The sequence below is a fragment of the Scatophagus argus genome, chromosome 23, assembly GCF_020382885.2.
Source record: "Scatophagus argus isolate fScaArg1 chromosome 23, fScaArg1.pri, whole genome shotgun sequence".
Classification (NCBI taxonomy): domain Eukaryota; kingdom Metazoa; phylum Chordata; class Actinopteri; family Scatophagidae; genus Scatophagus; species Scatophagus argus.
In genome coordinates this window covers 15,901,251-15,955,778 of record NC_058515.1, presented here as the reverse complement: position 1 = coordinate 15,955,778, position 54,528 = coordinate 15,901,251, and the positions used below count along the sequence as shown (strand labels likewise).

General features: G+C 49.5%; 3 protein-coding genes and 1 long non-coding RNA gene across 18 annotated transcripts in view; 3 read left to right on the top strand and 1 right to left on the bottom strand.

Moving 5' to 3' along the window:
- Nucleotides 1-4,949: 4,949 nt before the first annotated feature.
- Nucleotides 4,950-7,274, top strand: psmb6 (proteasome 20S subunit beta 6). The gene is made up of 7 exons (XM_046380778.1): nt 4,950-5,107; nt 5,810-5,877; nt 5,976-6,041; nt 6,393-6,458; nt 6,542-6,671; nt 6,799-6,943; nt 7,052-7,274. Exons 1-7 carry the CDS (start codon nt 5,009-5,011, stop codon nt 7,177-7,179), a joined length of 702 nt encoding a protein of 233 aa, XP_046236734.1. The 5' UTR covers nt 4,950-5,008; the 3' UTR covers nt 7,180-7,274.
- A 3,002-nt stretch (nt 7,275-10,276) lies between these two features.
- LOC124054594 lies at nt 10,277-30,677 on the bottom strand. 12 transcript variants are annotated; one of them, XR_006842405.1, is made up of 7 exons: nt 30,412-30,676; nt 29,360-29,552; nt 25,872-29,264; nt 25,324-25,525; nt 22,691-22,940; nt 11,470-11,879; nt 10,277-11,222 (listed from the first exon to the last, which is right to left on the bottom strand). It is a non-coding gene; the product is annotated as an uncharacterized LOC124054594 (long non-coding RNA). The 12 variants fall into 12 exon arrangements; XR_006842409.1 differs by having other exon boundaries at nt 25,872-29,261; XR_006842406.1 differs by having other exon boundaries at nt 10,277-11,296; nt 25,872-29,552; nt 30,412-30,677.
- LOC124054573 (ephrin type-B receptor 4b-like) lies at nt 12,530-28,604 on the top strand. 2 transcript variants are annotated; one of them, XM_046380750.1, is made up of 21 exons: nt 12,530-13,317; nt 15,874-15,944; nt 16,143-16,285; nt 16,510-16,873; nt 17,195-17,357; nt 18,690-18,845; nt 19,481-19,626; nt 20,052-20,256; nt 20,346-20,473; nt 20,543-20,708; nt 20,956-21,052; nt 21,544-21,599; nt 21,692-21,805; nt 22,699-22,946; nt 25,341-25,487; nt 25,566-25,634; nt 25,985-26,034; nt 26,113-26,212; nt 26,483-26,676; nt 26,892-27,050; nt 27,160-28,604. In XM_046380750.1, the coding sequence occupies exons 1-21, from the start codon at nt 13,203-13,205 to the stop codon at nt 27,263-27,265; spliced, it is 2,997 nt and encodes a 998-aa protein (XP_046236706.1). In that variant the 5' UTR covers nt 12,530-13,202; the 3' UTR covers nt 27,266-28,604. The 2 variants fall into 2 exon arrangements, with proteins under 2 accessions (XP_046236706.1, XP_046236705.1); XM_046380749.1 differs by having other exon boundaries at nt 21,541-21,599.
- Nucleotides 30,678-48,728: 18,051 nt separating the features above from the next.
- The window catches only part of LOC124054579 (voltage-gated potassium channel subunit beta-3-like), a 13,420-nt gene continuing 7,620 nt past the window's right edge, over nt 48,729-54,528 (top strand). For 2 of the 3 annotated variants that reach the window (XR_006842399.1, XM_046380764.1), the window contains exons 1-2: nt 48,729-49,030; nt 54,519-54,528. The exon at nt 54,519-54,528 is cut by the window's right edge and continues 34 nt beyond it. Coding sequence is in view for 2 of the 3 variants with exons in the window: in XM_046380764.1 (XP_046236720.1) it covers nt 48,729-49,030; nt 54,519-54,528 (312 nt within the window). In the remaining variant the exon portion in view is untranslated. Of the gene's footprint in view, nt 49,031-51,627; nt 52,243-54,518 lie in introns of those variants that run through there. The other variant, XM_046380765.1, reaches the window with a different exon arrangement.

Below are 54,528 nucleotides of genomic sequence, written 5' to 3'. Positions count from 1 at the left end.
ACCTAGCATCAATATCAGGAGTTTACACGTCTGTGAGATCAAACGTAATGTTTATAACTATATAATATAAATATATTTACTGTATATTTATGTAAGCTGAGTTTATTAAATAAGAAAAAGAAAACTTCAGGTAACACAAAGGGAAAAGAGCTTGTGAGAAATCAACAGATGAGTAACTTGAATTAATTTATTAAAAGCACAAAGCATCATGGTCTTTATACATTTAATCATTTTGCATTTTCAGGTTTATTTCTCATTTTGTCCCTGCCGGGGCTCCGTACTAATGTCCCAGTGTAGATGTTAACTATTCTAATGAAGGGACCTGAAGGCATCCATGATGTTAGCCTAGCTTAGCACAATGCCTGAATGTCTATGGGATCAGTTAGCACGTTGGTCCACCTCAACAACTTCCTGTCGCCTGATAACAAGGTGAAGTCATTAATGCTGATTGGTTCTCACCTGGTGGGAGGAGCCTCTGAAGACGATGACACAAGATATAGAAGAAAACGCAGCTCAGCTGGTCGGACGGGAAGAAACGACCGGACACCAAAACCTTTCTGTCTTTGTGTGTCTCTCTGTCGCTCACCTTACAGCTCAGAGGCCACGCCCACCTCGCCCACCTCACCTTCACCCGCTTTCTGGAAAAAAGAATATTTTAGGAGTCTCAGTTTTGCCCGTGACACAAGATTTTTAGGTTTGTGGAGAAATGGCAGGCTTCACACACACACACACACAGCTATATGAAGACAACATTGCACACACTTCCTGTTGTACTTATATTTCAACAGAGGTGGATGAAGTACTTTCACTTAAGTCAAAGTACTGCAGAGTACTACTACAAGTAAAAGTCCTGCATTCATTTGTTCCTTCATATTCAATCAAAGTCCTGTCTGACCCTGAAAACTCCTGCTTATAGTTAAGAGTGTGTGTGTGTGTGTGTGTGTGTGTGTGAGAGAGAGAGAGACGAGACTGTCTGTCACATGTGACTGTGACAGTCTGTGTGTCAGAGCGTTATGGCGCCACCATGAGGTCACATGTTCTGTGTTATGATGCTGAATCTGTTGAAGAAACATTTCTGGGCAAACTGTTCCTTTAAATAAGCCAGCTGATCTCTGATTGGTGGACTTCAGGACATCACAGGTTAACGCAAGATTATAAAAGAAAAACAAAAAATAAATAAAGAAATATAAGCTTATATGTACATTATATTTATACAAATACACAAGTGTCTGTAACTGCACTGTGTCCTGCAGAGGATGAGATGGTTCAGGATGCCTGACGGTTTGGTCACCATCCTGATCTGACCCACCACCTCCCCTGAGTCCAGAGGACAGACCGGGACAGAGCTCACCCCCCTGATCAGCTTGTTCAGTCTTTTTTGTCCCTCTCAGTGATGCCTTCAGCAGACCACCGCGTAGAAGGCTGATGATGCAACCACAGTGTCAGAGAAGGTCCTTCGTTGTGTCCTGCACACAGCCAAGGACCTCAGTCTCCTCAGCAGGTGAAGGTGATTTTGTCCCTTCTTGTACAGGACACGAGTGTCCAGTCTGGTTTGTTGTTCATGTGAACACCCAGGTACCTGTCTTGGTGGCATTGATGTGAAGGTGGTTGCGTCCTGAAGCACCTTCTGATGTTCCAGGTCGTTCCGACGGCTGAATCATCAGAGAACTTCTGGATGTGGCAGCTGGTTGTGCTGTGGTGGAAGTCTGATGTGTTGAGGGTAAACTGGGAGAGAACGCTTTACCCCGAGGGGCCCCTTTGCTGCAGAACCCCTCATCAGACACACAGCCGTGAAGCCTCACGTACTGTGGTCTGTTGGTGAGGCAGTCAATGGTCCACGTGGTCAGGTGGCAGGCCACTCCCTCTTCCACCAGATTCCCCTTCAGCAGTGATGGCTGTATGGTGTTGAAGGCACTCGAACAGGACCCAAACATGACCCTCACAGTGTCTCCAGTCTCCTCAAGGTGCAGGAGGGATCTGTGCAGCAGGTAGATGACAGCATCATCCACCCCAGTGCCTGGTCAGAAGGCAGGCTGCAGGGGATCCAGCTTGGAGCTCACCAGGGGTCGGAGGTGGTTCAGTATGAGCCTCTCCATGGTCTTCTCAGGTGAGAGGTTAAAGCTGCAGGTCTGAGGAGGTTGGGCTCCCTGGCATGTGGTCTCTGGTACTGGAACTACACAGGAAGTCTTCTACAGAACCGGGACCTTCACCAGACTGGGGATCAGCTTAAAAATATACTGTACCACCTGACAGCTGGCCTGCACAGTCCCTGAGGACTCGTACTGATGTGATCCCTGAGTGGTCTGCAGCCTCCTCTCACCTGACCAGTTAACTCTGGAAGGTTTTTCATTGGGAGGACGGAAGCTTCAGGAGGTCTGATTGATTGTACGACCAGTTTAAAGTCCCAGTCAGGCGTCTGATGTTCTGATGTGATGCTAACGTGCTAACAGCAACAGCAGGAGGCTACAAGTTGGTCCTGCTGTCACACCTTCAGTCCACAGGAGTTTGTCTGTACACTCAGTATGCAGTATTTACATACATGTACAAACTGTACTGAAGGACATTTGAAATCAGATACTTTAATACTTTTACTAAGAACGTCAGCCTAAGTGTGACATCTGCGTACTGAAATGACCAAACGCCCAGAAAGCAAATTGAGACAAGAAGACATTTTGTCTTCAGTCCGAGGGTTTTGTTTTCCATTTTACAGATTTGGATTTTACTGCCACGTGAGGTTCATGACAGGTTATGACAAGGTAATAAATCTGACAGAAATCAGATCAATCAAATGCAGCTGGCAGGTAATTCAGCTCACTGTCCGTATGGACAGTTTGACCATAAACTACAAACAGGACTGAAACTGTCACTGAGAGTTCATGTCGCAGTGAGCTTCACGTCCTGGTGCTGAGACAACATGGACGCTTTGGAGAAGACGTGTTGTGTTTTAAACAACATGTGAAGTGGATGTGACTCTGGACCTTCTGTCTGAGGATGGCAAACAGGTCAGTCTCAGAGACCTGAAGAAGACCAGCGAGGTTTCACCCAGGTCGAGTCTTAGGAAGGCAGGGCTCCTCCTCAGGAAGGTTTTACTTTGAGATTTAAAGTGTCGGCCAACAGGAAGGCAGACATCACAAAGACCCGGCAGAGCGTGCTGTGGATCCTGAGGAAGGCAGAGTACCGAGCTTTCAGCAGCCATGTCGTTCACCTCAGCGTGACGCGGCGTCCTCAGAGGGTCAGGGTTTTTGTGGACTACGAGGAGGATGTGCCGTTGTGGCTGCAGATCTCGTCTACTCCTTCACTGACTGCCACTTCCCTGAGGGACTGGACCAGTTCTTCAGACCTCCGGTCCCTGATCGTCTCTCCTGTCAATCACATCCATTAGATCTGATCACTCAGTTTCCTCTGCTTTGTTTTTATCCCATAACTACAACGCCAACGATTAATCAATCAGTCAATCAAAAGAAAATCAGCCACCAGCCGTTAAGATAACTGAATGGTTTCAGATGTTTGCTGGTTCCAGCCTCTTCAATGTCAGGATTTTATGCTTGTTTTTCCTGGTCGGACAAAAGACACAAACTGAAGACGTCACTTTGGGAGACTGTGATGAGAGTTTTTCACAATTTTTTTTACATTTTGACAGTTGATTAATCATTAAAATATTCGGCAGATCAATCAATAATGAAAGTAATCATTAGTTGCAGCAGGTTTTTGGCACCTGTTGCTGCAGGTTGAACTCGCCATAAGAACTTCAATCAGCACCATACAAAATGTCCACACGTGTCTCAAAAAGTATTAATAATCATTCATATGCTGCTTATTAATGGTGATCTAACGAGTCTCAGACAAAGCAGACCAAACCTGCTGACTGTCTCGTTCAGCTGCACTGACAGCAAAATGTTTGTGTTGTTAGTGTGAACAGGTGGACGTGTGTGTAAATGTGTAGCCTGTAAATATGAAATGCTTCCCACAGACAGAAAGTATATGTAAATATATAATATAAACATCTTTTTTATTCAGAAAGTGGTGCAGGTTTAAATAAAGGGTTTAAATGTATTTACAGTTTGATTTGTTGGGTGATACAGATGAATAATTCAGTGAGCGTACAGACCTGACACAGCAGGTGAATAATTGAGAAATAAAACATATGTAATTAAATGTCAAGGTATTGAATAACCTGAGGATGTCACAGCAGCACATGTGATGTCTGTGTTCCACCACTAGATGGAGCCGCGACGCTTCAGTGAGTAAAGGTTCATGTCCTGCAGCTGCCATTACAGTCGAATATGAACAAGTTATGGACCTTCATCTGAAACAAACACGAACTGGAAACATCCTTTCATCATCTCACTGGCACAACATTATTAAACACGACTTCCACATTTTGAAGGGATGCAATCAATTAAATGTCACAAATCGATAAATCAGTAATTATCAATCGGCACACGGTGTTTCAGATGAAGAATTGAAGTATAGTTCCTCCTCAATCAGGAAACAGTATTTTCTGTCAGGTTTACATTTCAAACTTTAACTTTTTAAGTGTTCAATTCAGCGTTAAAATGACGTTTTCTCAAACGGAATCTGGTTATCTGGTCGGTTCAAATGAGTGAAAACCAAACAGCGTGACATTCTGTTAAAATGTTTTCTCAAACGAGTATATCAACAATTCAAATTGCGTTGAAACTACACAAATTCAGTCGATAAAGTAAGTTTTAACAAACATTTTACGAAGCAGCAGCGTCGAGCTTGACTTCCTGCTTCCTGTGGAGTTCAGGACCCCGACGCAGAGGTGTCCGCTTACATGCCGCAACTGTTTCATAAATGTTGTGTTTATAATAATGACACAATGATATATACTGGAATCTAACGTGCTATTTAATGATACATGTGTGGTCATTTATGATTTTTGGTAACCAATACACTTTGCTAATCGCTAACTTAATCCCCTCATGATGACGGCGGTATTCAGTCGCAGCGCCTCTGGTGTCCAGTTTCTACTAATAGAGACAAGATGGCGGCAGTAGCGTCAATGATGTCGAACTTCGGACAGAACATTTCTACTAAAAGCGACCTGGTCCCGGACTGGACTAGCCAGGAAGTCAGCACCGGGGTGAGTTCATCAGATGTGACACCGGAGCGAACCGGACCGGGCCCGGTTCTTCTCCTGTGGAGAGTCTTTAAGCTGTAAACAGCCACTGAATGAGACAGCAGTTCTGCAGCAGCTAGCGGCGGCTAACGTTCACACTAATTTACTCTTTGTTAAGATTTGGCCCATAAGAAGAAGAAACCGGGCTGGTCTGAGACCCGCTGGAAAGTCATGCGTAGGAGCTGACTTAGAAAAGCGATATAAGCTCAGTGATGAAGCGGAAAGCGCTGGCTGACATGTTCAAACATCCGTTAATGCTGCTGCACATCCCGTCTAAATGATCCGTCCAGTGTGTCCGATAATGGGTTCACTGAGCCATCCACATTTCAGTCAGCTGAAGACGACATGAAACACCACCCAAATGAAGAGCTCCTGTCCGATAATGAACGCAGGGTTTAAACCCATTTCGGACTGAATTTAATCTGCATGTCATGTCTGCTAATTGTTCTGTTGATTAAGTCTTAATTGGCTGATATCTATTGATCCAACAAGATTAAACTTGTTTGGATTTAAATATGCAATAAATCCAAATACTTCATCAAATTTCTCAGTCTTAAACATGAGCCCCCAGCAGTTAAAGCGATAAAGTGACAGTAATGATGGCACAGTGACATTGTCTCACATGTGTTATTATATTATCTGGTAATCTGTCTGTCTGTCTGTCAGACCACCATCATGGCGGTGGAATATGACAGAGGAGTGGTGATCGGTGCTGACTCTCGTACCACCACCGGGTAAGAAAAACAAGATGGTGTGTGTGTGTGTGATCAAAGTGTGTGTGTAGTAAACACTCACTGAAACCTGTCTCTCTGTCTGCCTGTCTGTCTCCCAGAGCCTACATCGCCAACAGAGTAACAGACAAACTGACTCCCATCCACGACCGAATCTTCTGCTGCAGGTCAGTGAACTTCCTGCTTCCTGTTCACAGACTGAACGTGGTGTCAGACTGTCAGTCTTCACTGTGCACTGAGTCCAGGACTCCAGAGGACAGAAGTCCTTCAGAGATTTAAGTGTGGCTGAAGAGCACAGGAACCTTCTCTCGGGTGGAGAAGGCAGTTTGAGCTCTGAGTGGGAACTCTTAGAAAACCAGAACTCTGCAAAGGAAATCAGTTAACAAAGTTAATTAATTAAAAGTCAGACTTAATGTCAGCATGACGTGCTGCCTTCAGGAAACAGTTTCAGAGACGTGTAGTGATGACAGGAGGCCTCACTCTGATCGTTTTTCTGATTTATGTGAAATGTGTTGTAGGTCTGGCTCAGCTGCTGACACTCAGGCCATTGCTGACGTTGTCACCTACCAGCTGGGCTTTCACAGGTAACACACACACACACACACACAGCCTCAGCTTACAGTCCCATGTTGGTAACCCTCACCTGTGTGTGTGCTCCCGCCCTCAGCATCGAGCTGGACGAGCCCCCGTTGGTGGAGACGGCAGCCAATCTGTTCAGAGCGAGCTGCTACCGCTACAGAGAGGAGCTGACTGCTGGGATCCTGGTGGCAGGATGGGACCGCAGGAAGGGAGGCCAGGTACTGCAGTACCCGGGTACTCCCGGAGTACACACACTGAGTATAGACACATATCAATCAGAATCGGTTTAAGCTGTGACAGACACAGCCTGTCTCACTGCCTGTCTGTGTGTTACCTGTGTGTCAGGTGTACTCTGTTCCCATTGGTGGGATGTTGGTGCGGCAGCCGGTGTCGGTGGGCGGCAGCGGCAGCACTTACATCTACGGCTTCATGGACTCCAACTACAAACCAGGACTGAGCAAAGAGCAGTGTCTGGAGCTCACCGCTGCAGGTGGGAACCCTCTGCTGCAAGGCATGCTGGGAGCTGCAGTCCACACAGCTTCACACTGTATTTCTGCTGCAGCCGTCTCACTCTTCTACCTGTCTGTCTGTCCCTCAGCTCTGTCTCTGGCGATGGAGAGAGACGGCTCCAGCGGTGGTGTGATCAGACTGGCAACCATCTCAGAGGAGGGAGTGGAGAGACGAGTCATACTGGGAAACCAGCTGCGGAAGTTCTCCACACACTGAGCACACACACACGAACACACACACACACACACACACACACACAGTGCCACATTAACATGTTCTTTTTGTTGTGTTAATAAAGATTTCAAACTGTTTGTGTTGTCCTGTTCTTTCAGTAGCTTCTCTTAGTACACAGTTAGCTTAGCTTAGCACAAACACTGGAAGCAGAGGGAAACTGCTAGCCAGACCACCAGTCACTCACTCATGAGTGGGTTCCAGTTGACCCACATGGAAAGAAAATATATGAACATATATGTTCTTTTATCTGTGCCACATTTATTTTCCAACATATATGCACATATTTGAAATTCCCCCCTACATATATGTCTTTCAACTATATGTACATATATCCATATGCACACACATATTTACATATGTATGTAAATATGTGCACATGTGTTGGAAAATACATGTGGCATAGATAAAAAACATATGTTCATGTATTTTCTTTCCACTGTATAGTGAAAAAGGTGTAAACAGCATGATGTTGCATCATGTCCATCTGTCCATCCAGTCTGATGAGCTGGAAGACTAAGTCTTCATTTTCAGGGGACTGAATAAGATCCAGACTTTAGGTTGTTTGATTATTTAATCTTATTCCACTTCCTGTTGCAGATGTGAGATGTAGTTGAAAGATCCAAAAATGTAGTAATTGTACCTTTAAATCAGTTATGTCATGCAAAGTGTTTTCAATGTTACTGAACAATAAACTTCTGTTTTGTCAGCCATACGGGGATATTTTTTAAAATGTTCTTGATCACACACTGGCGGGAATATAAGACAACACTACGACCTGAGGCAGCATGAGAAAGTCCACTTACTGTAACGAACCGGTTCTGTCAGGCCGTGATGTGATGTGAAACTGTTCTGAATGTGACCGCTGGTCAGTCACACGGAGACACCAGGACCAGCCGAGGTCCTCGGCTTTGCCTCCGCGTCGGAAATGAGGAAAATCTCAGCCCGTCGTTTGTTTTACCGAAGCGATCACGTGACCGATTGTGGCGGTTAACGTCACAGCACGTTTGCGCCATGTTTTAACTTGTTTAAACAAAACAACACAAGAGCAGCGTCTCGCACGCAGCCGGCGGAAACACACCTTTCAGCTGCCCACAAAGCCCACAATGCATCGCGGTTTTCCCGCTCCGCTACGTCACCCTCTCGAGCCCTGTAGCCTTCTAAGCCCGGTGTCTCGGTCGGCTTTGTGAGTCGGTAGTTCGTCGGTACTTCGTCTGTCGCCGCAGTGTGGATCGACTTGATGAGAGATGATTTAAAAACTGCTGCATGCAATAAAACAATCAAAAGTTGTTGTCTTATAAACTGAATTTTCTTCTGCAAACCTCAATCTGCATTGAACTAAAATAAGTACAATCATAAATACATATGGTGTTTCATATATGACACATACTGCACATTTTCACTTTTTTAATTTTATTATTTTTTTATAAGTGTTCTATTTTACAATATTTAAATTTTACTTACCTATTTTTTTGTAGCAGGGACATAGAGAAGTTCACTGCACATTGTACCGTGTATGATTGTGTGTGTGTATCTTGTATACATATATTTCCTATATATCCACATACATGCACATAAATGACCATAAACCTGGCATACATGCTACATGCTGCATATACTGGGATATACAGTATGTGGATATAAAAAAAATAAAGGCAACACTTAAACAACACAATGTAACTACAAGTCAAACACACTTCTGTGAAATCAAAGTGTCCACTTAGGAAGCAACACTGACTGACCATCAGTTTCACATGCTGTTGTGCAAATGTAAGAGACAACAGGTGGAAATTATAGGCAATTAGCATACAGCCCAGATAAAGGAGTGAGTTCTGCAGGTGGTGACCACAGACCACCTCTCAGTTCCTTTGCTTTCTGGCTGATGTTTTGGTCACTTTTGAATGCTGGCGGTGCTTTCACTCTGGTGGTCACATGAGACGGAGTCTCCAACCCACACAGGTGGCTCAGGTAGTGCAGCTCATCCAGGGTGGCACATCAATGTGAGCTGTGGCAATACGAGATGTGCCTGTCAGCGTGGCGTCCAGAGCGTGGAGGCGCTACCAGGAGACAGGCCAGTACATCAGGAGACGTGGAGGAGGCCGCAGGAGGGCAACAACCCAGCAGCAGGGCCGCTACCTCCGCCTTTGTGCAGGGAGGAACAGGAGGAGCACTGCCAGAGCCCTGCAAAATGACCTCCAGCAGGCCACAAATGTGCAGGTGTCTGCTCAAACGGTCAGAAACAGACCCCATGAGGGTGGTATGAGGGCCCGACGTCCACAGGTGGGGGTTGTGCTTACAGCCCAACACCGTGAGGGACGTTTGGCACCTACCAGAGAACACCAAGATTGGCAAATTGGCCACTGGCGCCCTGTGACTCATTTTAAGGACATTACATCAAAGTTGGATCAACCTGTAGTGTGTTTTTCCACTTTAATTTTGAGTGTGACTCCAAATCCAGACCTCCATGGGTTAATAAATTTGATTTCTGTTGATAATTTTTGTGTGATTTTGTTGTCAGCACATTCAACTATGTAAAGAACAAAGTATTTAATAAGAATATTTCATTCATTCAGATCTGTGTTATTTTAGTGTTCCCTTTATGTTTTTGAGCAGTGTATTTCCTTTCCGTGTGTGGAGGTTGTGTTGTATGTGTGATGAATGAAGCACACGTGTTCTCATGTTCTGACAATCAGAATCAGAAGTCCTTTATTGATCCCCGAAGGGAAATTCTACCATACAGACTTTGCACTTGCAGTTTTCCCAACCAAGAAAGGAAGTGAAAGATATAAAAATAGGATAACCAACAAGATAAGTATAAATCTAAAAAAATACAGGTATGTACATGTGTACATATACACATTTTATATATAAAGTGAGTGAGTGTGTCGGTCACTCTGCTAACTCTGCACTTTAGCAGTTTGATGGCGACAGGCAGGAATGATTTCCTGTGTCGCTCTGTGGTGCATCATGGGAGTCAGAGTCTGTTGCTGAACGAGCTCCTGTAGCCGATCAGCACATTGTGGAGAGGGTGAGAGGGAAAGTCCAGTATCGTCCTTATTTTGGACAACATCCTCCTCTCAGACACCACTGTCAGAGAGTCCAGTTCCTCTCCCACAACATGGCGGCCTTCTTGATGATTCTGTTGAGTCTGTTAGTGTCCCTCACCCTCAGGCAGCTGCCCCAGCAGGCAGCAGCATATGTGATGTCATATGGATATGTGACAAAGGAGACTCTTATTGTGAAAGTCAGATCTGAGACAGCAGAACAGGCCACAGGTCACTCAGAAGACCTGAACTCAGATCAGCTGTTCATGATGACATCACACATGAAGTCCTGCATGAGCTGAACTTCAGAAACTTCAAACTTTATTGTCAGTTTGTTTTCACAAACACTGAAATTCTTCTCTGCATGTAACTATCACTGACTGAACACACACACACACACACACACACACATGCAGTGAAACACACAGGAGCAGTGGGCTGCTCGGGGAGCGGGTTAAGTGCCTTGCTCAAGGGCACATCAGCTGGCTAATGGAGGGGGGAGCATTGTTAATCAGTCCACCACACCCAGATTTTTCCTGCCAGTCTGGAGGGGAATCGAACCGGCGACCCTCCGGTCACAAGCTGCTCCTCAAACCTCAGGGCCACAGCTGCCCCAGAAGTCAGCTGCAACATGAGACGGTTCAGTGTTTACTCACCTTCTGATTGGCTGGCTAACACTTCCTGTCTCTGTGGATTCAGAGGGGGAGGTGGGGGAGGTTCGCACTCAGGTGCGGACTGCACGGGGGAGGAGGCGTGTCAGGTGGACAGAAGCAGGTTCATTCAGCCTTCAGTGCACCAGAACTCTGACATGACAGTCAGACCAGGTGGACACGGTGGACACCTGACGAGGGGACGGGGGCGTCCAACACTGTGAGGCTTCAGGCTGACAGTCCAGCAGTGCATTATGGGACGTCTGCGGCTTCTTTCAGCGTCTTCATCCAACTCGTCTCCAGTCAAACCGCAGTTCGTCTGTCCTGACGCAGTCTGAGAATAAAACGCAGGAAGTTGACATCAGCGTCGGTTTGCTCCAATGAGAGAACACCTGCTGTCTTCAGTTTCTGAGTAGAAGTACAAAAAGTCACATTCAAATTTAAAATTTGAATCAACATTTAAAATTACTGCACATTTAACAAAACTACAGCAAATAACTGCAATCAGCCGGAGAGTTTCATGGTAACTACTGTGTACAAATACTCTGGTACAAACACCTTAAAGTAGTAAAAGTACTCACTCTGCAGTACGATGGGAGTGTTTTTACTGCTGCCGCTGAGTTCAGTTTGTTGTGTTGTAGAAATCAGAAAATGGAAGTACTCAAGTGAAGTACAAGTACCTCCAGTCTTATTAATGTGTAGTATTCCAGTAAGCGTCTCCTGTGACGTGTTTGGATCCCCCACATGATAACACGCAGTGACATCATCCTGGAGGGGGCGGGGCTAACACCTGTATGTCAAACCCCCACCCCTCTTCTTCTTCTTCTCCTCTTCCTCCTCCTCCTCCTCCTCTTCCTCCTCCACCTCCTCCTCCTCCTCCCTGTCCTCCAGTCGTTTTGTTCTCCCTCTCGGCTCGTTCACACCTCCGCTCACAGAGGAGGGGGGAGTTCTGGTCTGGTCTGTTCTGGTCTCTGTGCTCCAGTTTCACCTGCTGTGAGGTGACAAATGATCAATAATCACAAAATAATAATTCATTTAAACATTCAGGCTGAACAAAGTTAGCACAAGCTGATGCTGACGGAGTCACGTGACCTGCTCACCTGTCGCTCCCCCTCCACCTGTCTCACTCTCACACACGGTGAGTGATCAGAAACAGAAACTCTGTGTGCTTTGAATCAGCTGTTCTTCTTATTATGGGATGTCTCAGAGGACACGGCAGCCTGTTGTGTCCTCACGTCACACACTGAGTTGTACTTCACACGTCACACACTTTAAAATCACCGTTGAAGTAGTATTTATACTAGAGTACTTCCATTTAACGCTGCTACTGTAGTACCTTTTTACTTTTCTCAGTAATATTAAAGTGACGAATACATGACTGCAGCAGTGATGCGATATCTTTCTGTATAATGAGCTCTTGTACAAAGTACTTTTACACAGTGTTATTGTCACTGAAGAACTAATGAAGTACTGATGAAGTACTTCTATTTGTTTGTGTTTTACTGCAACGCGTGTGTTCAGTGAAGAGCGACAGACAGGCACAGAGCGACAGACGCATTCCTTCAGCCTGTGCGGCCCCGCCCCCGGATGATCGACAGAGCGCTCAGCCAATCAGAGCGCTCGGAGGGGGCGTGTCCTGCGGTCTCCGTCCAGAGGTGGAAACTTGACTCCGACTGCTTTTGTCCCAACTTTTCTCCGCTGCGACTTTCTGGATGTTTTAGCAGGAAAAGCAGACTCAAAGCGGGATCGCCGGGGCGGCAGGACGCACACCGGGAGTCCGGACTGGTCGGGACCCCCCTGCTCTGTGTGTGTGTGTGTGTGTGTGAGACCCCCTCCAGCTGGCCCACCGGCCCCTCTGCGCTCAGCAGGCCGCCTCGCAGCGCTCCTCTCCCGGCCTCGGGCCCGTCGCGCCCCGCTCCGCCGTGTCGGAGGACAAAGTGAAAAGAGGACACAAAGAGACGGAAAAGAGACGGGATGAAGGGATGAGAGAGGACTGGAGTCAGACGGAGACAGTCAGAGGACCGGGGGGACTTCTCTCTTCTTTTTGAACTTTTCCAGCTTTGGGGCGTCCATCTTGGGATTTTATCTGCGATGTGAAGGCGTTTTGTCCTCCCGCGCTCGACGGATTAATTCCTGATTTAACATCCTGAACTGAAGTCCGTCTGTGGGGGTTTTGGGCTCCAATGAGGCGCGCACGGCCGGCGGAGAGCGAGCCCAGCTGACGGTCAGTGATCAGGGATCGATACGTCTGATCGGCTCTGGCCCGGCGGATCACGGTTCGGGTCTGATCGGGTCTGGATCTGGTTGTTCCGGTATGGAGGCTCGGGTGGGGCTGCGGGCAGCTGCGGCCCCGGGACGGTCGTCCCCCCGCGGGCTGAAGCTGCTCCTCCTCCCGCTGCTGCTGCTGAGCCGCTGCAGGGCCGACGAAGGTAAGAAGTTTGTCCTTCATCCGCCGCCGTAGTCAGGTAGATCAGGTGTTCTGATGGTGTTTCAGCTGAACCGTGAGTGAGGTTCTGCATAGAATCTGAGCTCTGAACACTTTGACTGGACTGTAAACGTCCTCCCTCGGGTCCAGAACATCTCATGTGGTCCTGAAGGTCCCTCACCTGAGGATCCTGTTGGTCCTTTAAATCGTTTCTCCTCTTGTCTCTCGATTGATGATTGATTGATGGTTTAAACCTCTTTCAGAAGCAGAACCGGTTCCTGTCAGAGTCGATCCTGTTCTTTGTCACACCAGTCTTTGCTCTGTTGCTCAGAACGAGAACATCTGAGGTTCTACTGAAATGAAACACAGAGAACAAAACTCTTCAGATGACCTGAGGAAAGGAAAGGAAAGGAAAGTGACATATTTTGTCATTGGAGGGAACTCACTCCAATGAAATTTGTTCTCTGCATTTAACCCACCCAAGTGACGTGCACACACACACAGCAAACCCGGGGCAGTGGGCGACCGCGTGCAGCGCCCGGGGAGCAGTGGGGGTTAGGTACCTTGCTCAAGGGCCTGATCGAACCCCACAGCGGCCCCCTTTGGGCCCCTGGGCCCCACTTTGAGCCCCACAGACTGGAGTGTGGACTCAAACTGTGGTGGTTCAGTGGCTCCGACTGGTTCAAGTTTTGGTTGTTGATCGGAGGGTTAGTTTGATTTGTTCCTCTGTGCGTCCCCGTCTGTCTGTCTGTCTGTCTGTCTGTCTCTGTCTGTCCTCCGTCTGTTCTTTGTTCTGTTGTTCTGGTTTCAGCCTGCAGCTCCTCTTTGTTCTGTCAGGGCTTCAGTTTCTGACTGGGAGACGATTTACACACACACACACACACACACGTGTGAGAGGTGATCGTTTTCACAATAAGGTGACACGTATGTGAGACTTTTCAAAATAAGAGTGTTGAGCTGCTCCAGTTAAACCTGGTCCCTGAGCCCAGTCAGCCCAGTGAGACAGCAGTACAGGACAGGACCAACACAAACTGGGACCAGTTTGACCCACAGCAGACAAGAACCTGATCCAGGTGCTGTCAGGCCCAACACACTCAGACTGGAGTCTGAACTCGAAGAAAAGAAAAAGAGGCCAAATGATCAGTTTATCAGAGAGCAAGTCACAGCACGAGGCCACACACACACACACACACACATGCACACACTCACACACACACACACTCAGGCGAGTGTCTTGTGTAAACATCCCGCCAGCGTTGTCATGGTAAATTCTGTGTCCTCATCATGCACTCTTATCACCACATACACTGTTTACAGAGCGTGTGTGTGTGTGTGTGTGTGTGTACACAGTCTAAACGCACTACACACACACGCACACACACACAGATTTTTAATTGGCTCGGGCTGTGATGTCGATGTGTGTTTGAAGAGGAGCTGACAGTATTGAACACTTTGAGGTCGAATACGAATTCTGATCACATGACATCACACACCTGAACCGTGATGGTCCTGACAGACACACACACACACACACACACACACAGACAGACAGACAGACACACAGACAGACAGACAGACAGACAGTATTTGTACACCTGAATATCTGATGAAGTTCTCGGTTCAGTTAAAATACTTTGTGAAAATACTGCAGTACTGCAATACTCTTCAGTCTGCGTGTGATTTGTGTCAGTCAGCTAACAGGATCAATAACATGTGGACGACCTGCCTGTCACACACACAGACACACACACACACACACTCACAGACACACACAATCATCTCCTCTAATTGCTTCAGTAACTTCTCTTTCTAATTAACCAACGATCAGAACTGAAGAGTCTGTGTGTGTGTGTGTGTGTGTGTGTGTGTGTGTGTATGTGTGAATGTGTGTGTGTGTGTGTGTGTGTGTGTGTGTGTGTGTGTGAGTGTGTGTGTGTGTGTGTATGTGTGTGCGTGTGTGTAATTACAGTGTAGAAAAGGGGGAAGCAGCCATTTCATCGTTCTGCTCAGCAGCAGCTGAGGAATGAAGCTCTCTGTAGTGTGTGTGTGTGTGTGTGTGACTGTGAACCACACACACACACACACACACACACACACAGGCTGTGAGTGAAGAAGAATCAGCTTCATTGGCAGTTTATGTATTTTTACACTCACTGAATGTTTCCTCTTTTTGACCCGTCCTCAGTTGAACACACACACACAGGAGCAGTGGGCTGCCATGTCAGGGAGCAAACTGAGGGTTAGGTGCCTTGCTCAAGGGCACATCATCTGGCTAATGTGGGGGGGGGTTAACTAATCCCTCCAACACACACATGTCTTTCCTGACAGTCCGGGGGGAATCGAACCCGCGACCCTCTGGACACGAGCTGCTTCTCAGACCTCGAGGTCACAGCTGAACACTGAATGTAAACTCTGATTTAGTTTAGTGTCTTCAGCATTAAAGGAACAGAACGTCCAGGGGCTCCACAGACCCTCCAAGTCCACACGTGGACCAGGACTCTGGGGGTCCGTGTGTGTGTGTGTGTTCCTGTCTCACTGACTCCACCTGTCTGTCTCTCAGAGGTGCTGATGAACACCAAGTTGGAAACATCTGACCTGCGCTGGACCAACCATCCTGCTGATGATCCCCGGGTACACACACACACACACACACACACAACACACACACACACACAGAGACTGACAAACGCACACACACAACACACACACACACCATCATGTTTACCATAACTTCAATAAAGAACACTAATCAACAGCTGCTGATGTCCTGCCTGTCTGTCTGTCTGTCTGTCTTTCTTTCTGCCTGTCTGTCTGTCTGCCTGTCTGCAGTGGGAGGAAGTGAGCGGATTGGACGACGAGGCCAACAGCGTGCGGACCTATCAGATCTGCACTCTGGACAGTCCGTCCTCCTATTGGCTGAGGACACGCTGGATCCCCCGGGGGGCGGCGACCACCCTCTACGCTGAAATCCGGTTGGTCGATTTGATCTGTTAAGCCAGCGAATGTCGGCTCTGAGTTATTGATCTCCATTAAGATCAAATAAATTCTGTTATAGTCTGAATTAGAAAACAAACTGCTGCAAAAGGTCGTGTCAGACTTTCCTGATTGGACATCAGGATGATGAAAGATGTCGATCAATAAGATTTCTGAGTTATTGATTGATGATCGGCGACCTGACCGACGATTGTTCCTCCAGGTTCTCCATGATGGACTGTTCCGGTCTGAACCGGCGTCACTGTAAAGAAACCTTCAACCTTTATTACTACCCGTCTGACAGCGACGACGCCACGCCGACTCACCCGTCCTGGATGGAGAACCCGTACACCAAAGTGGCCACGGTGGCGGCCGACCACCTGCTGCGGCCTGGCGGCGAGAAGCGCTCCAACGTCAAGCTGCTGCGCCTGGAGCGTCTGGGGGGGGCGGGGCTCTACCTGGCCTTCCAGAGCCAGGGCGCCTGCATGGCGCTGCTCTCCGTACGCGTCTTCTACAGGAAATGTCCGCCCCTCCGCCGTGCCTTCGCCTCCTTCCCTGAAACCGTCCCCCACTCGCTGGTGGAGCAGGTAAGCAGTCACATGACCCATCTTGACGCGTGAACAGCGTGATCACGTCAGCTCCTGAACAAAAAGGAAGTCATTAATCTAACAAAATAAAAATCTCAGTGTTTGGTTTCTAGAATAAAAGTCTTTTATTTATTTTATTTAGTTGATGAAATAAAATCTTAGTCAGGTGGATTACAAAATAAATGTACTGCTTCTCCTTTACTTTACAAAGTAAAAGCACCACATTACGTAGTTTCAAAAGTAAAAGTACTTTGATTGTGCAGTAGTCAGTGAGCTTCATTTACAGGCTTTAATTCTGAAACTTTTGTGTGTGTGCTGCAGGCTCAGGGCGTGTGTGTGGAGAACGCTGTGACTCCACCCGGCGAGCAGTCGCGACCACCCAGCATGCTTTGCGGCGAGGACGGGCAGTGGGTGGGGCAGCCAACATCCAGCTGCGCCTGTCGCCCCGGATACGAGGCGGGTGAAACTGACGTGCGCTGTCAAGGTAAGAGAGCTTACAAAATAAAAGCCCCATCGTTTAGTCTGAGCGACTCGACGTGCTGAGACCTGATTCAGACCAAAACCTGCTGAGACCTGAACGCTCACCTGACGACAAACAGCTCGGACCATCAGTCACTCTACAAAGTAAAAGCACCGTCACCGAGCTTACAAAGTAAAAGCATCTTCAGTGTGAGAGGTGAAGTGTGTGTCTTCACTATCAGCACTTAAAATTCTTTCTGTCCAGATCTCTCTCACACACACACACACACACACACACACACACACACACACACACTCAGTGTAAACAGAGCCCAGTAGTTCACACTCAGAGGACCTGGAGACAATGACAGAGACAGATGTGCTGACAGTCTGACAGGAGGAGAAGTCTGAACCTCCTGTGACCTGAAACACTCACAGAGCAAATGATGCAGATGAACCCCGTTGAGATGCGTTTGAGTTCCTCACAGTGAAGCAGCCGCCCACTTCCTGTGGTCGGGGGAGGGGACGTACACCGAAGACAAAACAACACAGAGTTCAGCTCACGTGTCCAACACCTGCTGCAGGCGGGTTCGTAGTGACCAGGTGTGTGCAGTGTGCGTCAGCGTGTTTCCCTGAGTCACCTGGTTATGGACACCTGAACAAGGTGATCAGCATCATGGCTGCATGGCGAGCTGAGATGTCACAGAAGCCGTCACTCCTGTGGCGGCTGCACGTTTCCTGAAGGCGGCGTGAGGTCACCAGAGGAGCTTCCTGTTATTCTCTGTGAGGTCAGAGGTCAGCTGACTGCAACCAGGAAGTGCTGCAGCGGTGGCACCGGGGGGGGGGTGTCGCCCTGCTTCTGGTTAAACATGAAACAGCCACACAGAAGGGGGGTGTTCAAGTGTGTCTGAGTGTATTTGTGTCTGTCTGTCTCTGTGTGTGTGTGTGTGTGTGTGTGTGTGTGTGTGTGTGTGCATGCTTGGCGAGAGATGCGGTGATGACATCATGGCGGCATTTTCCACATCCTGTTGAAGTCAAGGTCACTTCCTGTCTCTCATCCTGTCTCCATTGTTTGGTGCTGAAGCTTCAGCCTGCTGATGTTTTTAACTTCTCGTCGTCGAGTCTCTGCAGACTCAAACCAACATGTCGGTCCGTCAGTCTGTCTGACTTCCTGCCGGCTTCATGTTTGAAAAGCTGCTCGCTGTAGTTTTCATCAAACCGCAGGGAGTCGGGCCTTTGCTGGGGACTATTTTCAGTGGCGGATTAATCAACATGTGATTTACTGAGTGGAGTTCGGCGTCAACGCTGTCTGTGTTTGAGATGCTAATGCTAATGCTAACCCTGCGTTCCTCCCCAGCCTGTCCGGCGGGTCACTTCAAGGCAGGGTCAGGACCAGCTGGGTGTGAACCCTGTCCAGCCTACAGCAGCACACCAGTCCCGGGCTCCGCCACCTGCTTGTGTCGTCCTGGTTACCATCGAGCCGACTCCGACCCACCGCACGCCGCCTGCACCCGTAAGACTTTGTCTGCTTGTTTACATCTCCCACAATGCACCTGCCTGCATGAGGTGCCAGAGATATGACATCACTGTGACATCATCTGGATCATCAGGTGTTTTCACAGCACTGATCAGGACCAGGAACTGGAGGGGGAGCAGATCCCTGTTAAACAGGACTGGCACAGTCAACACTACAATACACCCTGAACACACACACACGCACACACTATTATCCTCTCCTCATACCCCTTTAATTACCGTGACTCCGCCCCTTTAACCACATCGCTCCAGGCGATGACAATTAGTCAAATTAATAGGCTCATTACCTCTATGTGTGTGTGTGTGTGTGTCTGTGTGTGTGTGTCTGTGTGTGCACTTGTGCATGTGTGGTAATGTTCGGGTCACACAGGTAAGAAATGACACACGTGCAGGTTTTAGGTTTCAGTGTGTGTGTGAGTCTTCTGACCTGATCAGGTCCTCCATCAGTCAGGAGCAGGAAACAAACGGACTGAAGGTCCTAACGATTTTCGGTTGTTTCTTTAACAGAAAAGTAAACTCAGACATAAATCCTGCACTTATCTGCCTGTGAGACTGAACTCAGGGTGTGACAGGAACCCCGTGTTTGACCTCAGTGACCTTTGACCCCTCCAGGTCCCCCCTCGGCTCCCCGCTCCATCGTGAGCCAGATCAACGACACCTCGGTGACCCTGGAGTGGAGCGAGCCGCTGGAACGAGGAGGACGGGGAGACCTGACCTACAGAGTCCTGTGCTCCGTCTGCGGGACCACCACCTCCAGGGTACACCTCAGCCAAAAGCACAGAGTCACCAGGATCAGTTAGACCAGAACCACCAGGATCAGTTAGAGCTGAACCACATAGGACCAGTTAGACCTGAACCACACACAACCATTTAGACCTGAACCACCAGGGCCTGTTAGACCAGAACCACCAGGATCTGTTAGACCAGAACCACCAGGATCAGTTAGAGCTGAACCACATAGGACCAGTTAGACCTGAACCACACACAACCATTTAGACCTGAACCACCAGGGCCAGTTAGACCTGAACCACACAGGACCAGTTAGACCAGTTCGAATGAGAACAGCCAGACCAGTTTGTGCATAAGAACAGATAGTCCAGTTCTACCAGTCAGACCAGTTACAGAAGCCAGTCCAGTCCAGTCCAGTCTCCGCTGACTCCACCCCCCTCTGTCTCCTCTTCAGGGATTGGTCCGTTCCTGTTCTCCGTGTGATGACAGCGTCATATACCGGCCAGGGCAGCGCGGGCTGACTCAGCGCCGTGTCATCGTCTGGGGACTCCGCCCACACACCAAGTACACCTTCACCGTCCAATCAGTGAACGGCGTCTCTGCTATCAGCCAATCAGAACCGGCCGCTGACAGAATTAACGTCACCACCAGCAGAGACGGTACACATCAGATACACTACATTACCCAGAATGCCTTTCATTACAGTAGTCCATTGGACGGGTTTGGACCTTTGTGTGTGTGTGTGTAGTTCTTCCTCCAGTATCCGGCCTGAGGAGGTCGGCGGCCTCAGAGACCAGTCTGACTTTAGAGTGGAACCCTCCAGTTGTACAGAACCAGTACCAGATCCTGGACTACCAGCTCCGCTACAACCCCAAGGTACACACACGCACACACACACACAACTGATCTGATGGAATGTGATGTAACTGTTGATGTCATCATCAGGATGGCGAGGAAGCGGGTCAGTGGCAGTACGTGTCCAGCAGGTCTTCTTCTGTGGTGCTGACGGGGCTGCAGCGGGCGGTCCAGTATCAGGTGCAGGTCCGCGCTCGCTCCCAGGCCGGATACGGATCATTCAGCACGGCGAGCGTCTTCAACACACTGCCTGAAGGTACGACTGTGTGTCTGTCTGTCTGTCTGTCTGCCTGTCTGTCTGTTACCCTGCCTGTCTGTTTGCGTGTCTGTCTGTCTTTCTGCCCGTCTGTCTGTCACCCTGCCTGCCTGCCTGTCTGTCTGTCTGTCTCCCTGTCTGTCTGTCTGCCTGCCTGCCTGTCTCCCTGCTTGCCTGTCTGCAGGACTCAGACATGATTGATTGGTGATCAGTGCTGATTGGTTCCTTGATGTGATGTGTTCTGAAGGTGTTGCTAACTCTCAGCTGGTGCTGACAGGAGTTCTCGTCTCCATGACGATCGTGCTGCTCGTCGCCGTCGTGATCATCGCTGTGTGTTGTTACCGGTAAGAGTGTGTGTGTGTGTGTTCAGGATGCTCCCTCCCTGCCTGCCTCAGCAGAACAATGGAACACTGACCTCAGGTCACACACACTCACACACACTCACACACACGCACACACACACACACACTCACACACAGCAGGGTGGGACATGTTGACTATATTAAGACAGAGAAACTCGACACTCTGAGAGAGACAGAGATAACATTCCTGAGAGAGGAGGGAGAGGTGTGTGTGTGTGTGTGAGTGTGTGTGTGTCCGTGTGTGTGTGGGTGTGTGTGTCCGTGTGTGTGTGTGTGTGTGTGTGTGTGTGTGTGAGTGTGTGTGTATGTGTGTGTGCGTGTGTGCGTGAGTGAATCCTGCAGAAAAAAACTAAAGACCTATCTGCCTGTCTGTCTCTCTCCCTCTCACTCCCTCCCTCTCTGTCTGTCTGCCTGTCTCTCTCTCTCTCTCTCTCTCTCTCTCTCTGTCTCCCTGCCTGTCTGTCTGCCAGCAGGAGGACGAGGGACGTGGACATGAATGATAAGAGTGGACATTACCAGATGGGGCAGAGTGAGTTTCAGCCAATCAGATTGTGTGATCGTCAGGTGTTGATCCACTGTTTGCTGCTGTGTGATGATGATGATGAGGTGTTGTTGCCGTAGCGATGAAGGTGTACATCGACCCGTTCACCTACGAGGACCCCAACGAGGCCGTGAGGGAGTTCGCCAAGGAGATTGAGGCGTCCTTCGTGAAGATCGAGGAGGTGATCGGAGCAGGTGAGCCGCAACCTGAAGAGCAGTGAGACTGAAGAGAGCACACACACTCTCACACACACACACACACACACACACACTCTCACTCTCACACACACACACACTCACACACACTCTCACACACTCTCACACACACACACACACACTCTCACTCTCACACACACACACACTCACACACACTCTCATTTACTCTCTCACACTCTCTCACACACACACACACACACACACACGCACACGTGCTGTATGAGCTGTAGAGGTGTTGGTATGTACTCACAAGCTTTAAAGGAACAGTACACCTCTCCTCTGTGGCAGTCGTGGATCAGCGGTTAGGGTGTCGGACCCGTAACCGGTGGATCGCTGGTTCGATTCCCCGTCCCGGTGTCCATGGCTGAGGTACCCTTGAGCAAGGTACCTAACCCCCACTGCTCCCCGGGCGCTGCACGCGGTCGCCCACTGCCCCGGGTTTGCTGTGTGTGTGTGCACGTCACTTGGGTGGGTTAAATGCAGAGAACAAATTTCGTTGGAGTGAGTTCCCTCCAATGACAAAATATGTCACTTTACTTTACTTTACTCTGCTTTGGCTGCGCTCTGATTGGCTCCTTCAGTTTGTTGCTTGTTGGCGACTGACTGGCAGGAGAAAATTATTGAGATGATCCACATTCTGGACAAGGGGGTCAGTGCTGGATCTGGTCGTCTTGTGGGGCCATTTATCTGACATGGATGGGTCCGCTGGTCCCCCAAGAGGGGCCAAGCAGCTGCCCAGAACCTGAAGTTCAGCTCTCCAGACTTTACTGAGGGACTTGATCTTGACTTTATTATTATGTGATGACGTACCTGGTGAGTTTGGATATCTGAAGACACTGTAATGAATAAAACCCTGTGACGTACCTGTCCAGGTGAGTTTGGCGAGGTGTGTCGTGGACGGCTCAGGATCCCAGGCCGGAAGGAGAACTACGTGGCCATTAAAACGCTGAAGGGCGGCTACACAGAGAAGCAGAGGCGGGACTTCCTGTCAGAGGCGTCCATCATGGGTCAGTTCCAGCACCCCAACATCATCCACCTGGAGGGCGTCATCACCACTTCCTGTCCGGTCATGATCCTCACCGAGTTCATGGAGAACGGAGCTCTCGACAGCTTCCTGAGGGTGAGACAGGCAGCTGCTGTGCACTATTAAACCATGTCTCACAGCCCACCTTTCTGTCTCTCTGCTCACCTGTCTGCTGTCCTGCCTCCCGTCCTCTCTCTCTGCTCACCTGTCTCCCACCCTGTCTCTGTGCTCACCTGTCTCCCATCCTGTCTCTCTGCTCACCTGCCTCCCGTCCTGTCTCTCTGCTCACCTGTCTCCCGTCCTGCCTCCTGTCCTGTCTCTCTGCTCACCTGTCTCCCGTCCTGCCTCCCGTCCTGTCTGTCTGCTCACCTGTCTCCTGTCCTGCCTCCCGTCCTGTCTCTCTGCTCACCTGTCTTCTGTCCTGCCTCTCTGCTCACCTGTCTCCCATCCTGTCTCTGTGCTCACTTGTCTCCCGTCCTGCCTCCCGTCCTGCCTCTCTGCTCACCTGCCTCCCATCCTGTCTCTCTGCTCACCTGTCTCCCATCCTGTCTCTCTGCTCACCTGTCTCCTGTCCTGCCTCCCGTCCTGTCTCTCTGCTCACCTGTCTCCCATCCTGTCTCTCTGCTCACCTGTCTCCTGTCCTGCCTCCCGTCCTGTCTCTCTGCTCACCTGTCTCCCATCCTGCCTCCCGTCCTGTCTCTCTGCTCACCTGCCTCCCATCCTGTCTCTGTGCTCACCTGTCTCCTGTCCTGTCTCTCTGCTCACCTGTCTCCCGTCCTGCCTCCCATCCTGTCTCAATGCTGACCTGCCTCCCGTCCTGTCTCTCTGCTCACCTGTCTCCCGTCCTGTCTCTGTGCTCACCTGTCTCCCGTCCTGTCTCTCTGCTCACTTGCCTCCCGTCCTGTCTCTCTGCTCACCTGTCTCCCGTCCTGTCTCTGTGCTCACCTGTCTCCCGTCCTGCCTCCTGTCCTGTCTCTCTGCTCACCTGTCTCCCGTCCTGCCTCCTGTCCTGTCTCTCTGCTCACCTGTCTCCCGTCCTGTCTCTCTGCTCACCTGCCTCCCGTCCTGCCTCCTGTCCTGTCTCTCTGCTCACCTGTCTCCCATCCTGTCTCTCTGCTCACCTGCCTCCTGTCCTGTCTCTCTGCTCACCTGTCTCCCGTCCTGTCTCTGTGCTCACCTGTCTCCTGTCCTGTCTCTCTGCTCACCTGTCTCCCGTCCTGCCTCCCATCCTGTCTCAATGCTGACCTGCCTCCCGTCCTGTCTCTCTGCTCACCTGTCTCCCGTCCTGTCTCTGTGCTCACCTGTCTCCCGTCCTGTCTCTCTGCTCACTTGCCTCCCGTCCTGTCTCTCTGCTCACCTGTCTCCCGTCCTGTCTCTGTGCTCACCTGTCTCCCGTCCTGCCTCCTGTCCTGTCTCTCTGCTCACCTGTCTCCCGTCCTGCCTCCTGTCCTGTCTCTCTGCTCACCTGTCTCCCGTCCTGTCTCTCTGCTCACCTGCCTCCCGTCCTGCCTCCTGTCCTGTCTCTCTGCTCACCTGTCTCCCATCCTGTCTCTGTGCTCACCTGTCTCCCATCCTGTCTCCCATCCTGCCTCCCGTCCTGCCTCTCTGCTCACCTGTCTCCCATCCTGTCTCTCTGCTCACCTGTCTCCCGTCCTGTCTCCCGTCCTGTCTCCCGTCCTGCCTCCCGTCCTGTCTCTCTGCTCACCTGCCTCCCATCCTGTCTCTGTGCTCACCTGTCTCCCGTCCTGCCTCCCGTCCTGTCTCTCTGCTCACCTGCCTCCCATCCTGTCTCTGTGCTCACCTGTCTCCCGTCCTGTCTCTCTGCTCACCTGCCTCCCATCCTGTCTCTGTGCTCACCTGTCTCCCGTCCTGTCTCCCGTCCTGTCTCTCTGCTCACCTGCCTCCCATCCTGTCTCTGTGCTCACCTGTCTCCCGTCCTGTCTCCCGTCCTGCCTCCCATCCTGTCTCTGTGCTCACCTGTCTCCCATCCTGTCTCTGTGCTCACCTGTCTCCCGTCCTGTCTCCCGTCCTGCCTCCCGTCCTGTCTCTCTGCTCACCTGCCTCCCATCCTGTCTCTGTGCTCACCTGTCTCCCGTCCTGTCTCCCGTCCTGCCTCCCGTCCTGCCTCTCTGCTCACCTGTCTCCCATCCTGTCTCTCTGCTCACCTGTCTCCCGTCCTGTCTCCCGTCCTGCCTCCCGTCCTGTCTCTCTGCTCACCTGTCTCCCGTCCTGCCTCTCTACTCACCTGTCTCCCATCCTGTCTCCCGTCCTGCCTCCCGTCCTGTCTCTCTGCTCACTTGCCTCCCGTCCTGTCTCTCTGCTCACCTGTCTCCCGTCCTGCCTCTCTACTCACCTGTCTCCCATCCTGTCTCCCGTCCTGCCTCCCGTCCTGTCTCTCTGCTCACTTGCCTCCCGTCCTGTCTCTCTGCTCACCTGCCTCCCATCCTGCCTCCCGTCCTGTCTCTCTGCTCACCTGTCTCCCGTCTGCAGATGAACGACGGTCAGTTCACCACCATCCAGCTGGTGGGGATGCTGCGTGGGATTGCGGCGGGGATGAAGTATCTGTCCGACATGAGCTTCGTCCACAGGGACCTGGCAGCTCGGAACATCCTGGTCAACTCCAACCTGGTCTGTAAGGTGAGACGGTCGGCCTGCCTGTCCGCCTGTACACCTGTCTGTGTGTGTCAGATGCATCAGGTTTTCTGTGTGTTCCAGGTGTCAGACTTTGGCCTCAGCAGGTTCCTGACTGAAAACTCTTCTGATCCGACGTACACCAGCTCTCTGGTGAGTCACCTGCTAACGATGCTAACTAGCATGTTAGCCTCCAGTGACCGTCTTACCTGTTGGACTGGATGTTTCTGTTGAAGCATCTAGTAGATGTTATGTTTTAATATAAAATCTACCTTCTCTAAAATCTAAACTGTGGAATTAAACCTAAAAGTTAAGTTAAAGGTTATGTTGAGTTATGAGCCATAAAGGAGCATTACGTCACATTTAAAAACACTGATCGGGTTTACTCACACTGGTGCTTGTGGCTCAGCTCTGGTTTTACTGGCTCCTTCTGCTGGCTGCTGGAGTCCCTCAGGGTCTCGTTAAACGCAGTCCATTCACTGTCTCCTGTCCTCTCTGTCCAGGGAGGGAAGATTCCAATCCGGTGGACGGCTCCCGAGGCCATCGCCTACAGGTGAGTATCGGTACTGCAGACGGGAGTCGCGTCAGTGTAGCAGCAGTTAACTGAAGTGATGATTTCTTTGACCCGCAGGAAGTTCACGTCGGCCAGCGACGCGTGGAGTTACGGGATCGTCATGTGGGAAGTGATGTCATATGGAGAAAGACCATACTGGGACATGAGCAACCAGGATGTGAGAAAACACACAACGACACCACGTAGCAACAAAACCACGACACAAAACACCTGCAGCAGTGAACGCATCACGAACTCAGTGACAAGTCAGGACTTTAGTTTCTGTGGTCATCGGCTTCACTTTCACCTCATCAAAAAGTCACCACAAGGAAAAGTCACGACTGTTTGTCAGCATCTGTCTTCCATTTGTCACACTGGTCTGTCTGTCTCTCCTGTCTCACTCGTCTGTTTCTCCTGTCTCACTCGTCTGTCTGTCCCTCTCCATCAGGTGATTAACGCCATCGAGCAGGACTACCGCCTGCCGCCGCCGCCCGACTGTCCCTCCTCTCTGCACGCACTCATGCTGGACTGCTGGCAGAAGGAACGAGCCAATCGGCCGAGGTTCTGCGACGTAGTGGCGTCACTCGATAGGCTGATCCGAAACCCCGCCTCCCTGAAGGTGACACACCCAGAGGGACCGAGGTGAGACTCGTTAACTCGGGGGGTGGGGGGACATGGGCTGCTGAAGGTCAGAGGTCACGTCGTGTGTGTGTGTGTGCATGTGAGTGTGTGTGGACATCCAGCTGAGCGACTGACAGCCATTAACATGGACACACACCAACACAGTCCCCTCTGCATGTCCCCCTGTCAGCGTCATTAATCCTGTCTGTCTGTGTCCCTTCCTGTCTGTCTCCCAGCCCGTCCCAGCCTCTGTTGGACCAGCGCGTCCCCCCTCCTCTCTCAGCCTGTGGCTCGGTCTCCGAGTGGCTCCGAGCCATAAAGATGGAGCGATACGAGCAGAGCTTCCTGCAGAACGGATTCACCAGCCTGGACATCGTCTCACAGCTCAACACCGAGTAAGACACGCAGCATCAAGTACATGTACTGTGTATCCGTACTGCTTACGTGTACCTGCCGGCTCGGACAGGTTGTTTCCTGTCTGAATGGATCTTTCTGTTTCCACAGAGACCTGCTCAGGGTGGGCGTCACCCTCGCCGGCCACCAAAAGAAAATGCTCTCCTCCATCCAGACGCTCAGGGTACACAAAGCTCCGCCCACCCTTCTCTACTGACCAATCACAGCCCTGCTCTGCCGTACTGCTCTCAGGTGCTGCCCACTGCTCACACTGATCCAACCTGTGTGAGAAAGCAACGCCCCCTGGAGGACTGACCAATCAGAGGCGCTGGCTGAAGCGGAGCTGTGACACAAGCACAAGAAACTCAGTGTTAGATTCAGGTGCAACAGACCTCTGACCAATGAGAAACAAGGAGCACCTGGCTGGTCACACCTCACCAAAGTACAGCAAACATCTCCCACTCAGGAAAAGCAGAGCTCCTCCTGCTCTGGTCAGGTAGACTTAAATCCCGTCCTGAACCCCAGATTGAGCAGCCAGTCAGCGAGGACGCCGGAAGACGTCCCTCACAGACGCTCTGACTGGACGTAGACGTGCCCCCTTTGGCCAAGCTGTTCAATAAGCCCCGCCCACTACATGGAGGCACAGCTGGGATTGGATCCCAGCAGACTGGACTGAACTCTGATGTTTAGATCTCACCGGTGTAGAAACTAAACCCGTTACAGGATCAGCTGATGGTCACAACTGAATCTGATGCCACTAAAGTCCGGACTGAAGGGACTTCTGTAAGCCAGCGCTGACGGACTCTCTTCATCCTCCGTCAGGAATCTTCTGGGATTTTACTAAAGCGTTTCTGAGGAATCCTTCAGGACGTTTTACAGAGTGATGGAATAATTCACCAGACCTGCAGCCTGACTGGTTGATCATCTGCATCGTCACGGCAACACGAGGACGTCCTGAAGGGGTTCGTTGTGTGACGCGTGGACTCTTCATCGCCGTGAGGAATATTCTGGGATGTTTGTGCCACACTTTGAAAACAAAGTGCTCCGCCTCCTCAGGTGAAGAACCCGTGGAGACCTTCAGGAGGACTTTCAGGACTGTGAGACCTGATGGCGGCTTTGCAGTAGTTAAAGTAGTCGAGTGGATTTTATTGATCCACTGAGGGATCAGCTGATTTAATACCAAACACTAAAGACTCCAGACTTGAAGTTTTGATATAAAATCTGCAGTTTGTGGCGGTGATCCACGACATGAAGGGGGGCAAAGCACAGCCGGTTTATGGTTTACTGCCAGTTTTTACACTGCAGACAGAAACTTTTGTTCCCACAGACAAAACACATTTCAGCTGATTTTACACCAAACCAAATCACTTTTCAAAGCTGTGTGAGTGTGGGGAGGACGGATGAGACGGACCGACATGTTGGACACGTTGGGTTGTAGATCTGTGGGTGGGTTTGTATTTTAGCACTTTTTGTAGCTGATTGATTGTGATTTGATTTGACGAGCAGGAGATCAAAGTTTTTATACTAAACTGACATTAAAGAAATGTTTTAAAGAACCAGAAGAGTTTGTCTTTCATTTCAAATCTGGACGGATCAGGACCAAAGACCGTCAGTCTCTGGTGACGTCCCACCAACACACCAGGAGACACAATCCGGCCTTGCTGCTCCACGTTCAGGACTTTCAGCCTGGTTTGAATCACTGAACAGACATGAGGATCTGAAGGTCTGGAGCTGAGCTGCTCCTGAACCTGAACCATCTGAGACCTGAGAGCCGGCAGGCCGTGAACCGGCAGCCTGCTGTCGGACCCTCATCAGGTTTTCACTGCCGCAGTAATAACCAACAGGGTGTTGTGCTCATCAGTCTGCTGAGTCACACCAGTCAGTGTGACTCAGCAGACTGTGTTTCAGTCACACCAAAAACACCAACAACCAGACCTGAACCAGACCTAAAGGCCTCAGAGCTTCAGTCTCTGCTGCAGGACAACATGAGCACACAAAGACCCAGAACCACCACACGAGCTGGTGTCACACCAACATCCTGTCAGAGACCAGGACGGCCCGGTGAGGTACGAACCTGCTGCTTCATCCTCTGTGGTCTTCTGTCAGGTGGGGGGGGGGCAGGTGAGGACGGGTGAAGACGGGGGGACAGGTGAGCACGGGAGAGGACAGGTGAGCACAGCACAGCGCTCCTCTCCACGTCAGGGCTGGTGTATCTGCTGGACGAGGGAACAAAAAGGTTTCAGTGGTTACATGTGGGCCTCGCAGGAAGCTCTGAGCTCAGGACTGAATCCACTGCAGCTCCTGGACGCACCAACAGCAGGACTGTAGTCCAGGACGCTCACAGGACTGGAGGACACCCAGCAGCCCCTCCCTCCTTTCAGACACGTTGTGGACTCGTGCTGAGCTTCATGAAGCTTCAGGTTCTCATCACAGACAGACTCAACAGGACATCATGTGTTCATGTCCCTCAGACTCACTCAGGGAAACTGAAGTTCCTGCAGCTTCTAAAGTAAGAAAGCAGCACACAGGGCAGTTTGTAAACAACAACAAACAAACAACAACTATTTTTATAAATAAAAACCAAGAAAACAATAAACTTTTAGCTAAATATGGAAAGCAGAGATATGAACAAAATAAAATAAATACAGACATGTTATGGCTAATAAGTTACTGCACAGTGAGTGGCTCCACTCCTCCCCTTCTGTCCTCTGTACCCTGTGTGTACCCTGTGTGTACTCTGTGTGTACCCTGTGTGTACTCTGTTTGTACTCTGTGTGTACCCTGTGTGTACCCTGTGTGCACTCTGTGTGTACTCTGTGTGTACCCTGTTTGTACCCCGTATCCCCCTCCTCCCCCCAAGAGGAAGCGGAGCTGTAGAGCCTGATGGCTTGAGGAACAAAGGAGTTCTTGAGTCTGATGGTCTTTCAGTCTTTCACAGGTGGCTGGCATTGTCCATAATGTCCAGCAGTTTGTCCAGTGTCCTCCTCTCTGCCACCGTCACCAGAGAGTCCAGCTTCACGCCGACCACAGAGCCTAAAGTACAAAGACGTCACCTGGTCTCATAGCAGAACCTGCAGGTCCCTAACGGACTCAGACGGTGAGTGTCGTCATCAGAAATCCCACGTGAAAAACACATGAACACACGCGAAACGGCGTCACAACACAACACCTGAGTGTAAACCTGAACCTGACAGCAGACCTGAGCGGCTCGTCTGGTCAACACGGATTTCAGTAAGCCAGGAGGCTAAAGCGGAGTAACATGAGTCCACCTGTTGATCGGGATCAGCGGGATTCCGATCAACAGGTGAGTTTAAAAGACGACTCTAAGTCCCGTCCGCTCGCTGCTTCTGATCCCTGACGAACCTGAGAGTCAACGAGCCGCAGAAGACTCAGAGTCTTCCGGTGTGCGGTTCGGGTCTTCCGCTCCTGTTCGGTTTCCAGACGCCAGCAGATGACGGCGAAGCAGCAGCCGTCAGTCCGTCTCGATCCCGACCTGAACGGCTCAACGCCGGGAACACAAGCCTCCCGTCCCGAAGACCGCAGTCTGCACCAGAGTCCACCAGGCCCGCATCACCACCTGCACGAACCGAACCAGACTGCAAAGCTCGGTGAGCTCTCTGACCAATCAGAGAGCTCGTCCCATCCTGTGGCTGACGTGTTTCACCGGAACAGGAAGTGACGGAGGACTAAAGGAAACGACCGAGCCTGTTTAAAATGTGTATTCTTAATTCCGTTTGTGAATCCAGTTGTAAAATAGACTTTTAAATATGAAATTTATTTACAAATTCATTTGAGTTATTTTTAAAATAACCTACTTATTTTTTAATTAGCATTTCCCATTACAATACTAAAATAATGAATTAATGTGTAGTTTAGTCATTTATTTATAGATTAATAAATGATTTTGTAAAATAAATAAATACATGAATGCATCCATTTTGCCATTCAGATAGAACAGCTGAAGGTGGGTGAGAGGAGGACGTTAGCCAAGCTGACATCCATCATGGACAACACCTCTCACCCTCTGCATCAGACAGTGGAGGCTCTGAGCAGCTCCTTCAGCGGCAGACTGCTACACCCTCAGTGTAGGAAGGAGCTACAGCAGCTGTTAGACTGTACAGCTCAACAGTCTGGTCCTCTTTTCCTCCCTTATGAGGACTTGTATAGAGCTGTATAGTGTACTGTGTTGAAAAAATGTTAATTAATTACTCTTTTCATATATTTTTAACTGTTTTTATACTCTCTTCTGTTCTTGTGAGCTGCCATGACAACTGAATTTCCCCCCTGTGGGATCAATAAAGTTCATCTTCTTCTGAAGGTGTGACAGGAAGTGGGAGCACAAAGATAGGATGACACACATCAAACCAGCCACAGGTGGGACTTGAACCTGTGACCACTGCAGAGGACAGACAGGCTCAGCACATGAGTCCTACACTTTACCAACTGAGCTGCTGAGGTGAGCTGAAGATGATCAGGTGTGGAGTCATGCTGTGGTGTGAACACAGCAGCTGACTGGATCAGCTGCATCTCTCTGTGGTGATGTTGATGTTTAAGGGAGGGGCCAGGGGGATCTCTGTCAGCCAATCAGAACACAGATGAGCCGTCCTTGCAGTTAGTTGGCTCTTTGAAAGAAACACATCCACAGTGAGCTTCTCTTCTCACATCATCTGGCTGAAACTCGAAGGAGGCCTGAGCACCGAGTGCCAAACATTTGGGTTTGATTCTCTCTCGTCAGCCATCAGGTTTATCTCGTGACCCCCTTCAGGAGGTGTGGGGGCCCGGGCTGAGGCCCCCCCGGCCCTCAGGGACTCAGTCAGTGTTCGTGTACTTTAATGACACGATGGAACAAAAGAATCTGCTTCAAACACTCACATGTTAATGTGCTTCAGTCAGAGAGGAACAAACTGACTGGAGGTCAGCATGAAGTCAGTCTCACACACACGAACATGAGGAGTGTGTGTGTGTGTGTGTGTGTTACCAGACTGGTGACAGACAGATGAGTGTGTGGACACACACCAGACCTGCCAGCATCCTCCTCATCATCACACATGGAGCCAAAGTCCTGTTGGTCTGACGTCACACAGACTTCAGACCATCACGATGGTGACATGAGGGGGAGGAAGTGACATCACACTCTGTAGGTCATCAAGACCTAGAGAGACCACAGTCCAACAGGTGGTCCACATCAACGCACACACACACACACACACACACGGTGACTGTGTGTCAAAGGTCAGTGTGAGTGAGTGTGTGTGTGTGTGTGTGTGTGTGTGTGTGTGGGTGTGTAACCTGAGTCTGTACAAACACTGAAGAAAAGAGAAACACAGTGAAGCTCTTCATTAAGGAGAACCAACAGAAGCTGATCTGATCTGAGGTCAGTGATGTGAGGTCAGTCCTCAGCTGATCAATCATCTCCAATCGAGGTGTGACGGGAGGCTGAAGTTCCTCCTGTTACTGCAGCAGGAGTGGAGACACACGCAGCAGCACACACACAGTATTTTTACTCTGTTGTAGCAGTACTTGTACTCCAGCAGAGGATCTGAGGAGTCGCTCAGCACCCATCATGGCCGCCTCGGGTCATGTGACGAGCCGAACGCGGCGGCAGCTTCTCGTCTCAGAGCTCATCTGACAGAAACGACTTCCAGACCACCAGAGTCAGTTTGGCTTTAACAGAAAGCAGCTGCTGACCGCAACGAGTCCACACACACAGACACACACACAGACACACTGACACACAGACACACACTGACACATTGACACTGACACACACACACACACACACACGCACACAGTGTGTGATGTATAGGAAGGAACATTTCAACGTGTTATTTCACTTTAATGAGCACATTGTTGGCAGAGAAACGAAGAAACAGGAGGGAGGAGAGCGTGTGTGTGTGTGTGTGTGTGTGTCTGTGTGTGTGTGTGTGTGTCAGTGTGCGTGTGCGTGTCCAACAGCCAGAGGGGACAGACTGTTAGGCTCTGAGGAAACTGATCTGGGAACAGTTCAGGTATTTATGTGATGATTGATTGATTCACGGGATCAAACCTGTCAGACGACACTGTGGGTGGAGACGAGCTGCAGCCAACAGGACATCATGTGTGTTTGAGTCAACATGACAGGAAGACACACACACACACACACACACACACACACACACACACACATATTATGTCGCCATGACAACATGAAATAAAAAAGGATCACATATTTGGTGCTGATGTTTTGGAAGAAGTTCTTCAGTTTGTTCATCTCGGCTGCACAACAAAATTGTCAAACACGAGTCGCATTAACGAGACATTCTGATGGACGTCAGCGTCCAGCTGTGGACTCATCAGCTGATCTCAGTGTCCACTTCCTGTTCACCGAAAGACAAGCCTGACTGCCATCAGCGAGATGACGTTCGGTTCTCTGAAGGGGGGCGGTTTCAGAAGATGTCTCGCGTCTGCAGAGTGTGTGTGTGTGAGTGTGTGTGCATGTGTGTGTGTGTGTGCATGTGTGTGTGAGTGTGTGTGTGTGTGCATGTGTGTGTGAGTGTGTGTGTGGGGGGGTGTATGTGTCTCTGTGTGTCCACAGTCTGACGGTGGATCTGATGACGGGGAGACAACATCTGTCAGGAAGACGTCGTCTCCGGAGGTCCAGCGTCCTGCGAGCTCCTGACCGCTCGAGTTCGCTCAGCATTCTCTGACTTCTGTGAAGGCTGCAGAGGATTACCCAGACTGCACTGCTGCTTCGTCTTCACACACACCTGACACACACACCTGACACACACACCTGACACAGAGTGTGTGTTATCGTGTTCCTACAGGTGTGAAGTTACACACACATCATTGTGCTTCATCACCGTCAGGAAAATCTGACCAATGAGATGCACACACACACACACACACACACACACACACACACACACACACTCACACACACACACACACACACACACACACACACACACACACACTCACACACACACACACACTCTCACACACACACACAGAGCCTGCAGTTTGTGAGTCACTGCTCATTAAATTACAACCTTCAAAAGACTAAAAGACAAGATCCTGTTACTGTGTGTGTGTGTGTGTGTGTGTGAGGTCATCACCAGGTCGAGGGGAGGTGGGGGAGGAAGTGATGTGTCAGCCTGTCAGCCTATCAGCCTATCAGCTGACAGATCACCTGCTGATTGACAGGTATGATCATTACCATGGCGACAGGCTGCCTGTGTGTGTGTGTGTGTGTGCATCCATGTGTCACTCTGTCCGTCACAGTAATGTTCTGCCAACTAACCTAACAGAACCACACACACACACACACACACACACACACAGGTGAGGTGTGTGTCTTCAGGAGGAGCTGAGAGAATGAGGTTCAAGGAGACTGAAGGAGGGTCCTGCAGAGTTTCCAGGAGTCCTTAAGGAAGTCTGAGGGGAGATCCAGGGGTCTTTGAAGACTTTCCAGGGTTTTCTGTATGTTGGAGGTGGAAAAATCACACACACACACACACACACACACAACTTATTGTTGACTTGTGTGTGTCCCTCAGCCCCAGCTGACATGGCAGCCGACTGCTGCTGTGTGTTTCGCTGCATGTGTGTGTGTGTGTGTCTTTGTGTGAAGCAGGGTTGGACCTTCGAGTTAAACTGAGGTTAAGGAAAGGAAAGCATGTCAGTGAGAGTCCTCACAAGTGTGGAAGTCCAAACATGGTCAGAGGAAGAGAGTCAGGAAACAACAGACAGGCGGACAGACAGACAGACAGACAGACGGTCTCTCTGTCTGTTTATTCTCACAGGAAACAAATGGTGCTTTAAATCACCCAGAGTAAACACACTGACTCCACAAGGCTGTGGTGTGTGTGTGTGTGTGTGTGTGAGTGAGTGAGAGTGTGTGTGTGTGTGTGTGTGTGTGTGTGTGTCTGAGTGTCGGAATGTGTGTGTGTGTGTGTGAAGATGCTGTAATTTTACTTTACTTTTGACTAACCTGCACGGCTGTAATGGGCTACTGGTGCTTGAATTTCCCTCAGGATCAATAAAGTATCTATCTGTCTATCTAATCACAACATACGTTGTTCTGATTGGTCCTTGGTCCTCTGTAGGATGTCCGTCCTGATGGTCGTGTCTGGATCAGAGACCAACCCGCTGATGATCGAGAGTGTGTGTGTTTACAGTGAGGATGTGTATGAACGTTCAGGTTAACACACACACAGCTGGCAGTGATCTGGACTGTGTGTCTCGGTCCTCAGACCCCGAAACCCTCATGTGACCTTTGACCCCTCCTTGCAGTAGCAGGAGGAGCCTCCTCTTCCTCTTCCTGTGCGCTCCTCCCTCCCTGACTTCCTGTCTGTCTCTCTGTGTGAGTAATGGCCTCAGATTGGCCGACTGGACGCCACATTCCAGCAGCGGTTCAGAGAGGAAGTGATGTCACTAACTGTCCCCGATGCTGCCAACGTTTTCCTTTGTTTCCCATGATGCTTTCCAGCATGGAGACATTCAGTCCTCAGGCTGCAAAAGGAACGAAAATCTCGTCGGGTTCTTGTTTTGGTGACAACTTCGGTGTCGACACAACATTTTAGTGTTAAACCTGCTGCTTCAGGCTCACTCGGACTCAGAGAGAAAACCTGCCAGGCCGCGAACAGGGCAGCTTCACCCTGTGTGTTACCATGGTAACTGAGACAGAGTTTAAGTTAGCTCTCCTTATGGAAGAAGAACAAAGGAAACAGGATTTACTGGAGGTTTAACAAGGTCAGGGTTTTCAGAGACAGGAAATGCTTAAGCCTTGTCAGAAGGTGCACTTGAACAGGTGAGCTTGTGTTTGCAGCTCACGTCTGGAAACCACAAGACCATCAGGACACCACAGGAAGCTCAGGCGCTAAAGACTCACTCGCCTCTGCACAGTCAACGTTAAAATAGTCAACAACATTTCACTTTGACAGATTAAAATGAATCCAGACGGTTGGTCCAAATGTTGGTGCTTCCTGGTCTTCAACACGCTGGGCCTGCACCAACACTTTCAGTGGAGATGAAGAAGAAGAAGAAGAAGAAGAAGAAGATGAAGAAGAAAAAGAAAAAGAAGAAACTCCCAGGTTCGCTGGCTGGCTTTATGCAAGCCAGCTAGCTCACCTGGACTTACCTGCTTACTGCTTCCTGTGATGATCCACCATATCGCAAGTCAAAGTGATGATCCAGCGTGTTGCAAATTGAAGTGCGCAAATTCCACGAGCGAACGAACGAAACGATCGAAGTTTTATTGACGCGTTTGAAGTTTTTGGTTTTGGTTTTACACACACGCACACACACACACACACAGAGTGTTGTACCTTGGGTTGTCCAGGCTGAGCTTTGATCCCACGTCTCCGCGACGCCAGTCGCCATCTTTAACCACTCGACCGTCTTCAGCGCTGAGAAGAAGCAGCAACCAGAGAGGGAAAGAGGGTCAGACTGAAGGAGGAATCTGAGGAAAGATGGACATCAAGCTTCACGCTGAACGTGGAAACATTTCACATCAACATGTCCAACATGTCTCAGACGTCTCAGGTTAACAAAGTGATCTGCTCACTAAAAAGATTCAGTTCTAAAACGTGTCCCGGTCTGCCCCAGGTGGGGTTCGATCCCACGTCTCCACGTTACCGGGCAGCGTTCTTCCCCACTGGACCATCGTGGCCACTGACAACAAGCTGAGAGAGAAAGAAGATCAGACTGAAGGAGGAGGGTTTGAGTCCCGTTTGACCAGCTGAAATCCAGACCTCAGACAGGTGAGACACTGAGGATCAGTGATCACACTCTCAGTGTCTCACCTGACGGTTCGCTGATCAGCGTCCTCTGCGTCTGAAGCAACACGTTCTCGCTCCCAACTCGTCATACAGCAATTTGGTCTGCAGCTCTGAGCTTCAAACTGTGATGTTCTCCTGCCCTCTAGTGGCACGTTGTCACCTGCAGGACTCCTCCGTCAGGTTAGCAATAAGAAATATGCAGCAGCCGCTTGGACTAAATTATGATTATTTACAATCGCACTTGGGTTTAGGTGCAGAAAGCACTTGGTTTGGTTCAGGGAAAAAATCTCGCCGTTGATAAACGTGAGATCGTAATCCAGCCTCAGGGAGCCACAGGTCAGTGTCCTCCTGATGCTGGTCCCAAGACCAGATGAATGGAGAGGGTCGTGTCAGGAAGGGCATCAGACGTAAAACCTTAGCCAAATTAAACATGCCAGTCACAAACACGACTTCCAAAGGGTCGGAGTTAACAACGACCGCCATCGGCGCTGGTGACCTACAGGGTGCTGGTGTAAACTGGGCTGCTGTTGGTTGAAGAAGGAGAGGAGGAGGGCGTGTCTGTAAGACAGAAGAGGAAAGACAAGACTTTAGGACTGAAAGTAGGGACTTTGAATGTGTTGACGGGGGACAGGAGCCTGAGGGAAAGATGGAAGGAGTACTTAACTGATGAATGAGGAAAATGAAAGGCAAAGAAGAGTTGAAGAGCCACCTATTGTTGAGCAGGAGGAAGACAACATTAGTAAGGGCGAAGTGAGGATGGCTTTGAAGAGGATGAAGAGTGGGAAGGTCCTGATGACATACCTGTGGAGGTGTGGAAATGTCTGGGAGAGATGGCAGTTTTTAACTGGTTTGTTTAACAAGATCTTAGAGAGTGAGAGGAAAGAAAAGGTTTACAGGACAACGCTGAGACCTGCGATGTTGCAGGGTTTAGAGACCGTGGCTTTGAGGAAAGACACGAGGAAGAGCTGGAGGCAGCAGCTGAGATGGTCTGGACATGTTCAGAGGAGGGACAGTGTTGGTCAAAGGATGCTGAGGTGAGAGCTGCCAGGCAGGAGGTCCACACGAAGACCAAAGAGGAGGTTTATGGACGTAGTGAAGGAGGACATGGAGGTAGTTGATATGAAGGAGGAGGACACAGAGGACAGAGTGAGATGGTCACGTCTGAATATAACAGCTGAAAGGAAAACAAGATGTCATGTAACATAAAATCAAAACAAAAGAACCAGTCACACCTCGGGATTTGAACCCGGGGCTCCCACAGGAAGATCCTTCACTTAATCATCTGCACCACAGCTGAGTCCTGATGGTCCTCACTCTTTATCAGTCACAATCAGAAGTCCTTTATTTATCCCAGAGGGAAATTCTTCTTTCTTACAGACATTGCAATTTTCCCAACCAAGAAAATGAAAAGATTGGAACAAATAGAAAAAATATAAAATAAAGTGTGGTGCATCATGGGAGTCAGAGTCTCTGACTGAACGAGCTCCTGTAGCTGATCAGCACATTGTGGACAGGATGAGAGGGAAAGTCCAGTACGTCCTCATTTTGGACAACATCTTCCTCTCAGACACCACCGTCAGAGAGTCCAGTTCCTCTCCCACAGCATATAGATAGATAGATAGATAGATAGACAGATAGATAGATAGATAGATAGATAGATAGATTGATGACTTTATTCATCTCCGAGGGGAAATTAGGTCGTCATAGCAGTCCGGTATACTTCAATACAGTAAAACACACAATGACACAAAATACTGGGTATAAAAATAGAATAAAATACACTAAAGGGCACTTGTGTGAAAATAAATAATAGTAAAACAGTATTAGAATATACAATTTTCAGAGTGCAAAGGGGACAGGTAGATTTAGTCCAGGTGTGTCATCGTGGCTCTGACAGGTAGATGAGTTGTACAGTGTGATGGCAGTAGGTAGGAACGATTTCCTGTGTGGTTCCTTAGAGCAGCAGGGTTGAATGAGTCTGTTGCTGAAGCTGCTCTTTAGCTTGTCCAGTGCTTTGAGGAGGGGCTGAGAGGGATTGTCCATGATGGCCAGCAGTTTAACCAGCATCCCCTCCTCCACCACCTCCTCCACCACCTCCTCCAGGGTGACCAGTTTACAGCCAGCAATGATGGCCGCACCCCAGGACAGCACAGCAGAGAAGATGGTGCTCACCACAACAGACTGATAAAACATCTGCAGCATCTTGTTGCAGACATGAAAGGACCTGAGCCTCCTCAGGAAGTAAAGCCGGCTCAGGCCCTTCCTGTAGATGGCCTCTGTATTGGTGGACCAGTCCAGTTTATTGTCCAGTGTTACACCCAGGAACTGGGATGAGTCCACTAAATCCACATCCGTCCCCCTGATGCAGACTGGAGAGGGCAGGGGCTTGTTCCTCCTGAAGTCCACCACCATCTGGTTCTCCCCACACCACTTCACAAAGCGGTCGACCAGGTCCCTGTACTCAGCCTCCCTCCACACACCCCACAAGTCTGACGTGTATGTGGTGAAGGGGAAGGGAGACAGCACAGTCCCCTGGGGGACACACAGTTCTGTAACCTCACAAACTGCAGTCTGCCCGTCAGATAGTCATCGACCCAAGTGATGAGGGGAGCACTCACCTGCATGTTCTCCAGTTTGGCCTTCAGCAGTCTGGGCTGGATGGTGTTGAAGGCGCTGGAGAAGTCAAAGAACATGATGCGGACTGAGGTGTTGGATCTGTCCAGGAAGGTACAAGCCTTCTGCAACAGGTGGATGATTGCATCATCAACCCCAATATGGGGCCAATAAGTTAACTGCAGGGGGTCTTGCGATGTGCACATCAGCAGTCTGAGGTGTGCCAGGACCAGTCTTTTCATGGCCTTCATGATGTGAGAGGTCAGTGCCACTGGCCTGTAATCCTCCAGTGCAGCAGGACGTCCTTTTTTGGGCACTGGGACCAGGCAGGAAGTTTTCCAGAGCACCGGCACTCTCTGAGGGTGAAGGCTCAAGTTAAAGAGGTGCTGGAGAACTCCACTGAGCTGGCTGGAACACGCCTTCAACACGTGAGGGCTGATGTGGTCCGGTCCAGCAGCTTTCCTCTGTTTGAGCCTCTCCAGCTCTCTCCTCACCTGGCTACATGTGATGTGGAGTCCAGACTGGGGGGGGTGGGGGGTGTGGAAGGGTCTGGGATGGATGACAGCATGGTGGGCTTCTTAATGATTCTGTTGGGTCATAAGGGAATAAAGGAATTCTGATTCTGATTCTGATGTTGATAAAATGATGAAAAAATCCGGACTGCAAGAGAGGCTGTTTTTGAGACAGTTAGAAAGACATCAACTTAAATGTCACAGCGCCACCTGCAGGTCAACGAGTGTCACTGTATGCACTTTGGTCCAAATGTTGGTGTTTCCTGGTCTTCAACACGCTGGGCCTGCACCAACACTTTCAGTGGAGATGAAGAAGAAGAAGAAAAAGAAAAAGGAGAAACTCCCAGGTTCGCTGGCTGGCTTTGTGCAAGCCAGCTAGCTCACCTGGACTTACCTGCTTCCTGTGATGATCCACCATATCGCAAGTCAAAGTGATGATCCAGCGTGTCGCAAATTGAAGTGCGCAAATTCCACGAGCGAACGAACGAACGCAACGATCGAAGTTTTATTGACGCGTTTGAAGTTTTTGGTTTTGGTTTTACACACACGCACACACACACACACACACAGAGTGTTGTACCTTGGGTTGTCCAGGCTGAGCTTTGATCCCACGTCTCCGCGACGCCAGTCGCCATCTTTAACCACTCGACCGTCTTCAGCGCTGAGAAGAAGCAGCAACCAGAGAGGGAAAGAGGGTCAGACTGAAGGAGGAATCTGAGGAAAGATGGACATCAAGCTTCACGCTGAACGTGGAAACATTTCACATCAACATGTCCAACATGTCTCAGACGTCTCAGGTTAACAAAGTGATCTGCTCACTAAAAAGATTCAGTTCTAAAACGTGTCCCGGTCTGCCCCAGGTGGGGTTCGATCCCACGTCTCCACGTTACCGGGCAGCGTTCTTCCCCACTGGACCATCGTGGCCACTGACAACAAGCTGAGAGAGAAAGAAGATCAGACTGAAGGAGGAGGGTTTGAGTCCCGTTTGACCAGCTGAAATCCAGACCTCAGACAGGTGAGACACTGAGGATCAGTGATCACACTCTCAGTGTCTCACCTGACGGTTCGCTGATCAGCGTCCTCTGCGTCTGAAGCAACATGTTCTCGCTCCCAACTCGTCATACAGCAATTTGGTCTGCAGCTCTGAGCTTCAAACTGTGATGTTCTCCTGCCCTCTAGTGGCACGTTGTCACCTGCAGGACTCCTCCGTCAGGTTAGCAATAAGAAATATGCAGCAGCCGCTTGGACTAAATTATGATTATTTACAATCGCACTTGGGTTTAGGTGCAGAAAGCACTTGGTTTGGTTCAGGGAAAAAATCTCGCCGTTGATAAACGTGAGATCGTAATCCAGCCTCAGGGAGCCACAGGTCAGTGTCCTCCTGATGCTGGTCCCAAGACCAGATGAATGGAGAGGGTCGTGTCAGGAAGGGCATCAGACGTAAAACCTTAGCCAAATTAAACATGCCAGTCACAAACACGACTTCCAAAGGGTCGGAGTTAACAACGACCGCCATCGGCGCTGGTGACCTACAGGGTGCTGGTGTAAACTGGGCTGCTGTTGGTTGAAGAAGGAGAGGAGGAGGGCGTGTCTGTAAGACAGAAGAGGAAAGACAAGACTTTAGGACTGAAAGTAGGGACTTTGAATGTGTTGACGGGGGACAGGAGCCTGAGGGAAAGATGGAAGGAGTACTTAACTGATGAATGAGGAAAATGAAAGGCAAAGAAGAGTTGAAGAGCCACCTATTGTTGAGCAGGAGGAAGACAACATTAGTAAGGGCGAAGTGAGGATGGCTTTGAAGAGGATGAAGAGTGGGAAGGTCCTGATGACATACCTGTGGAGGTGTGGAAATGTCTGGGAGAGATGGCAGTTTTTAACTGGTTTGTTTAACAAGATCTTAGAGAGTGAGAGGAAAGAAAAGGTTTACAGGACAACGCTGAGACCTGCGATGTTGCAGGGTTTAGAGACCGTGGCTTTGAGGAAAGACACGAGGAAGAGCTGGAGGCAGCAGCTGAGATGGTCTGGACATGTTCAGAGGAGGGACAGTGTTGGTCAAAGGATGCTGAGGTGAGAGCTGCCAGGCAGGAGGTCCACACGAAGACCAAAGAGGAGGTTTATGGACGTAGTGAAGGAGGACATGGAGGTAGTTGATATGAAGGAGGAGGACACAGAGGACAGAGTGAGATGGTCACGTCTGAATATAACAGCTGAAAGGAAAACAAGATGTCATGTAACATAAAATCAAAACAAAAGAACCAGTCACACCTCGGGATTTGAACCCGGGGCTCCCACAGGAAGATCCTTCACTTAATCATCTGCACCACAGCTGAGTCCTGATGGTCCTCACTCTTTATCAGTCACAATCAGAAGTCCTTTATTTATCCCAGAGGGAAATTCTTCTTTCTTACAGACATTGCAATTTTCCCAACCAAGAAAATGAAAAGATTGGAACAAATAGAAAAAATATAAAATAAAGTGTGGTGCATCATGGGAGTCAGAGTCTCTGACTGAACGAGCTCCTGTAGCTGATCAGCACATTGTGGACAGGATGAGAGGGAAAGTCCAGTACGTCCTCATTTTGGACAACATCTTCCTCTCAGACACCACCGTCAGAGAGTCCAGTTCCTCTCCCACAGCATATAGATAGATAGATAGATAGACAGATAGATAGATAGATAGATAGATAGATAGATAGATAGATAGATAGATTGATGACTTTATTCATCTCCGAGGGGAAATTAGGTCGTCATAGCAGTCCGGTATACTTCAATACAGTAAAACACACAATGACACAAAATACTGGGTATAAAAATAGAATAAAATACACTAAAGGGCACTTGTGTGAAAATAAATAATAGTAAAACAGTATTAGAATATACAATTTTCAGAGTGCAAAGGGGACAGGTAGATTTAGTCCAGGTGTGTCATCGTGGCTCTGACAGGTAGATGAGTTGTACAGTGTGATGGCAGTAGGTAGGAACGATTTCCTGTGTGGTTCCTTAGAGCAGCAGGGTTGAATGAGTCTGTTGCTGAAGCTGCTCTTTAGCTTGTCCAGTGCTTTGAGGAGGGGCTGAGAGGGATTGTCCATGATGGCCAGCAGTTTAACCAGCATCCCCTCCTCCACCACCTCCTCCACCACCTCCTCCAGGGTGACCAGTTTACAGCCAGCAATGATGGCCGCACCCCAGGACAGCACAGCAGAGAAGATGGTGCTCACCACAACAGACTGATAAAACATCTGCAGCATCTTGTTGCAGACATGAAAGGACCTGAGCCTCCTCAGGAAGTAAAGCCGGCTCAGGCCCTTCCTGTAGATGGCCTCTGTATTGGTGGACCAGTCCAGTTTATTGTCCAGTGTTACACCCAGGAACTGGGATGAGTCCACTAAATCCACATCCGTCCCCCTGATGCAGACTGGAGAGGGCAGGGGCTTGTTCCTCCTGAAGTCCACCACCATCTGGTTCTCCCCACACCACTTCACAAAGCGGTCGACCAGGTCCCTGTACTCAGCCTCCCTCCACACACCCCACAAGTCTGACGTGTATGTGGTGAAGGGGAAGGGAGACAGCACAGTCCCCTGGGGGACACACAGTTCTGTAACCTCACAAACTGCAGTCTGCCCGTCAGATAGTCATCGACCCAAGTGATGAGGGGAGCACTCACCTGCATGTTCTCCAGTTTGGCCTTCAGCAGTCTGGGCTGGATGGTGTTGAAGGCGCTGGAGAAGTCAAAGAACATGATGCGGACTGAGGTGTTGGATCTGTCCAGGAAGGTACAAGCCTTCTGCAACAGGTGGATGATTGCATCATCAACCCCAATATGGGGCCAATAAGTTAACTGCAGGGGGTCTTGCGATGTGCACATCAGCAGTCTGAGGTGTGCCAGGACCAGTCTCTCCATGGCCTTCATGATGTGAGAGGTCAGTGCCACTGGCCTGTAATCCTCCAGTGCAGCAGGACGTCCTTTTTTGGGCACTGGGACCAGGCAGGAAGTTTTCCAGAGCACCGGCACTCTCTGAGGGTGAAGGCTCAAGTTAAAGAGGTGCTGGAGAACTCCACTGAGCTGGCTGGAACACGCCTTCAACACGTGAGGGCTGATGTGGTCCGGTCCAGCAGCTTTCCTCTGTTTGAGCCTCTCCAGCTCTCTCCTCACCTGGCTACATGTGATGTGGAGTCCAGACTGGGGGGGGTGGGGGGTGTGGAAGGGTCTGGGATGGATGACAGCATGGTGGGCTTCTTAATGATTCTGTTGGGTCATAAGGGAATAAAGGAATTCTGATTCTGATTCTGATGTTGATAAAATGATGAAATGAATGAAATGAAACCAGCTGAAATCCAGACCTCAGACAGGTGAGACACTGAGGATCAGTGATCACACTCTCAGTGTCTCACCTGACGGTTCGCTGATCAGCGTCCTCTGCGTCTGAAGCAACACGTTCTCGCTTGGAATTTTAAAACTGTGATCATTAACACTGAAACGACCATAATTTGGTGAACATAAGGATGTTAACTCACGTATGCACACGTTTTGTCACATGAAGTCAAAGCAAAAGAGTCAGGTGCACCTCAGGACTTGAACTCAGGGCTCCCACAGGAAAGTCCCTCACCTGATCACCTGCGCCACATGTGAACCCTGAAGTGCTTTACTCCTTAAACTCTGATAGCAGACAGATGAGAAACTGAGTGGGCGTGTCACTTCCTGTCTTCTGTGTGCACTGTGCAACATGGTGGATCAAAGCATTCAGGTCCATGTTGTTAGCTCAGCAGCTTTGTTAGCACATGATGAAGGTTCACATCCTGTTTGGATCTTTCTGTGTTTCGTTCTTTATTTCTTCACATCCTCCCACTTCTGTTCATCACTTCGTCTGCTGTGGATTGAGATGTTATCCCCCCTCTCACAGACAGACAGGCAGACAGACAGACAGGCAGCAGTAAGACATCTGCTGCAGCATGTTTTCATGTCACATCGACCTCCATCTCATGTCTGCTTTTCCCTCCTCTGATCCTGCCACATCTGTGACGAGTTAGAGAAGGAATGAAGAGAGAGAGACAGGGAGACAGACGGGGAGACAGACGGGGAGAGGGGGGTGGGGTCTGAAGGTCTGATGGTGAGACAGGCAGCTCAGTGTGTGTTTTCGTGATGGGATCCAGATTGGCAGAATGTCGTCTCTTTCTCTCTGAGTTTTCCCATTCAGTCTCACTGAAACGTCCAGGAATTAGTCTGATCCCGCAGCACAAACTCATCCCCTTCACTCAGCTTTCACACAACTTCCACAGACTGCAAACCACAGCGTAAACTTCAGGTGAGCTCGGTGGCGAGTCGGCGGTCGAGTCGACCATCTGCTGTGGCTAACAGCTAACAGCTAACAGCTAACGTTAGCTTCAGTCCACAGTCTCAGCACAACTTGAACTCACTGAGTTTCAAACACACTCATGAACATCACAGCACAGTTTGTCTGCTGTGTGAGTGTGTGTGTGTAAGTGTGAGTGTCGGTGAGTGTTGGTGTGTGTGTGTGAGTGAGTGTGTGTGTGTGTGTGTGAGTGTGTGTGTGTTGGTTTTAACCAGAGCGCTCAGCAGTCTCGGTCAACAGTTTAAAATAATATTGTCCTAACTAACCACTCACACACACACACACACACTCACACACACTCACTCACACACACACTCACTCATTCACACACTCACACACACACACACACACACTCACACTCACACTCACACACACTCTGATGTTTGCACAGAGGTGTGTTCGGTCAGGGTGGATAAAACAAACGCTCCTCAGGTGGATTAAAGTGGAGACCTGAGAGATGCTTTCATGCTGGATCAGATTTCATCTCAAAGCGCTCACACGTCACCTGCATCAGGTGGATTTTCATTGGCTGCTGCTCTCTGATGATGTCAGGAGGAGCTTTCATTTACCCAGAATTCACAGCAGCTGACTGGTGTGCAGCAAGCAACATGTGTGATAAACAGGCTCAACACTGAGCTCACTGACAGGTAGTCAGACAGACAGGTAGTCAGGCAGAGAGGTAGTCAGACAGACAGGTAGTCAGGCAGGCAGGTAGTCAGACAGACAGGTAGTCAGGCAGGCAGGTAGTCAGACAGAGAGGTAGTCAGACAGACAGGTAGTCAGACAGACAGGTAGTCAGGCTGGCAGGTAGACGGGCTGACAGAAAGACAAATGGTCAGATGGGTGTGTTTTTGTTCCTCAGGCAGAACCTCTTAGTGTCAACCTGACAGAGATAAGAACGACAAATTACCTTCACACACACACACACACACACACACACACACACACACACACTCACACACACACTCATTCACACACACACACACACACACTCACACACACACACACACACACTCACACACACACTCATTCACACACACACACACACACACACACACACACTCACACTCACACACACACACACACACAAACATACACACACACACACACACACACACACACACTCACACGCACACCAGGTCAGCCGTTCAGTCTGTGTCAAGTTTCCAGAAACCAACAAAGAAGTTAAAACTGACCCAACATGTCGTCTCCACCGTGTGGAAGCAGATTCAGACAGACCTGAAACACAACACACACCCCACACACACACACACACAACACACACACACAGGACATCTGGAAAACATCCTGACAAGCCTGATAAACGTATGTGTGTGTAATTCAATTAAGCTGCTGTGCATTTCATGCTTCATCAACACACACACAGCAGATGGTGTGAAGAATCAGTTAGTGTTTAACATTCAGACAACCTGAGAGGGCAGGAAGGACACAAGGAGGCAGGGAAGGACACAAGGAGGCAATGAAGGACACAAGGAGGCAGGGAAGGACACAAAGGGGCAGTGAAGGACCCAAGGAGGCAGGGAAGGACACAAGGGGGTGGGGAAGGACACAAGGAGGCAATGAAGGACACAAGGGGGTGGGGTAGGATACAAGGAGGCAGTGAAGGACACAAGGGGGCAGTGAAGGACACAAGGAGGCAATGAAGGACACAAGGAGGCAGAGAAGGATGAGATTCTTTGTTGTCATTGACCAGAAGGTACAACAGATTCAGATGCACTGAAGAATCGAGCTGAGACTAAACAAAGTTCTGTAAAGTTAATCAATAAATGCTCTCATTCACACAAAAACCCACATTCACACATTCACAAAGTGTTGCACATCAGCTCATGAAGTGGGACTTGTTGCACTTTACTCAGGTCTGCTTTAAAGTTCAACATCGTGAGGCTTTAGGATAAAATCTGTTCAGTAGTCTTATGGTGCGTGCTGTGATGGATCTGCAGTTCAAACAGGTGACTGACCTCAACAGGCCGGTCTGAGGGTTAATGGTGTCACACTGACCTCTGCTGGGCAGAGACGGTACTGCAGCCTGCTGACTAAACACAGACAGACAGACTGACTGTCTCGGCTGGCTTTTATTGTGAAAGGGAGACAGTAGAAAGAGTCTGTGTGCTCTGCTGACGTGACGTTTGGTCGTGTCGGTTCAGAGACCTTCAGTCCTCTGCTGTCAGGCTCAGCCTCCACAGGTGGAGCAGCTGCTCCCTTCAGGCGCAAACTGACGGAGTCTGGTGCTTCACGTGTGCAGCTGTGGGCAGGTGGAGCACACAGAGCAGTATTTACCTCTGAGCTGCACTGCAGCATGCGTATGAAGCTGCCTCAAACAGAAATATTCAACTGAAGTACAAGTACCTCAAACTGTACAAGAACAGGAACCAACGATTAAAGTTCGGATGTCAGATTGTCCTTGAACACAGCAGCAGTCTTTTCTCTGAACGGAATAACAAATAAACAAACAAAGTTGACTGATCACAGATGTTGTCACTGATTGGTGATTATTGATCCACAACAGACAGGAAGTGAAGGCAAACATCTGGACTGTCATGTCGATCAGAGGACACAACCAGGGTCAGTGTGTGTGTGAGTGAGAGTGTGTTTTTATCTGTCTGAGTGTGTGTGTGTGTGAGTGTGTTTTTATCTGTGTGCGTGTGTGTGTGTGTGTGAGTGTGTTTTTATCTGTGTGAGTGTGTGTGTGTGTGAGTGTGTTTTTATCTGTGTGCGTGTGTGTGTGAGTGTGTTTTTATCTGTGTGAGTGTGTGTGTGAGTGTGTGTGTGTGTGTGTGAGTGTGAGTGTGTGTGGGGGAGATTAGGGTTGGATTAATTCAGATTCGAGGCAAGAGGCCATCTTTAACATCTGGACACAGAGTTTGATATTTTGGAAGTGCAGGTTTTAATCCAACTCATCTGTCGTGAGTAACAGACAGACAGACAGACAGACAGACAGACCTGATATCTGAGCTCTGATTGGTGGGATTAAACCAACAGGATTAATATCACAGCTTCAGCAGAGAGACAGACAGATGAAGGTTGTCAGTCAGCTGAAGACAGACAGACAGGTGGAGACAGAGGGACAGACGGACAGACTCCAGGTGACCAGGTAGGTGACAAAGTGTTTGGTTTTGTCTCTCATTGTGTCCATTCGTGCTGGACGTCTGAACTTTGTCCTCTTCGTCATCGTGACATCATCTTCCTCTCAGTAAAAGTACTGCGTCCATCAGGTGTACTGACTCATCTGATCGTCCAGGTTCAGGTTTGTCCAACGTGAGGACGCATGAGGACATCTCATGAGATGGTGTGTTTTGTGGTGTCTGGACAGTGTGAACACACACTGTGAATGTGGTCAGGTGTGCGTTCAGGCGTTGCATCACCTGCCTTCAGTCCGACGCTGCCAGCAGGTGTGCTGACGTCGGCCCTCTGTGTTCGTCAGACATGTTCGCCGGCCGGGCGTCGGCGGCGGGAGCTGCCGTTGGGCCGTCAGCGGCGGCAGGAGGCAAAGGAGGGAAGTTGTCGGTGGAAGAGCTGTACGGGTTCAACAAGAAGCCGAAGGTGAACAAGGGGAATTGTGGGAAATCAGAGAAAGCAGATGGGAAGAAAGAAGCCAAGGACAAAGAAGAGTCAGCGCTGGCGTCTCACATCCTGGAGGCAGCGAGGAGGCTGATGGAGAGACGACGGCTGGAGATCTACCTGAAGGAGTGTGATGTCACTATGGAGCAGAGCGACATGCCATACAGGTGAGACAGGTGAGACAGGTGAGACAGGTGAGACTGTAACACCTCCACTTTGATTTAATGTAAAAGTTCACAGTTTTGTGAACTGAAAATATTTCTGCTTAGATTTCATCCATTTTAATAAGACAGAAAGAGTGGAAACATACATCACCTGAATGTATACATACAACGTCTGAACACAGTTAAAAGGTTCTACATGTAGTACTAATACCTTCAAACACAGTACTAATACATGAAAACATTGACACAGCCTTCACAGCCTGGAATTTGGCAGTTTTTTGACTGGAGTTTGGTTGGTCAGGTTGGCTCAGCTCTGATTGGTCGGCAGTGTGTGAGCAGGCTGTAATGACAGTTACTGACCATCAGATGGCGCCGTTGGTTTTCTCTGAGTTGTTCATCCTGGTTGTTCTTCTTTCACTGGTCAGACTGGTGTACTGCTGTGTCAGCGTTGTGGTTAGAAAACGTGTGTTGGTGTACAAATACTGTTAAACACAGTACAAGTACAGCATGTCTGAACACATCACTTACATACTCAGTACTAACCACTGTATCAATATTTTATTATATTATATTATATTTTAATTGTAAGAACATAGTACAATTCTTTATACAATATTTTACCTCCAAATGCAGTACCAGTACCTTCAAGGCACTGAAGCTTCAGCACAGTACAGATACACTGCATATTATTGTAAACATGGTGGTAATACCTTCAAATGCAAATGCAATATTAATACTTCACAGTATTAAGATATCAAAACGGTCTCTGAATGCAGTTTTAGTACTCGTACCTCCACCTGCAGTGTTAACGGTTTGCAGTAGTACAGCACAGAAACTACAGTACTGTCAGACATTAGTCCGTGATGTCATCATGACATCTCAACTCTGATTGGTCCCCACGGAGTAAAGACAAACGAGAGGTCAGCTGTTGGCAGCACCTGAAGCCAATCTCTGATCAATACCTGATCAATATGTAAACAAACCGACTGACTAACGGCCGGCGTTAAAACGACAGATTTTTGAATGAGGTTCTGCATTGGAGTGAATGAAGGACATAAACAGAACAGGTGAGACTGAATGCAGCAGCCCTGAGCTCCACTCAGGCTTAAAATGACAGATTTCCAATGGAAGTTCTGAATTAGGGTATTGACGAGTAAAGGAAATCATTTTTGTAGAGAACAAATTAGTTAGTATTGATATTAATATACTGAATTAAAATACAAAACTCACTGAGTTCACTGAGTCCAGCAGAAAGACTCAGCAGTGAACAATAAGAGCCACTGAAAAACAGGCTTGTTATTCTCCTGAGATGTGAGGAGGAACACAACAAAGCAGATGAGACGACAGAATGAAGAGGCTAAAATAAGACGACAACAAAGCAGGTTTTAAAGACTTGACTTCCTGTCTGCAGTCTGCTGTGCTGAAACAGAACAAACAGTTTGAGTGCAGCTCAGTGACAGCAAACCTTCAGCCTGAGGCGCCTCGAGTGCGAGACGAGTGCGAGACGAGTGTGTGGTGGACGCAGGGCGAGTGGGGGAGGGGCGGAGACGCCAGGAAGCAAACCCGTCACAGTAAAAGCTCCTGCACTGGACTACAAACCTGACAGCAGCACAGTACTAATACACATAACCCACATGTACTCATACTTGTGTACTGATACTTTGAAGGAAACTTTTATTTACTTTACAAATTGAGTTTTTCCACACAAACACGTGAGGCGTTGCTGGTTTTGGAAGTGATGACTCGTCATTTTGTTGTTTCAGCTTCTGACGGTTTTTAGCCTCACATGACAGGAAACACACACTCAGTCCTCACCTTCTCCGAGGGGACGTCCCTCGTCCACCTGAGGACACTCGAGTGCACAGTGTGAGGCACCTGTTCTTCTGGCACCTGTCCTGCGTCTTGGCCCTCTGTGGCCACCGTAGGACAAAGAATTTGAGCATCTTTTGCCCTCAGCCGAGTCCTGCAGGCAGTGGAAGCACATAAATACACACTGAGTACACACAGTGTACCGAGTACTGCAATACTGAAGTACAGTCACATGTTACAGTAGTAACAGGAAGAACACAGTGATGCGTTTCCTGCTCTCTCACATGCTTGCTCGCCCAGCATGCAGCCGACCGAGTAAGGAGGGGGAGGGGCTGTCCTCCCTCACTGACTGCCTCCCTCCCTCCCTCTCTTCCTTCCTCCCTCCCTCCCTCCCTCCCTCCCGCTCTTCCTCCCTCCCTCCCTCCCTCCCTCTCTTCCTCCCTCCCTCACTCCCTCCCTCACTCCCTCCCTCTCTCTCTTCCTCCCTCCCTCACTCCCTCCCTCTCTCCCTCTCTTCCTCCCTCCCTCACTCCCTCCCTCCCTCCCTCCCTCCCTCTCTTCCTTCCTCCCTCTCTCCCTCCCTCTCTTCCTCCCTCCCTCACTCCCTCCCTCCCTCCCTCCCTCCCTCTCTTCCTTCCTCCCTCTCTCCCTCCCTCCCTCTCTTCCTGCCTCCCTCACTCCCTCACTCCCTCCCTCCCTCCCTCCCTCCCTCACTCCCTCCCTCCCTCCCTCCCTCACTCCCTCTCTTCCTCCCTCCCTCCCTCCTTCTCTGTCAGTAGAGTCCAGAGGACGGACGCTTGCTCTTCACTTCTTTCCATTCTGTTGCTTTCCTTCCATCTTTTTCGCTCTTCTTTTCTCCTGTGGACAGACAGACGCTCTTCATCATCATCATCATCATCACCTCTGAAACCTTCGTTACCTCTGCCACCCTCCTCCTCCTCCTCAGAGCTCCAGCTGTGGGACCGACGACGGGATGACAGAGACTAACAGAAAGTTGTAGTGTGTGTGTGTGTGTGTGTGTGTGATTGGCTGATTGATTCAAACACAGTTAGACTCAAAGTTAACATCCCCTTCAAGACTTCTTTCCGTCATCACCACGGCGACGGACGACCTTGGCGGCGGCAGCGGCGGCTCCTCCATCATGTTTTAAGGCTTTAGAGCTGGTTAAAAGTATTTCAGTGTGTCCAGAGGATGCAGGTGTCCATAGCGTGTAACGTAGGCGGGGGTGGGGGGGGCAGCAGCGGGACAAGCGAGCACCTGCTGAAGGAGCGGCGAGTGGCGTTGAACACCAGCAATGCGCCCGCCTGTCAGTCAAAGCTCAGGGCGGAGCCGACAAACAGACACACCCTGCTAGGCCACGCCCACATGAAGGAGGCCCTCGGTCGTCATGGCAACATGAAGTACAGGTGAGAGAGGAACACAGCGAGACGGTCACATGACCAGACAGGTGCAGCGAGTCGACTGCGAGTCAAGTTTCATGTGTGTGAGTGTGTGTGAGTGTGTGAGTGTGAGTGTGTGTGTGAGTGTGTGTGTGCGTGTGTGTGTGTGTGTGTGTGTGAGTGTGTGAGTGTGTCTGTGAGTGTGTGAGTGTGTGAGTGTGTGTGTGTGAGTGTGTGTGTGTGTGTGTGAGTGTGTGTGTGAGTGTGTGAGTGTGTGTGTGTGTGTAAAACAGAGGCACGCTGTGAAGTCAAACTGTTGGATCAATTGATCGGCTGTCCTGCATTGATTACATATTGATAAACAGTGTGGATGTTTGAGTATTGATGACTCGAGGTGTGAAGTCACGTATTGATATCCGGTCAGTGATATTGATGAGCTGGTTTCAAACCTGACGACTCCACGTGGACCTTCGTTAAATATTTGTGACCTGGTCTGGGATCAGCACATACTGATGACTTGGACTTGGACTCGACCGTCACTGACTTGGGATCAGATTGTAGTCAGTGATGAATGACTGACAGCAAACCCACTGCTGTCTGAGGAGGTCAAATCTAACTGGGAGGTGAACAGGATCAGTCCAGTCCACCACGGTCTGCAGGCCACGAACTGATGTGTGGTTCAATGTGGATTTCAATATGAAGGACTTGGACCTGAACCCGACCAGGATACTGACAACTACTTGGATGAAGTATTGATACTGTGAGGTGACCGTCAGTGTCTTGTGCTCTGGACAGAAACGAGCTGAACACCAGAGACTTGATCTTATATAAATGTGGGAGACTTGGTTTGGACATGAAGACTTGAAAGTGGACATCAGTGACTTGGAGTCTGTTGGTAAATCAGTCAGTTCAGCTTGGACCTGATGAGTGCTGATGATGTGGACTTGGTGCTGAAGTGGGAAATACTGATGACTTAGATTTGGACTCCAATGTGATGACTCGGACTTGGACATGAATGAATGAATATTGATGACTGGGATTGTATTTGAATATGAACACATAAGTTTAATTTGGACATGAAACTGATAACTTTAACATCCATGAGTTGATGAAAGATGCTGTGAGGCTTGCCTGCCTGCCTGCCTGTCTGTCTGTCTGTCTGTCTGTCTGTCTGTCTGTCTGCCTGTCTGTCTGTCTGTCTGTCTGTCGGTCTTCACCCACTTCACACACACACATACACACACAACCATCAGTGTAATCCTCACACCAACAACTGAACTTATTTCTAATGTATATACTGACCATCTGTGTTTGTTTGTTAATCAGGGTGAGGGATGAACACACACACACACACATACACACACACACACACTGAGCGGTCATGGCTGTGTGACCTTTAACCTTTGCAGAATTATCCAGAGGTGAAAGGTCTTGATGAGTGTATACTGTGTGTGTGTGTGTGTGTGTGTTAATTAAAAGCAGAGGTTTCATTAGACTCTGCTCTAATCACATAATCACACACTGCTGACGTGTGATTGGTTAGTGCTGTGCTCTGATTGGTTCTGATTGGTCAGAATCCATCGTGTCTGATGGTTTGTTACTCTGGTGATTGTTCCTCTGAAGAACCAAACAGTGCCAGACCAACCAAACTCCATTCAAAAAAGGACTGATTTTAGCCCCTCTGGCTGTGTTCTGCTGCCTGCTGCGACTCTTCAGCTCTTCTTCATGTGTTTGCTCTTCCTCACTTTCTATTTCTGTCTCCTGGCTCACTTCTTTTGTGAGGCACTTTGTGATGTTATAAATAAAGTTATTGAGTGTACAAACAGGGCGGCATGGTGGTGCAGTGGTTAGCACTGTTGCCTCATAGCAAGAGGGTTCCAGGTTCGAATCCCGGTCTGGGCCCTTCTGTGTGGAGTTTGCATGTTCTCCCTGTGCGTGGGTTTTCTCCGGGTTCTCCGGCTTCCTCCCACAATACCAAAAACATGCACATTAGGTTAATTGGCTGCTCTACATTGCCCCCTAGGTGTGAGGGTGAGAGTGTGTGGTTGTTTGTCTTTGTGTGTTGGCCCTGTGATTGACTGGCGACCAGTCCAGGGTGAACCCCGCCTCTCGCCCGTAGTCAGCTGGGATAGGCTCCAGCTCCCCCGCGACCCTGACGGATAAGCGGTATAGAAAATGGATGGATGGATGGAGTGTACAAACACAGTGAAGCCAGTTTGAATCCGTCGTTTGGTGGGCGTCTTGGATTCAAACTGCGGCTCCATCGATTCATTGATTAACTGATTGACTTGACTGCTTTGCAGGAATCTTGGG

Coding starts and splice junctions, on each gene's coding strand:
- psmb6 (XM_046380778.1), top strand. CDS start 5,009: ATGGCGGCAGTAGCGTCAATGATGTCGAACTTCGGACAGAACATTTCT. Junction 6,459..6,541: donor TACCAGCTGGGCTTTCACAG/GTAACACACACA, acceptor TCCCGCCCTCAG/CATCGAGCTGGACGAGCCCC. Junction 6,672..6,798: donor ACCGCAGGAAGGGAGGCCAG/GTACTGCAGTAC, acceptor CCTGTGTGTCAG/GTGTACTCTGTTCCCATTGG.
- LOC124054573 (XM_046380749.1), top strand. CDS start 13,203: ATGGAGGCTCGGGTGGGGCTGCGGGCAGCTGCGGCCCCGGGACGGTCG. Junction 15,945..16,142: donor ATCCTGCTGATGATCCCCGG/GTACACACACAC, acceptor GCCTGTCTGCAG/TGGGAGGAAGTGAGCGGATT. Junction 20,709..20,955: donor CTTCAACACACTGCCTGAAG/GTACGACTGTGT, acceptor TGTGTTCTGAAG/GTGTTGCTAACTCTCAGCTG.